General features: G+C 35.5%; 1 protein-coding gene across 3 annotated transcripts; it reads right to left on the bottom strand.

Moving 5' to 3' along the window:
• Positions 1–5,138: 5,138 nt before the first annotated feature.
• On the bottom strand, positions 5,139–27,753 carry RIOK2 (RIO kinase 2). Of its 3 annotated transcripts, none has more exons than XM_059175548.1 (10): positions 27,589–27,753; positions 24,571–24,709; positions 23,685–23,801; positions 21,441–21,616; positions 18,396–18,484; positions 16,283–16,474; positions 13,497–13,589; positions 12,190–12,711; positions 9,719–9,815; positions 5,139–6,411 (listed from the first exon to the last, which is right to left on the bottom strand). In XM_059175548.1, the coding sequence occupies exons 1-10, from the start codon at positions 27,652–27,654 to the stop codon at positions 6,247–6,249; spliced, it is 1,656 nt and encodes a 551-aa protein (XP_059031531.1). In that variant the 5' UTR covers positions 27,655–27,753; the 3' UTR covers positions 5,139–6,246. The 3 variants fall into 3 exon arrangements, with proteins under 3 accessions (XP_059031531.1, XP_059031533.1, XP_059031532.1); XM_059175550.1 differs by lacking the exon at positions 27,589–27,753 and adding an exon at positions 23,921–24,034 and having other exon boundaries at positions 24,571–24,702; XM_059175549.1 differs by having other exon boundaries at positions 6,279–6,407.
• Between the last annotated feature and the right edge of the window lie 44,336 nt (positions 27,754–72,089).

Here is a 72,089-nt window from a genome sequence, read left to right on the forward strand (position 1 = left end):
TGACATTTTTTTTTTTTTTTAAGATTTTATTTTATAGAGAGAGAGAGAAAAAGAGCACAAGCAAGGGGAGCAGCAGAGGGAGAGAAGAAAGGAGGCACCCAGCAGACCAAGGAGCCCAATTTGGGGCTTGATCCCAGGACCATGAGATCATGACCTGAGCTGAAGGCTTGACTGAGCCATCCAGGCTCCCCTTCTTGACTGTTTAAAGTAAGCAATTATGCAGCCCTGTCTTGGTATTTGGCCTTGGAAGAAAAGTCAGAATTGATTCTTTAAGAAATACTTTAGAGGCCAAAGATCTCACCAGAGGAGGTTTTACTAGTTGACAGATTAAATTTTCAGGATAAACTCAAGAGATACTTAAAGGTGAGAGAATTTGAATATTCATTTACAAGATTGGAGACAATGGCGCCAAGCCCTTAGGTCATTAGATACGTGTTCTGTGAAAACTGAACTCATTACCTTAACTGTGGCTGGCTGACATCCAGCATAATATATATTTTGGAAAGAATAGCTTAATGTTTTATTTATGGAGTGAATTTTTCTAGTGGACTTTATAATAATATTTTCTCTTATATAGGGTTATCTAATTATTGGTTCTTCTCCCTCTCCTTACATTTCCTCACAGGAACCATCTCCCATGCCCCCCAACCCTCACCTTCTGCCTGGGACAGACTTCTGTGTGGGACAGAAATTTATTTTGCTGGGTGCTAAAACAAAAACAAAAACAAACTTTATACAAGTTGTGACTTTATGTGATCAGATTGATTCTAAAAGAGGTGTCTGAACTTCAGCTGAGTCTTTGTTGTATAAAGGAAGGGCATGCTGAGGGATGGGACAGGCTAACTAAAGCTACCTTCTTTTTCCCTTTCTTTTGGTAGTCATATTTCTGGGGGTATGAGTTCTTTGGAATGTTTAAGTCTTTGCAACAGTAATAAGCAAAAGTAATAAGCAAATGAAAACCTAGACTATGAAAAAAATTAATAATATTAGATTAAAACAAACCTGGGAAGAATGTTTACTGGTTTTAAATAAACGACTTAAACCTGAGATTTGTTGATGGATATGTTAGGTTCAAGCAAGCCAGTAATTTCATAGCTCCATATATTTTAGATGAAGGTTTCTGTAAAGATTGCATCATTAGTATACTCTTAATTCAATTCAGGCTGTATTTATGGATAGCTTACATTAAGATAAAAGCCTTGCGCCCATCCATTTCACACTGTAAACTATAATTTCCATTTCACTTCCTATACAGTTAACTACCAGAGTACTGCACTTAGCATGCATCCTGTTGACACAAAAGAAATATTTATTTTCAAAAATTTGTTTAAAGGAAATAGAAAACTGTATAGAAAGGGCCCCATTTTTCCACAAAATGAAAACTACAGCAAGACCAATTTAGAGAATAGATTCTTCTCATCTTCTTCAGGTACCTCAGTAGCCTTGAGATCAAAGAAAAAAGTACTGCTCCCTACCCTACTAGCCCACTCCCTTCCCACCCCGCCATGAAAAACCAGAAGTGTTCCACTCAGGGCTTCAGTCTATTGAGATGGGTTTTCTTGGACCTGTGAGAAAAATGAAAGGTTTATCATGGAAAAAACAAATAAAAACCATTTTCTAAAAAGGGAGGAAATTTTGTGGGGATAGGACTCAAAACCTTGTCCTGGTTGTATGGGACTGTCTCTTCTCAAACCTCCATACCAGGAAGACGAGTCAAAGCTTGTGGACTTTGGTGACCTTGCAGTTCTAAACCACTTGAGTACTCTGCTTCTTCTACCTTTTGCTTTTCTGGTTATGTATCAATTCCATCTTTTCCTCCCCCTCATTCCCAACCCTATTTACTCCAAGTGACTTTGGGCAAGTAATTTTACATATAAAAATGCTTTCTCACCCCTAAAATAAAAATAAGGTAATCAAGAATCTCTATACCTCTAGTATAATAGGATTCTATCCCAGATTTTCTTAATACTTAAGCTGATTGTGCAATATTTTAACTTCTGTTAGATTTCTTCCAAAAAACTGTCTAACATTGACAAAGTTCCCTTAGTTCTCCCTTCCCCTTTATTATTTTTTAAAATTTAAAAAAATTTTTAACTTTTAAAATATCATCAACCCCAACACGGGGCTTGAATTCATGACCCTAAGATCAAGCGTCACATGATTGGGATACCTCAGTTAAATATCTGCCTTCAGCTTAGGATCTTGATGTCAGGGTCCTGGGATAGATCTTGTGCCTTGCAAGGCTCCCTGCTCAGTGGGGAGGCTGCTTCTCTTTCCCCCACTGTTCCCCCACCCCCACTCTGCCTGCCCTCACGTATGCATGTGTGTGCATGCTTTCTCTCTCTCTCTCAAATAAATCAATCTGTAAAAAAATAAAACTTGCATATCTGCCAACTGAGCCAGTGAAGCACCCTCCCAACACCTTTAAAATCAAATCACTACAGGGCTCAAAGTCTACAAATGCTCCTTTTGCAATATATCGAGTTAATTCCATAAAAATTTTCAAAATCATCTTTAATTTGGTCCTTTGCTGCCTAATATCCCTTTCCCAACTATAGCATATTATATTCCTCTTTTGCATGACTTCCTATTTGTAAGGTATTTTTCAGTCTACTTACTCAAATAAATCCGTCTTCCCCACAACTCTCCAAATTACTCTAGCCTTTCACTTATCCACTGTCTTTGAAGTTCCTCAGCATGAGATCAATGATACCAGACTCTTTAGTACAGTCTACTTTGTACCATCATGTAATTGTTGCATATTTATTTTTGTCTCCCCAAACACAGCAGAGGCCTTCAGTCAACAAAAATTTTATTTTAAAAAATTTAATCTAATCTAAATTTAATCTAATATCTTTAGACAACATCAAGCATTTGCAAAACTTATCTGAACACTGTATTTTTTTTCTTTATGTAAGCCAAACCTCTATCCACAGCAGTTAGAGTAAGGATTTTTTTTTTTTTTTTGACTCATTCAAGTTTTTTTTAAAGATTTTATTTATTTATTTATTTGACAGAGAGAGGTCACAAGTAGGCAAAGAGGCAAGCAGAGAGAGAGAGGAGGAAGCAGGCTCCCTGCTGAGCAGAGAGCCCGATGTGGGACTCGATCCCAGGACCCTGAGATCATGACCTGATCCAAAGGCAGCGGCTTAACCCACTGAGCCACCTAGGCGCCCCAAGTGGTTACTTTTTTTAATGGAAGCATATAATATCATAACAAATATTCCAAGTTATATATTTTTGTGTTACAAGGTATACTCCTATTTATGCGTTAAGCTACAATAATCTGATTGTAAATGGTATATAGAATGCTAATTTTAATGTCATTATTTATATTAAGGTAAAAGAAAAATTATATTTAAAATATAACAGTATTAGTCACTCAGTCCAAGTGTTGTAGACTTTGGAGTTATTTCCACACTCCCAGTTATAAAATAACTGTGTAAGTCACATTATGAACTTTACCTCATTCCCAGCCTTCTACAGTTGCATAGGATGGTTGAGACCTTCATACAGCAAATCAAGGTCAAACTAAGATATGGTCTGATGCTCTCTATGGAGATATTCTGAAGAAAGATGAAGAACAGTGGAGATGGTGAACCTTAACCACCCAGAATATTGCATGTGACTTGAAAATATCTATACCTCAGGGTAGTGCTTTCCCTGAGAACCTGATGAACTCATCCCTCCACATTGTGGAAGTGTCTGATACACTTCTAAGGCAGCAGGTTTACGTGGAAAGTTCTTTAATTAGGTAACTCTTTGTCTTTTTCTTAAAATTTATTGCATACATGACTAAAAGACGGATTATCTTCTGTTTAGTACCCTGTAAAGATCTACAGGGTTCTCTTGAAAGCTTTTTAAAGACAGCCAGCCAGCTACGCACCAAAGAACAGACCAATGGCTAACAATGTCTGTTATTTAAAACAAGTATAAACGGCATTATCATATAGGAAAAACTTACTTAATAGGAGTAACAAGTAGAGGATGAAAGCCTACAAGCAATGCATTTGTGCATCTAGATAAAACAACACTGAAAGGTTCATGGTCAAAATTCAATGACCTTGGAAATAGGGAAGGTTCCTCAGGAATCCTTCTTTTGGTAACTTGAAATCATTTGAGCAGTACTTTCTAACATACAGCACGTTATCAGGCACTGTGCTACGCTCCTTATAGGTGTTATTTAATTTTTACAATAACTCTAAGACAGGCATTATTAAATGTCCTTATTTCACAAATCAAAAAAGTGAGATTAGAAGGCACTTTAAGTTTGGGAAATGGTAGAACCAGTATTTAAATTTGGAACTCCCATGGGACACCTGGGTTGCTCAGTGGGTTAAGCCTATGCCTTCCGCTCAGGTCATGATCTCAGGGTCCTGGGATCAAGCCCCACATCGGGCTCTCTGCACAGCGGGGAGTCTGCTTCCTCCTCTCTGCCTGCCTCTCTGCCTACTTGTGCTCTCTCTCTCTCTGTTGAATAAATAAATAAAATCTTAAAAAAAAAAAAAAATTTGGAACTCCCAGACTCAAAAGTGTTTTAATAGCAATCACAGTACATGTCTTGACTGTATTAGCAGTGCATTTCTATTTTATTTTTGCTCATTATTCAGTATGGGTGTTTTAAAACATGAGGGTTACATGCCGATAAGGCAAACTGACTTCTAATTGATAGCTACTCAAAAACATCTTTTAGAAATTGTCGTGATTACACACTGGGTCATTGTTTAGATTTGTGCATTTGACTAATTTGTTCTGAAAACCACAGGAAATCTCAGGCTATTAAGAGCTATGTTTACTTACCTTCGATGTTCCTTAAGTAGCAGCATGTTTTTTATGTAGTAGGTACCCAAAAGTAGACTCCATCAACTCAGTAAAACTGAGGGTGAAGTCATATAGTTTTATTCCCAGTTTACCTTTGACATTCTAACTACAGTATTACAAGATAAATATTCTATGGTTCTATTAAGCTGTCTTCAACACCATTTTATTCTATTAAAATGCTTTAAAATAGATTTATTTAGTAAATGCTTTAAAGGTACACCTAAAATTCAAAGCTAGGTAAACACTTCAAAATTAGTGTATTTTTACACTACAAAATTAGTTAATTTTTAGAATTGAATTAGACATTTTCTTGCATCTCCATTATTAAAGGTAATTTATTAGATGATAGGTATTGCAAATAGTAGAATGAATTTTACAAAGGTGAAAGGGCATTTGCTGTCTTTATCATTCTTGGAAATAAATCCCTTATTTTTATCACAGATCCAAGTAATTTTAAGATCGTAGGCCAGATGACTGTGGAGTGACACTGCCATCTAGTGGCCATTTTTCACCATAGGCGATGCCCCTTTTGGCCCACTGGGCAAGAGGAGACTTGAATTCATCATCAGGTACACACACTTTAGCACCCATCTTCACATCTCAGTGGATCATGAAGTCTTTGAGGGAGGAACCATGTCTTATGTATTTTCTTTCTTTCCTGTGCTAAGTATTTGCTACTGTCAAATATTTCTTTAATGTTTAGGACCCACCCAGCTAAGTTTTCATTCCTCATCCTGTCTACCTCCTCACACACCTAATTCTGCTTAGGCCTGCATAAAAACTGGCAAATGTGGAAACTGTGGTGAGACCATGGCAGCTTTTTGTTCTCATGACTGCATTACCAATGTAAAATGCAGGGAATAAAATTATGCATTATGTGGCTGATTCTTAATACTGGAAACTAAAAAAAATAGATTATAGTAAATTCTTCTAGTGGTTAGATGAAATGCAACCAAATCATCAGAACAGCAGAAAGATAAACATCGTTATAATTTCATTCTAATACAAATTCATTACACTTTAAGGAATGTTTATAAAGTGCCAGGCATTGTTCTAAGTGCTTTCTGTGTGTTACCTTAGGTAGTCCTCAAAACAACCCACAAAGTAGTTAGAACAAAAAAACAACAAAAATAGTTTTGTTTTGGTTTTTTTTTAAAAATACCCAGATATTCCTAATAAAGATTATTTTGAAAAACAAATTTTGGCAGATTTACCAGTCACCTAAAATACTTGGAAGAATTAGATTGCTTTAGCAGAATTACGATAATTATTCTTTGGAAGACACGTACTAAATGAATCAAATAAATAGAAGAAAGAGAGTTTATTTATCTATTTATATAACTGTCTTGGTCTAGAAAAGACTACAGGGGGCTTTAAAAAGGGATCCTAATAACTTTCTGAAAAATATTTAAGATCTTAAATATATTACTCTCCCCAAAAGTTGGCTGCTTCTAAGCTTGACTTAATATTTTGCATGTTTTCTCTTCGTTGTTTTGTAAATATATTTGCTTCTCCTTTTTGCAATCGACGTCTGATAGCTGATTTTTGCTGTTTCGTCAACTGACGTTTCACCTTCTGTTTCACCACTTCCTGGAAAGAGTTCATGAGTTAGTATTACTGATAACTGACCACTCTGATAAGGAGTAAATATTCAATAAAACAAAGATTTACATTGCTAATATTTTTTAAAATTTATTAAGAGCATCAATTTCTTGAATTCCAAATAATGACAGTCCTATATGAACCAACAATAAAATAAACACAAACTAATGGTTACAAAATAGGAGAAATTAAATTACTAACAGAAATACAGATTATAGCAAAAAGTAATATGCAATTCTTTGACTAACAAATCTCCATAGTGCCACCTAGTGTCCATCAGGAAAACTGAAACCAAAAATGGAAAACCAAAAAACCCAAGATAAAAACTGTTTCTCTGTGTTCAAGATAAAAGTAGAAATGGCACTGCAGTAGAAAAGTGTGTTGGAAAGCATTCACAACTGGTCAAAATGTATCCAAGAGTCTTTCTAACTTCAGGTATAGGGATGACCTGATGGCAGCATTTACATGAAAAAGTCTTTATACAATTCTTGGGAAATGTAGAATAATTTCTCAATATAAATTTAAATGATTTCTTGTTAAGACTCAGGCTCCTAGTGTCACTTACAATATGAATAAAAAGTCTGAATATTCTGTTCCCAATAACCTTCTCTTCATCTGTAGCACTACTGCCTGTTTTTTAATTGTATATAACCTTGTATCATCCAACTTATTTCCTATAAAAGAGATACTGCAATGGTTGAAGCAAGAGTCTCTTTTTAATATGCCTCACCCTAGGCTAGGCACAAAAAACCATTTATTAAATATCTGTCAAGTTAAAAAATTAAAGCATAACAGGTAAAAAGGGGCTAGAAGAATTAGTCTGCCTAATAGACGGTTTCTTGGGTTGTATATGTGTACTATAAAACTTTGGACCAGGTTAGTTAAATGGAGACTTTGCATTATTTAACACAGTTAAGGACACTACACTCAGTCAACAGGCTTTAAACAAGTTATCCTTCTTAATTTTAGTCTTAATGATTCTCAATGGGGGAAAAAAGGCAAGAGAATAAAGGATAGAAACAGATGGAAGAATCAGAATTCAAGTCCCTGCAGAAAACCCCTTGAGATGCAGTCACCCAAACCAGTAAGGGAGGAGATTTAGAAGGAACTGGTATCCCAAAGTTTCAGAACTGAAAGCTGTAGGATTGGCTGAAAGTTTAGAATAAGTGTGACTGGCCCCCAGGATTCTTCGATACCCTAGGAAGACTAGCAAACTATCATAACCTCCTCACCCCAACAGGAGACCAGAATCCTGAATTAGAAAAGCATCTTCTTAACTACAACAAGGACAAAACAGCAATACCTTCAGAATTCTGAAGGAAAATTATTCCCAAACCACAACTCAAACACTTAAGCTCCCAATCAAGTGTTAGAACCAGGGTAAGACATTTTAAGTAATAAAAAGTACTGACCCTCCCATTCACTCATGTAATTACTGGAATCTGTACTGCCAAATAAAGAATTACACTAGGTAAGAGAAAGACATGGAACAGGAAAGGCAACCAATAATAGGAAACTAAGAGTCCCAGGAAGACAACAGTAGAACATGAACCACATCTAAAAAACTACAAGAGTTCACAAATGTCTCTAGAATATTGCCAAGAAAGAAAAATCAATTTCTTTTCTAAATGTTCTGCTTGAATTTTCCCTTGGTTTTTCACTTTGATGAGACCATAGGATAATCATACCAAGAAACTGAAGAAAATAAGGAGATAACAGATTACTATGCATGCACCTACTCCTGATCCGGAATAATTTATGAATCCTACAAGGTTAATTTTTCATGTTAAAAAAGGGAGAGAAAAATCTCACTTACTACATATTTTTTTAAAATGAAGAAACACAAAATAAAATACTTGTGTATTATTAGAGTACATTAAAAAGTTAACAAAAATCATGCACTTTGTTGATTTCATTGTTTGTTTTATTATTGGCCATATATATTTATTAAAAAGCTATATACCTTAATGTTTAATTAGAATTTGTTACATATTAGGAAGAACAGGGTTGAGACATGGCAACTGCCAATAAACAGAGAACTATAAAAGTATTTATATGAAGAAAACAGATCTTACAATTACAGTTTCAAAGAGCACAGAGAAAATCTTTTACCAGATAGTGAAACAATAATCATCAAATTAAGAGAGGTAACAAAAGGGGTTACTGAGGCTGGGTGGCTCAGTCATTAAGTGTCTGCCTTTAGCTCAAGTCATGATCTCAGGGTCTGGGATCGAGCCTGGCATCAAGTCCCGCATCCAGCTCCCTGCTCAGCAGGAGGCCTGCCTCTCCCTCTCCCACACCCCCTGCTTCTGTTTCCACTCTTGCTGTCTCTCTCCTTGTCAAGTAAATAAATAAAATCTTAAAAGAGAGAGAGAGAGAGGTAACAAAAATTGTTTTCTCCTGATCTTTTAACAAAATAAAATGTGACCTCAAGGAAAACAGTGTGACCAAACTTCCAAAAGAAAGAAGAATTAAGATGATCAATTTTTTTCCAAAGACTATAGGGTAATTTTTTGATCAGACTAGGCTTAAGATATCTTTTTTCTCATTAACTTCTAAACTGATTTTCTTTTGTTCATTTTAAGTTATCACTAAAAACTGGTTTCAATGGTATTTAACTTCATGCCTTTAAGCATTAGGAAAATACACCAACGATGTAATTTTATTTCTTTCCCTAAAAATTGACTAAGGAGGGGCGCCTGGGTGGCTCAGGGGGTTAAAGTCTCTGCCTTCAGCTCAGGTCATGATCCCAGGGTTCTGGGATCGAGCTCTGCATTGGGCTCTCTGCTCATCAGGGAGCCTGCTTCCCCGTCGTTCTCTGCCTGCCTCTCTGCCTACTTGTGATCTCTGTCAAATAAATAAATAAAATCATAAAAAAAAAATTGACTAAGGAAATGAAACTTCCTAGAGGATACCCTGCAGAGAGGGATGGCAGGCAGTAAAGCTCCTCAGAAGCTGGACTATTTGTGTTCACTCTCCTGCACAGAAAATGCCACTTAAGAAATTGTTTTGAACACAGCTGCTAATTGTGTAACAAAAAGTTATGATACCCAACATTTTTAAATCACCTATTTTTCTCCTTCAGAATTAAAGAACTAGCTAGTGAAACTGGTGCATCTTTGCACTTCAGCTGCACTGCTGTCACTGGGTAACCCTGAGCAAAGTCATGTAACCAACTGGGCCTCAATTTCCTCATTATTAAACTGCAAAAACTAGACCATATATGAGTGTCTACAATCTGTCCATTAGGTTAGCTTATGACCTAATCAACATTTGGAAAATGCTGAATAGTTACCTGAGGAATTGTTGAACAGCTTAAAACACTGCCCGCAGAAGTAACACTCAGAGTTCTTGTTCTGCTCTGTTTAATATCTTCTGTATTTTCTTCATCTCTAAAATTAAAAGAAAGTCACAAATTATCCAGTTAATTTTTTATTTAATTATGGCAATTAACTTATATTATTCCTACATTATAGTAAAACCTAAAAAACACACCTGCCAGAAAGGTCATTATATTTAAAATTTCTGTAGAGGTAAAACTATCCACAATTCAGCCCAATTTATTAACACTTCATTTTTCAGCATTCAAATAGTCACTATCAAAATTGCAAAATGGTAGAATGTTTCAGCCACAAAATTTGTTATCACGTCCCCACAATTCATATCTTTCCCACTAATCATCTCCTTTTCTTTCACTAAACTTTACCAATGTCTGCCTCTTACAACGTAAATCCTTATAAAACTTTCCTGCCATCTCCCAGACAACAACTGAGGACACTCTCGTGGTCTGCTCTGTTAAGGCAGAAAACATGATGGAAAATAACTTGTTTTACACATGCTCAAAGTTTTTATGTATACAAGGTATAAGAAATTCAGACAACATTAACCCCTAACAGTATTTTTCATCAAAATGTTATCTTGTTTCCATTCTGAATAACAAAATTTTTGCCCAACATGTGTTTAAAGAGAACAAATTACTCCATACTAAAACTATTAAACCTATGTAGATTTTCTTCTTTTACTTACTCAAACTCCTCAGCCACTGCCACCCTTGATTTGAATTTAATTTTACAAGCTTACTATTTGAGTGGTAATAGCCCTGAGATTCTGGATATGGTTATACAAAAAAGGCACAAAATTTTTGTGTTTTGCTTCACAATAAAACTAGTTAAGACAGCCTTAGCATGTAAGCCTGAACATGTACTGAGAAATGCCTAATAAATGCTATTAATTTAGTTTTGTCATATTACTATTTTGAATAAAACTCCCACTTCAGGATAAAGAAGATGTGATATATACAGATACACACACACACACACACACACACACACACACACACACACTGGAATACTATGCAGCCATCAAAAGAAATGTAATCTTGCCATTTGCAATGTCATGGATGGAACTAGAGGGTATTATGCTGAGTGAAATAAGTCAATCAGAGAAAGACAATTATCATACACTCTCCCTCATATCATACGATATGAGGAATTTGAAAGGCAGAGTAGGGGGTCTGGGGAATAGGGAAGGATAAAATGAAACAAGATGGGATCGGGAGGGAAACTCTCTTATGAGACTCTTAATCTCACAAAACAAACTGAGGGTTGCTGGAGGGAGTGGGGTGTGGAGAGGGTGGTTGGGTTATGGACATTGGGGAGGGTATGTGATAGGTGAGTGCTGTGAAGTGTGTAAGCCTGACAATTCACAAACCTGTAGCTCTTGAGCAAATAATACATTATATGTTAACAAAAATAATTTAAAAAACCTCCATTTCATTGAACTATAGTTATTTGATTCTGGATAAACTATTCCAAGTCTAGAAATTAAATTTTTTATATCTTTTGCTAGTATTAATATTTGCAAGAAAAAGACTCTTACAAGAAAAATAATATATAACATTATATAATCTTAACTGTAAATGAGCAAATAGGGATACAGGATTCAAAGTACCAGAGAAAATTCACTATAGGTAGGTATTTTAGGAAGAGAGCATATTTACTGCATATTTATTGGACTACACATAAATCAAACATACATTAGATGTAAAATCACAAAAATATCTGAACATTCATCCATCTACAATTTGGTCTATTTATCAAGATTAATTTGAGGAGCCTGGGTGGCTTGGTGGGTTAAGCCTCTGCCTTTGGCTCAGGTATGATCTTGGGGTCCTGAGACTGACTCCTGTATTGGGCTCTCTGCTTGGCGGGGGGCCTGCTTCCCCCATTCTCTCTGCCTGCCTCTCTGCCTACTTGTGATCTTGCTCTGTCAAATAAATAAAATCTTTAAAAAAAAAGATCAATTTATCAACTATTTGTAAATAATTCTTTTAATGTAATTGGTTTGAATTTTAAGGCAGAACTGCTTAAAACTGACATAATAGGTTGCAAAGGGTAATGTGAATTTTAACAACAAAAGGTTATTTGCTTTCATTATTTACATGTAATGGGGAAGAATTAAATCAAATCTTTAAAAAAAGATCAATTTATCAAATGTTTGTAAATCATTCTTTTAATGTAATTGGTTTGCATTTTTAAGGCAGAACTGCTTAAAACTGACATAATAGGTTGTAAAGGGTAATGTGAACTTTAACAAAAGGTTATTTGCTTTCATTATTTACACGTAATGGAGAAGACTATAACTCTGTTACATCATTTGGGAAAAAACAAACAAACAAACACACCCACTCATCTACCAGCCCTGAACAAAGTATAGGTCTCCACATTAAAGTGTTAAAAAAAAAAATCAATCCACAGACATCTATACCTGAAAGGCCTGATTTCTTTGTTTAATGATGACAAGGCAAGCAGATGAGGGCATACATCTTCATATTCTTCATAGCCCATGCAGATTCCTTCTTGACCTGCTTTACCATTTTGCCTGGTGTCATTTTCAGTTTTGTTTTTCTCCTCAGAACACTCAGTTACAGAACTGTTAACAACCTGCTCTTCTATTTCTTCTAAAGCTTGACTAAATTCAGGTATTTCAAAATTGTGTGCATCAGCACTCTCATCTGACAAATCATCTTTCTTTATTTGCTCAAGATCTCCAGATGATTTGCAACAGCAGTCAGCTGTTTCATCTGTAGAGTTTGGATCACTATGATTTTTTAAACTATAAACCTTTGCTTTTTCTAACATCTCTTCATCAGAATGTGAGAATTCAGACTCGTCTTTTGTTTCAGTATTTTTATCATCTGGACCTACTGGATGAAGCAGTTCATCATATGCTTGCATTTCCTTTGTGTAGCCACTGGCAGAAACCTCTACATCAAGAGAGTCTTCCCTCCTAGGAAAAAGGAATGACTGCTTAAGTAATAGGAAAAAAAATGTACCTGACATGGGTATTTATTATTCTGACAAATTATAATCCTCAAATGAGTTTAGTAGTTTGTATGCTTTAAAGATTATTCTTTCCCTAAAATCTAATACTTAGTTAGGTATTCAAATGTAAAAGATACAGGCTTATTTTCATGTAAGAATAAAGTGACTATGGAAAGCAATAAATACTAGTAGAAAGTATTAACATCAGTTGATATTTATTTAATAAACTCACTTTCAAAAGGGGCTAAAGATTTCTTCTTTTAAGTTATGTCAATCATCCCAAATCAGAAAACTGTATATTAAGTATATAAAATAAATGGGGAAATTTTGCTTTGAGAATTTATATATAATTATTTTCCATAAATCAATTAAATATAGTTTCTCTTCTGAACAAAGGAAAACGTAAACTCCAATGAACACTTGACTTGCTTCCTTAAAAATGGGTTATTCACTATTAAGCTGCACTTTGCAGTAAAAGTTTGAGAATTTGTAAGAAACTAGGGATGTTCCTCCCCTAAATCCAGTAACATTGCCTTAGTAGACCAAAGGTAGAAATTTTCTAGTGTTTAAGTTTCATTTATACATTAGACAGCAATGATACTCAACAATGATGATACCCCACAATTATTATAATGTGCTGGAGGTCACTATTTGGAAATTTTTAAAATGAAACTAACTGTTAAAACTCTTAGAACTAAATAAATCAGGTTATTTAAAGTTTTATCATTTTAAACAAAGAGGAGTACAAACCTGATATCACTAAAAGTTGGATAAAGCTCACTTTCATAGCTGAAACGTTTCATGAAGAAATCTCTAATGCATTTAACATCTCTGTCAAAATACCTGTAAAGGCAAGAATCATTTTTTTACATATAGCCAGTGTTGCTCATGTTTTTCCTTATTAGGCAATGACAATATCCTTAATAATGACACTCTTAATCACTGTATGAAAAAGGAGTTACTCATGAGAAGAAAATAAAAGAAACAACTCAGTTGCCAGTGTGTTTGAAAAATTAAAACTAAAAGCAAAGAAATGAAGAGGAAATAAAAGCTGTCAAAGGGATTAAGTCCCTATAGTTAGAAAATTCAAGGTCTTCCCATACTGTAACAGACATACTAAGAGAAGATAAGATGTATATGAATTTCAGGAACGAAGATCCTGGATCTGTGGTGTGGGGGTAGATTTCCACTTTTCCTTTTTAATTTCCAGTCTGTCTGGTTATACTTCTCATCAACTATACCAAGAGAACCTAGTCAACTGCAAAAGCTAAAGATATAATAGGTTAGTGACACCTAAGAAAAACTTTGGGGACTATTAATTATGTTATGTTTATATACCTTTATTATCTGTTAGCTAATTTGCAACAACAGCCAAGAGAGACAAATAATACTATGGCTTATAAATAATGATCTGAAGACATGTTAATCTGGTCCAAGTGTAGAAGGACCTGTGAATATCACATTGCTTTTTAGGCCACGGTAAAGTAGTAAGAACAGATTAAATTCTCTAGGTTCCTAGATAAGGGAGAATAAAGAAACAGGGTACTGTGGAATTGACTACCTGCTTGAATATTAATTAATTAATATTTTAGAAAAATATGAAGTCTGGAAACAGAAAGATAATGCCACTCTTCTTTCCTTTTAGGACACCAGAGGGAAAAACTTTAATAAAATTATTTTAAAATTATATTTTTATATATGTCTATGTCTCATCCAACTAGATAAAATCTCAAAATCTTCAAAAGCAGAGATAGGTGTTATTTATATTTTAATTATTTATTAATTTATATCTTCTTAATTTCTGGTGTTAGCACAACTTCTATACCCCAGTACTTGCCCATTAAATATCAAGTTAAGGGAAACCTGAGTGGCTCAGTTGGTTAAGCAGCTGCCTTCAGCTCAGGTCATGATCCTAGCATCCTGGGATCGAGTCCCACATCGGGCTCCTTGCTCAGCAGGGAGCCTGCTTCTCCCTCTGCCTCTGCCTGCCATTCTGTCTGCCTGTGCTCTCTCTCTCGCAAATAAATAAATAAAATCTTTAAAAAAAAATCAAGTTAAATCACACTGTTTCCCTATAGAATAATGCACCCTACATTTCAAATGCCATGATTTGTCATCATTTCTTCCTATAATTCTGGTGGTTCCTGGATGTTCCTTCATTGTGACTATGTTACCCCATATAATAAAAATGGTCATTAGTCAACATCCAAAAATATTTTAACCACCCAAGCACCTAACAATCTATTAGTAATTGTTTGGTTGGGAATACTCTTTAAGTTTATATTTAAATGAACATTTCTTTTTCTAGAACAAGTATAGACATTTTCTAATGAAGATCAGGAGGAAGAAAACCTTGACTGAACACAAACTGGTGTGAATTCCAACTTTCCAAGAATTCATTATCTCTATTATCTAAGTGATAGCAGTGTTATCTTCAGGAATAAAGAGAAGTTTTTCATATTGTAACTTGGAACAGGAGGAAAAAAATATTCAACTTTAACTTGATTACCATCAGTTTCATCATAAAATACAAGGGAAAATATTGTCATATTTTGCAGCTTTGCTAGCTTACATGTTAAGTAATGTGAGGAATGAGATTATCACAGTATATAAAGTGATTCTGTCCTGTGTCAGGGATGAGGTTTTACATGAATTCTTTCCTAGTAATAAAATAAAAACTAAAAAAGAGGAGAGATATTCTTGTTTTGGCAACCGAGTCCACTCCAAAATCACAATTTTTATTAAGACCATCATAATTATCAAATTATGCTTGGTGAAACACTCTTGGAGGCAATCATGGAGCAGAGAGAAAGGGGGAAAGGCAGAGAAGATGGGGTTCTACAGTTTCCTTCTCTATGTCCCTACTTTTTCTGAGCAGGCCTGTTTTAAAAACTGGGCTTTCACCTAAAAGTATGAATAAAGGGTCCTTGGACTAAGAAAGTTTGACTTTCAAAAGTCTGTCAGATTACACAAATAATTCAAATTCTTTTGATGGGTTATAAAGCGGGCAGTTTCTTCAGATTTCCCATTTACAGTATATACTTAATGACCACTGGTTTTTAAAACCATGTTGCGCAGTTTTTAAAACAGGATCAAAGTGCATTTTTTTCCCCTTCTAAAAACACTGAATAAGAAAGATTCTCTTACAGGGGGGATTATCCTAGTCTGACATCCTTTAATAAAAAACTAAATTTTAGGGGTACCTGGATGGTTCAGTCAGTTAAGTGTCTGACTCTTGATTTTAGCTCAGGTCATGATCTCAGGGTCCTGGGATTGAGCACCATGTCAGGTTCTGTGCTCAGCAGGGAATCTGCTCTAGGACTGTCTCCTTCTTCCACTGCCCCTCCCTCCACACATGCACGCTCTCTCAAATAAATAAATCTTAAGAAAAGCAACAATTTTTTAGACCGTTAACATCAGCTGTTTCAAACCAGTTACTGACCCAAATGAGAGTATTACAACATTGAAAAATTAAGAAAAAAATTATTACATCACACATAAACACACCCATATCCAGAATCAGTTTTGGCATATACCATTCAGCATTGGGATGAGAAGTTGAAACCATCTGTGGAAAGTCAATCATGGTGATGTGGTCATCTTTATCCAAAATGAGATTAAATTCATTGAAATCTCCATGAATTAGTCCATGATTTGCAAGTTTGACGATCAGTTCCATAGCTTCATCATATACTGATGCAGGATCTTCAACATGGTGTATCTGACATCTCAAAGTATGAAAATAGGTTATTTGTATTTATTTACGATTTTCATGAAAGCAAGCATGTATGTGTATTAATATTTCCATTCTTTAATTCCCTAACAACTTTTTCTTCATTTCTATCAGCATACAGACATAACAGCTCCCACTTATTATTTTTTTTCTTTAAAAGAAGCCATCACTGCCTCAATTCTGTATCCTCTATCCACTATAGACTTTCTCTGAGAATTACAGCCAAACTTCTCCTCATTCTTCCCTCCCATTCTACGGAAACCATTTCAAACATTTTCATCCACCTTGTTCCAAAGAAATAAGTTTGGTCAAAGCTACAAATCACTTCCATGTTGCTAAGTCCAGTAGTCATTATTCGGTCTGTCAGTTAAGCTCTTCACCCTTGTTGAAATACGTCCTTCACTTTACCCTTAGTGTACCAACTCTTCAGGCTATCCTCTTTCCACATGTATTACTCTGGCTTAGTCTTTTGGTTGACTAGTTCTTCATCTTTCCTTGACCTTTAAATTTTAGCACTCCTCAAAGGTTATTGTTAGGAGCTTTTATTTACAATCATTTTTGGTGATCTCATTCAGGCTCATGGCTTTACATACTATATATATACTGCTCAATCTAGACATCTCTGAACTCTGAGGCTTCTCAAACTTAACATCTCAGTCCCACACTGAACCTCTGATTCTAATTCACCCTCTAACTCCAAGCTGCTGCTTCTATAATCTTTCCCATTTCTGTAAATGAAAACTTTGTACCTCCAACTAATTTGTTATTCAGGCCCAAATCCTTGGTATTACCCTTGACATTCCTCTTCCTTCATATCAATATCCAATCCCAAACAAATCATGTTGTCTCTACCCAAAAAATATATCCAGAATCTGAACACTTTTTATCACCTTAAAATCTACAATTCTGACCTAAACAACCATTATCTCTTGCCTGGATTATTACAATAATCACCTAATTTGTCTTCCTAATTGTCCTTATCTCATTTCAGTCTATTCTCAAAACAACAGCCACAGTGATTCTATTAAAATAGTCACACCATGTCTCTTCTCCAAAATCATCCATAGCCTCCTATCCCAATCAAAATAAAAAAGCCCTTGTCCTAACTATTACTACATTGGCAATGACACTGCAATATATAAATGTATAAAATCAACACGTTGCGCAGTTTATATTTATATATCAAATGTATTAAAAAAGAAATGAAAAATTCCCTGCAATGGCCTTTAAAGCCTAAATGATCTAGTTCCCAGCAGCCTCTCTGATCTTATCACTTGTATTCTCTGCCCTCACTCACTTAACTGCAGCCACACCAGCCTCTCAACTGGTCCCTGAACATTTAGGCATGCTCCCATCTCAGGATTTATGTAGTTGCTGTCCCTTCTCTAAGCTATCTCTTAGATAGCTGTATGGTTTTCTCTCTCATTTCTTTAGGACTGTGCTCAAAAAATACCTCATCAATGAGACTCTTCCTGCCCATTTATGTGAAAATAGCAGCTTCCTCCACCTACATCAGTACTTTCTGTCCTCCTTACCAGCTTTATTTTTATCAACTGCATTGTCTACCATCTGATAATCATATATTTCCTTAATTAGCTATTTATTGCATGTCTCCTTCCAACAGAATATAAGCTCTATGAAGGCAGAGATTTTGTTTTGTTCACTGCTGAGCCTTGGTTATGTCCTAGAATAGTGCTTGGTATATACTAGATTGTTACTAAATACTTGTTGAATGAATCACAGAGATTACAAAATCCATACTGTTAGAATGAAACTGAGTTTTTAGTTTGCATGAGACTACAGCTTTCTATGAATTTATCTCTATTAAATATTCCATTTAATTAACAGACATTTTGAAAGCTAAACCTTACATTTATTTATTAGGATCCATAGTTTCCAGAATAATAAATACTTACAGAGGATAGCCATTTATGAGTTCCATGACCACCGCATGGCGATTATAATCAATTGGTTTTGGGACTGGGAATTTCCTCTCATACAATGCCTGAAACATACCAAAACAGGTATAAACTAATGAAGACGTCATTAATTTTTAGGGAAAAATAAAAGCAAAAATACTGGCTCACAAACAGAAAAAAAACACGGAAGTCTTTACAAAATTACAGTTAACACACGCTTATTTATGTATGGCTTATTCACAGCAAAAATGAACTATACATAAAACAAAATTTTAAACCAGTTTACTTAATTCACTTTTTCACCAAGCATTAATTTACTTAACATTTACTGAATATTATACATGGTGTTAGGGTTACAAAATTCAGTGTTAAAAAGTCTGTCCCCAAGAAGCCTACATACAGTCTCTTAGGATTTATCTTCTTATTTTGTTAAATTTTTGTCACTAATTGGGAGTGTACTTAAAAATTCACGTGGAGGGTGCCTGGGTGCCTCAATTGGTTAGGTGTCTGCCTTTGGCTCAGTTTGTGATCTCAGGGTCCTGGGGTCAAGTCCCATATCGGGCTTGCCTCTGCTTGGTGAGGAGTCTGTTTATCCCTTTCATTCTCCCTTTGTACTCTCTCTCAAATAAATATATAATCTTTAAAAATTTACATGGAAATAAGTTGTAATTGGGAAATTTATGCCCTCTACAATTTGGAATGCTACTATTTCAATGTAGGCCTTTGTTACTTACACCTATTTGCTCCAACAGTGGTTCTAGCTTTTGCCACGATATCTAACCTTTACTCTGTGTACCAATACCAAACTTAAATAGTTATGTCAATGGTCCATTGAAGAAAACCTACAATGTTGTAAGTATTGATTTCAGTCTGGAAAACTTTTCCTGGTTGTCAAAACTCTCTTTAATCTACTTATCCAGTCCTAGTTTTTCCAGTACTCTTTTTAATAAGCACTCTGGAGTACACACAGAATGGAGTGCATTCATGTCTTTGCCCATAGTGACTCCTCTGCAAAGTACAGTCTTACTATCTTCTCCTTAGAGACAATTATATGCATGCTTCATGACTCTACTCAACTTCTACTCACTTTATGAAACCTCCTTTATCAACTATTCTAGTCTACAGAAGTTTCTCTAAATATAAGATGTAATTTAATTTTTAAACTATTCTCTCTCTCTATATATATAACATATTTGTGTTGTGTTCCTAATTTTAAGACACTGACTGCATTACTTATTTTTTCGGTATACACACCTTCACCCCACTGCATGCCAACTACTTAATACAGTGGTAGGCATACAACTGGTATTTAATATATTATCTATTAACAGGGTTAGTTTTAGAAAGCTGTTTACTTCCTATCTTTTTTGTGAGAGTAACTGAATTACTTCTCATTCCCCAAAGGTTTTTGTTTGTTTGGCTTTAATAATTTTTTTTTCTCCCGATGCAAATTCTTTTGAACATGCCTTGGCAGCTCAATAGCATATAATAATCTTAACTATTGTCATAGTGGTCTAGCCCTTGCACTATGGCTTAATCGTTTAAGGTATCACCTAATCTTATTTTACACTCTAGGAAAAAAAAAGAATAAATTTAAGAAGCATATTTATGTACAACCTCGTTCTATTCTAGTACCTTCAAATAAACATCTGAGAAAACACCTAGTGCAGTTTTGGGAAAATGTGTAACAATCCCTACCAAACTGCCTACTTACTGATTGTTTATCATTGGTTACAAACCATTAGTATAAGACAAGAAACATCTATCATGTACGTACGGTATCAGCATCACTTATATTGTCTTGAGAATTCTCCCATGATTACTAAAAATTTAAGCACATGAATTAAAATAACCTACTCAAAGAACACTCCTAAGAGTTTCATATACTGGTCATATACTAGAGTGACTCCCTTTTTTTTTTTTTTTAATGTATGTATGTATATATGTATGTATTCTTAGTAATCTCTTTATCTAACATGGGACTCAAACTCACAACCCTGAGATCAAGAGTTGCATGCTCTTTCAACTTAGCTAGCCTGGTGCCCCTAGAGTGACTTTTAGTAAATCAAAATTTTAAAAAGTGAAGATAAGTAGTAATAAATAAACACTATTATTTTGGAGAATAATAGCAATATGATACTATTTTCTGTTTAATTAAATGTTATTGAAGATATTTAATTTAGTTATTAAAGATATTTAACAAATCTTGGGGCATTTGGGTGACTCAGTCGGTTAAGCATCTGCCTTCAGATCAGGTCATCATCCCTGGGTCCTGGGATGGAGCCGCAGGTCAGGCTCTGCTCAGTGAGAGCCTACTTCTCCCTCTCCCTCTCCCTTTGCCAGTCCCCCTGCTTGTGCTCTCTCACTCTCTCTCTCTCAAATCAATAAAATTAAAAAAATAAATAAATAAAATAAAAAGAGATATTTAACAAATCTATCCTGAACTTAATTTTGAAGGTGAAAGGTTAAAGGCTAAAGATTTTTACCATTCCTAATATGCATGCATATTTGTAAATCAACATTTCTTTTCTATTACATGAAGGAAAAACACTAGTCAACTTACCCGAGACACTAAGGTTTCTACAGATAACTACTATAGGTAATTCCCTGGGATTTTCAATTAGAGACAAACGTATGCATATTTATGTATACTGAATAGATATACATTCACACAAACATCTGTGAGGCAATTACAACATTAATTATTAAGTTTATTATTATTAAATATTTAATAATTAAATGTTAATTATTAAATATTGTTAATATTGTAGAATATTATCTCATATTACAAGATAATACTTTACTAATATTATAGAACACATTTTGCCTTGATTTGCATTAGTAACAATGAAAAATGCCTTCATATCAGAAAAAAAAGTCACCAGAAGCACAAATAACAGGAAAAAGCAATAATTAAAAGTAAGTGAAAGAATTGGGACTGGGGGTAGAGAGATGTAGGGGCAGCAAACTGATAACTGTCACTACATCTTTTCAACTACATGTATTATTTGGTTAAGAAATATAAATTTATTGACCAAATACCTTCATATAGGCAAATTCTTTCATGGCAGAGAGACGAGATAAATAAAGCCAAGACATGTTATGCCTGTGTTTATGATAATCACGTTTGTTTTTCAGATTTCGAAAGGAGGTTCTTCCCAATCTGTGAAGCTTTAATGCAAATTGCTGCCCCTCTTCATTTGCAACAATGTAAATATCTAGAACCAAGATTTAGAAAAGATCATTATTATACTATCATTCCAAAAAGTTCATTTGTAATTTCCAAACTTTGATTTTATTTTTATCAAATTTTCTTTCCTAATAACCAGGAATATTTACTACTCAGCAAAATTCTTTCTCTTAAATACAGTGCAAAATAAGATGACATGTATTAATATCTGATACAAAAGAAAACAGAGATGTGGTGTGTCAAAGGTTACTGCTCCCAAAGGTGCTCAATACTCAGTTCAATTTAGTGGCAAAAATCTCATTGTCCCTTAGTGTCCTACATATATGAGAAGTGATTTAATACCTTTTTTCAACAATATGAAGCTCAATCTTTCTACTGCTTCAGTGAATAATATTCAACTGTTAGAATATAATCCCGTAGGGGTGCCTAGGTGGCTCAGTCAGTTAGGTGTCAGCCTTTAGCTTGGGTCATGATCCCTAGAGTCCTGGGATTGAGCCCTGCATTGGACTCTCTACTTGGTGGAAAGCCTGCTTCTCTCTCTCCCTTTGCTGCTCCCCCTGCTTGTGCTCTCTGTTAAATAAATAAATAAAAATCTTAAAAATAAAAATATATATATAATCTTATAGGAATCAGAATGGAGATCTTCCCAAAGTATTGCAATTATCAAAAAATAGTTGCTATTTGAAATCCTGATATTTAAAACACGTCCTAATTATTCATGAGAAATTTTAATTATCACACATCAAGAAACTGTCTTTCACATTGGCAGGATTATAAATTAGTGTAAACTTTTGAAGGGAAATTTGGTACTACAAGTTTCAAATGTACATAACTTTTGCTCTAATAATTAAATTTCTAAGACTGTATTTATGAATTTATTTGCACATTTGGATAGAGATATGTGCAAAAGGATGTATACCACATCATTACTTACAAAGGACAAGATGAAGTAACATAAATGCCCTAACAACTGGGACTGGTAAATCAATTACTGATTTACTAGGTAAAACTCTGCAACTATGAAAAAGACCCATCTGTTAACATGAAATAGTATCAGAAGTGCATCAAGAAGCATCTGGCTGGCTCAGTCAGTACAGCACAGGACTCCTGACCTTGGGGTTCTAAGTTAGAGCCCCAGGTTGGGTGTAGAGATTACTCAAAAATAATATATATATATATATATATATATATATATATATATATATATATATGGCATCAAGTGGAAAAAATCTAGGTGTAAAATAGTTAAGTAATATTTGTTTTCACCTGTGATTAAAAAATATGTGAATGCATATACATATATCGTCAGTACCTTATGTACTAGTATTAACAAAATATATCTAGAAGGACATATAAGATATTATTCAACAGTAACAACTTTGGGAAGAAATAACAGCAGATTGAGACCTGGGTTAAGAGTAAGATTTACTTTTTATTGTACTTTCTTTTGTACTATTTATCATTCCCATGTAGTGAAATTCTTAAAAAAAAAAGCCATTTTTTAAAAATAAAAAAATTGGACATAAAAAAGAGGCAGCATATCTAAGAAAAGGTGTTCATTACTTCATTTTATACATTTCACATAATAAATTTCTCACACAGACACGCACACACACAGTGTTATAAATATAACAGTGCTAAATAGCACTCCTGCAATACTTATTTGCTCAATGCTATTTTAGAATGCTTTTTCCTGTGTTTTTACAAATATCTAAGTTTACCATATTTCTATGATGAAAAATGTGCTTGTGGCTTTTAAATATTCACTGTCTTCTAATACTCCTTTGTGTTACACATTTTAACTATTACAAATATCCATTTACCATATATAAAACAAAAGCAAAAAAAATATTTGCCAAAGATGTAAGTCATTAGAAGAAAATTCCTGCTACAACTGAATTTTCAGTGACAAACTTATGAAAAACAATAACCTAACCTAAGGGTAATTTCATCATCTATATTGTTTCCAACCAACTTTTCAATTCACTGCTCAGTTGGAAAAGATGGAAAACTTAAAAAATAATGCTTTCTCAGGGGGAAATATAAATAGAAACTAGAGCGAAGAAAATGAGTTCAGTAGTACTGTTAGCACTTACCAGATTCTTTGCCAACACCCATCTGGTTTCCAACAGACTCAACTACCTGTCTAGAAGAAAGTGTTTTCAAAGCTAGGTAATCATAGCCTGCATTTGTCAATCGGTAGCCCTGGACAGCTAGACAAAATAAAACAAAAAAGACTGTGTATTACTTACATTGTACAATAAAGTCACATTAGTTCAAGTCAAGAGAAGAATTTAAACATAAGATATCTTAGTTGGAATGATTAGCTTACCCAGTCTTTAGAGTGTGGCATTTCTTCCTATGATTTGTATTTTTTTCTCTAGAGCAGTGTTACTCAAAGTATAACTCACAGACTGAGACCAGTCTCTAAATATTTGTTACCAGTCTGTGATAAGACACAGAAACTGGAATGAAGTGGTTACCTTTAAGAAATTTTTATATCACTTAGACCAAGTTATTTTGTCTTCAACTCTAGTAAGGAATTTGTGCCTATATTTTATCAGTTTTTAAATTTCACTTTTCTAGTAATTATTTCTTTATTGTTATTTTACTAAAGTATGGATGCATGATGGGTTGAAAAAAAGAAACAACCCTCATTGCAGACGGTTTGAGAATTAATGCTTTAGAGTAGTACAGTACAATGTATTTGCCCAAGATGGTGGCATTAATTCTCTCCTACTTGCTCTTCTGCCAATTAGAACTTGTTAATCTCCTAATAGGAGATGGAGGCTATTTCTCTACTCTCTTTGATCTGGGTGGGCCTTGTCAATGCTCTAATAGAATATGGTAAATGTATGCCACTTTCAGGTGTACAAAGAGTACTTTGCTGGTTTGGCAACTTTCACTTTCCACCTTTTGAAATGCCTGCTCTGGGGGAACCCAGATACATGAAAAATCACAAATGGTGCCATAAATACTTACTTTTGGTACGCTCCCAAGCTATGAGTTTATGTTTCACTAATTCTCTTAAAACTTTATTACAGCCACCATGTTTAAGGCTGGCTATAGAAGCAACTAAACTGCATGGAACTATTTCATGGTTCTTCATGCCCATTTCAACCTGAAATTAAAAGAATCATATGTAATCATAATCAACATAGAGCTGTTGTCTACCAAAACTTTGCTAAGTAATTAACTTCTTCAAATTTCTCTAACCATGCACTTACCCAGCCAACTCTGAGATGTAATTCTAGACATATTTCTAATCACAATCTGATTATATAATCACAAATATTCATATTCTGCCTCTCTACTAAACTCTAAGAGTAAAAATTGCAAGTACTTAACAGTTACTGATGTGGCAAATACTAAGATATTTGTTGACATCTAAATATTTATCTTTAAAAACTATACATATTTCAGATATTTATTGAGAAGTTATTTACTATGAAAATATCATATGCAGCCATGATGGAAGATTTAAAAATATATAAAAATAATCCCTACCCCTGGGGAATTTATTATCTGATTGTGGAAATAAGAACCTAGACATCTAACTTTATTAGAAGACAAGAAATGGAAAGAGCTAAAAAAGAAGTGACTCAGGGCTGAACAAAAATAATTCTAGCTGAGGGATCAGTTTCAAAGAAGCGGCACTTGAGATTGACTTTTAGATGCAGGAAAACCAAAAAAACACACAACATCAGAGAATATCAGAGAAAGACAAAAGATTTGGACATGACACACAGGCAAGAAAATATAAAGCACAGCAACAGCTAGGATAGTGCTACCTCAGATGCGATGACAAACAGAATTCGTGAAAAGGTGCTTGAAAATGCTTTTGAGAAAGGTATGGAAGGCCTTGAAATGTAGATCAAGGAGTTTTAGATTTCTTGTTGAGGAAAACTGAAAACCCCTGAAGGTATTTACACAAGGGAGATACATGAACAGAGATGTTCTAAGGACATTAATCACAACTCAGAGTTCTGGAAGGTCTTTCAAACGAGGATGTTTAAGGTAATTTGGAAAGATGTATCTATACTCAGTAATGAAGTCATAATTAAAGGGTAAAGTTGTTATTTTTTGATAGAGGTGCCAGATAAAGCTGTAAAGTGGATGTGATCATCAAACAAGAGATAAATGGAAGACAAAGGAGGGCGGAGGGACAGAATTTTGGGGGAAGTTCACATTAAAAGGTAAGGGCAGCCAGTCAAAGTATGATTATTGATATAGGAGTGCCTGAGAAGTAAAGAGAGAGTCAAGGAAAGATGACTGCTGATACCAAGGATGGTTAAGATTCAACAGAGAACGAAATATATTTAACAAGTAGGTCATTTATTGGTGAGCTTCAAATAAAAAAGTTAAATATTGCAGAGATAAAGGTTTGGAAGATAAAACTGGAACTGTTATGATGTCCCAACCAAAATCTCACACCTTAACTCATTCCCTTGTTAGCCTCTAATACTCTTTCTTGACTCCCCTGTTTCTGTCCCACATTAGGAATAAATAAATGTGGTGAGGAAGCAGAGAAGGAAGGTATCTTTCAGAAGTGACAGTAGGTGTTTAGAGAACGTGCAGATGAATTGAGTGCCTTCTAAATTTCATACTGAATTTGAATTTAATATTTTAAGTATTGCCTATTTACGCAAAAGATATCAGCTTCTAAAAAAATCATTGTTTTCTTTTTTTCAAGATTTTGTTTATTTGACAGAGAGAGATCACAAGTAGGCAGAGAGGCAGGCAGATTGAGAGGAAGGAAAGCAGGCTCCCTGCTGAGCAGAGAGCCCGATGCGGGGCTCGATCCCAGGACGCTGGGATCATGACCTGAGCTGAAGGCACAGGCTTTAACCCACTGAGCCACCCAGGTGCCCCTCATTGTTTTATTCTTGAGATGACTAATCTACATGTTGTTGATCTTTGTGCCATAAGACTACCACTATTAAAATCAGTTTTTGTCACTTCCCCGGTTAAAACCTTCAGTGGCTCCCCTGTATTTAGAATATATTCCAAATTCTTTACCAAGCCTGCGAGGCTCTATAGCACATGATCTGTCTCACCTTGTCCAATTTCATCTCCAACCAGTCAACTTCTTGCTCACTATGCTCCAGCCACACTGGCCTTTCCATTCTTCAACAACGGTTTCTAGCTCAGCTGTTCACTTACTACAGCTGTTTCCAAGCCCACTGGATTACCTCCTTCTCATTCAGCTCCCATTATTTCCCCCTCTCCCCTGCCAGTCTTTCTTTCATTTGGCAAATATTTATTCAGTACCTATCAAACGACAGGAACTTTTTCAAAAGGCCGTAACACTTTGGCTACAACACTTAACAGACAAGATTCTTTCACTCTGGCAATCTTCTCTGACTGCACAATTTAAAGATGGCATTCATGCTCCCCAGCCCAAAGGTGCAAAGAGTTTCTGTTGTATTCTCCTCTTTATCACCTTCACAACACTTATTATCAGATACTGTCTTCCTCATTTATTGACTCCTTCACTAGATGATCTATTACCCACGTCTTGTATCCCAAAATTGTTACTAAAATCCGGACAAGTAAGTGTTGACAGAATGACACTGAATAAAAGCTATGTGAGGGAATCTGTGAGGGAGGAACTCAGTGCTATCAATTCTCAGGAGCCTTCTTCCACTCTTCCCGGGGCGGGGGCGGCGGGGGTGGGGGGTGGGGGGGTGGGTGTCGGAGGCCCAGGGTCAAGAGAAGCGTTCCAGGCCACTGAGATGCCAGTGAAGCTCTGGAGCACAAGTCGGGGAGCAGAAAAGGATGGAAATGATGAGAAGAGAGGACTTTGCTCAGTTTGGGGGAAGACAAAAGCTTCCGAACAAGGGCTCTGAGAAATCTGACCGTCGGGGTCCTCTCTTCCTCATTCCCAGCCGGAGTCTCCTCAGAGGGCCTACAGCGCGCTCAGCTCTCAGCCGAGTCGCAGAAGAGAAAAACGCGCGGTGGGAAAGGACTGCGGGCAGGGAAAAACAGCGAACTTCTTACCGCGGTCAGGACCCTGAAGTCATCCCGGCTCATATAACGTAACTTGGCCACATTCACTTTCCCCATGGCGGCTCGCGACCAAGCCAGGAAACTCCTTCACTACAGCTGGAGGGTACAAGGTAAGCGTGTACACCGGCCTCTCCGATGCCTCACTGCGGGCTGGTGGCTTGCGCGTGCGCCGCTCCTCCCGGCAGGTCCTTGTTAATAAACAGAAGAACTTTTTTGTCTGGCTGGGGAAAATGAAAGTCTGGGTTTATGATGTATGTAGAATGGAACAACGCAGAAATTTTTTTTTGTAAGGGGATTTTTGTCATGTAAGTGAGCGGATTTTGAGTGTCTATGATAAGTTATTTAGTTTTTCATATCTGTCAGGACTGGCTGCGTAAAGGACGCATTCCGCCTGGGAGAGCAGAACCGTAACAAATGGGAGGAGCAAATTTCATCCCCAACCAGCAACTCCTACTTTAGGCAAAGTGAGTTCCAACAAGAGTCGGGGGTGAAATGAACCCAAGAGCGTCCAGATACACAAGGCGATTAAAAAATAAAGGGGCGCCTCGGTGGCTCAGTGGGTTAAGTCTCTGCCTTTGGCTCAACTCATGATCTCAGGGTCCCGGGATGGAGCCCCCGCATGGGGCTCGCTGCTCAGCAGGGACCCTGCTTCCCCCTCTCTCTTTGCTTGCCTTTCTGCCTACTTGTGATCTCTGTCAACTAAATAAATAAAATCTTTAAAATAAATAAATAAAAGCTAATCATATAGCTAGTCCCTTCCCTAACCACGCCAGTTTAGAAAAGAAGAAGGCGTGGCTAAAGAGAGCTCTCCTGGCTTCAGTACCGGCTTTAGGTTAGTTCTCCAGACTCGGAATGCGCTTGCGCCAGGCGGCAGGAGGGGGCGTGGCGGTGGGGGTGTGGGGGCGTGGCGGCGGGAGGGGGGCGTGGGCAGCGGTGTGAGGTTCCACAGAGTCTGTGCAAAGCGTGCTGGCGTGGTTGCTTCTCCCGCGCATTTCCAGAGAAAAGCCGGCGAGTTTGACGATTTGGAAAGGATGTGCGAGGGCTGTTTATCAAAGACCGAGCCGTGATTTCAGGGCTTTAGGAGAGCTACCCACACTGAACCTGAACTCCTCTCCACGTCAAAAAAATGGTAACTGGGGCAACCCTTCAACAACTTGCTCCTCAGAGGGTGGATACTCTACCTTCCCTACAAAAGCAACAAGGGTAACAAAACTTGTGTGATAATGTTTGTGTTTTGTCTTGTTTCATGAACTACGTTTTAAACCTTTAAAAGACAGTTACCTGTTTTGGTACACCCCTCACACGTTGGGTGTGGGTACTATATACGGTCACGGAAGATGGTGGCCTACTTCAGCCTTGACTTCACTTCCAGCGACTGCTGTTTAGCCTCTCTCTGGGTTGAGTCTCAAAACTTTTAAGTGTGAACTTTGGAGTTCATTATTTACAGAGACCATTTTTTCCTGTTGGGCTTCTACTGGCCAGTGGTCCCATATTCCAACACTCCAAGGCCCCACTGAGTATCTTGCTTTGTCCAAAACAGTTAGCTTTATCCTAAAACCTGACTGCAGTTCCAAGGCAAGCAACTGAACATGCCCTTTCTTTCCAAGTCAGAATAGTTAATACTCTGAAACCGTAGAATACAAGCAGCAGAACCATCTTCCATCCCCTTTACACTACCACCTTTGGCTTCTTTTTCACTCCTGAATGCAGTAAGCCTTTGATTAACCATGCTTAACTATTGGAAACCTACACTGAAATGGACTTTTTCTTTCTGTACTTCACGTAAGACATAAAAATGAAAGGTTTTTTATGGAGCGAGAGTGAAATGGGAAACATAAGTTGTTTGGCTGTCAATTACTAATCCAACATTCTAGCAGACATCGCTCATCGATTAAGGCACAAACCTTATGTTACTTCTAAACTGTGCTCCAGACAACCACCGCTTATTGATGGGATTTGGCTCCAGTTGTTGTCCTGTTTCTGGAGCATTCCAGAATCGAGAATCACACTGAGCCCAAATCTCTTCTACTTTCAATATTTATATTTATTTTTAATACAGTTATCTTAATCAGACCCTTGAAGAGTAAAAGTGATTCAGGTATTATTTAGTATCCTGATTTACTTTGTCCTATCGTGCTTAGTAATGACAATAAAAAATTACACAGTATTTTTTATTCACTTATTTACTATTTATCAAAAATACATGCCAGATTTTTTGCTTGGTCCTGGGGAAAGAAACCTAACCCTTAAGTCTTGAGGTAGAAGAAGATGAATAGAAAATAGGAGAATAATAAGATAGAGGTGTGCAAAGGATTTAGCATATTATTATTACCCACTCCCAGACTCCCATCTCTCTCTCTCTCTCTCTCTCTCTCTCACACACACACACACACACACACACACACACACAGTTTGTCCTCACAAGTTGCAAGAGGATCTTGACCATCCGTAGATGGAAGTTCAAACTTCTTTTCTGAGATTAAATTAAATTTCTTAGGCTGACATTCAGGATCTTCAATAATCTGTATCACTGCTTACTTTCAAATAACATATGCTCTTGCCTAATTGAACAGCTCCTTTTTTTTTTTTTTTTTTTTACAGTTCAGTCAAGTACTGTTCCCTTGATTTCCTGTCTTACTGCCATTTCCCTTCATCTGTAATGCTTACCTTCCCACCATTTTTTTCCTTCTTTCTAGTCACCACATATCTAAGTCTTACCTACTGTTCATAAAACGCTATGCATCCCATAACATTTTCTTTATTATCCTTATGTTATTTTCCTAGGGTTGCTGTAATGAATAACCACAAATTTGGTGGTTTAAAACCATAGAAATTTAGTCTTTTACAGTTCTGGCCCATGCTCCCTCCGGAGGCTCCAAGAGACAATTAATTTCTTTCCTCTTTCAGCTTCTATCAGCATTTGATGACTGCTGACATTTCTTGGCTTGTGGTTGTATCCCTCCATCTCTGCCTCTGGAGTCACATTGCCTTCTCCATTTCTATGTGTGTGTCTCTCTTTTTCTGTCTTATAAAAATGCATGTCTTTCCATTTAGTAGCACAAGGATTGGACTGTAGTGGACACCGTGATATACCACCCAGCTGTCCCCCTCCAGGAATGAAGGACTTACTCCCCCGACCCCCAGCTCCTGGAAGTACTGCCAGCAGAAAATGCTGAGTAGTCAGCCTCCACTGGGATTGCCTATGTTGATGGAACTACCTCACTGAAAGTCATACTCCTTTCTGGGTTTGCCTGGATCCAATGGCTGATTGACATAGACGTCTAAAGGCTCAAATTCTTTGCCAGCTCAGCATAACTCAGCATAATCCAAAGGATCACGGGATCTTTCAAATTTCTTGTAGAGTCAAATGCAACCTCTCTTGGTACTGCACTGTAGTCCAACCTCTTCCTTTGTTTACTCCTTGTCTTTCCCTGTTCTCCTCCAGGGGTTGATCATAATTAATACCCCTAATACAGTACAGATTTGGTTCCTGAGGAACTCAACCTTTACCATTGCTTTCTTGGGCCCTCAGTGCAGTGTTAATAGGGCACTGTTATAAAAATGGGACAGGCAGAAAAAGACCAGCCAACTGAGGCTTAATTCTGCCACTAACTAGCTTTTTGATCTTAGGTACTCTCTTTAACTTTTCTTATTCATACAAGTTTTTATTTTGCATGTTTATTATACAACATATTTTGGTAAACAAAACTCAGTTCCTTTCCTCAAGGAGCTTATAGGTCTATTTATATTATGAAAGGACTCAACTTGAATTGTGTTTCTAAACCTTTTGTTAATTTAAGTCTCCATCTCAACCTCCATAATCTCCATTCCACTCAAGTTGAGAATCACTCTCTTCTGTATATCCCTAGGAACCAAGAATATTTGGTTAAGATTTATTTTATGAAAATAAGATTCTTTTAGTTTGCAAATAGAAAATTATGTAACGTGAAAATAGATATGCCTTGTATCTCCCAAGCCTTAATGATTTTGATAGCACCTAAGGAACTACTGAACAATCACTTTGAGTTCAGTCAGGACAGAAACCATATTTGTTATTTAAACATAGATGTTAATATTAAGACTCATGAATTTGTCATAAAGCTAAATAGAAAACTGAATAATGGGAAAGGAGAATACTGAGGCACCATAGCTGCCACTACTAAGGCTAGAGCAACTAAAATAAAACTGAAATGACTTGGAAGCTTAGGGGAAAGGCACCATCGACCTGAGACCCAGACCTCTGAGGAGGGGCATTGCCAGGTTGATGATAATAGTTCAGGAGCAGGAAGACTTGATAAGACTAGTTTGGCAAGGGGCGCCTGGGTGGCTCAGTGGGTTAAGCCTCTGCCTTCAGCCCAGGTCATGATCCCAGGGTCCTGGGATCGAGCCCCACATCGGGCTCTCTCCTTGGCGGGGAGCCTGCTTCTCCCTCTCTCTCTCTGCCTACTTGTGACCTCTCTGTCTCTCTCTGTCAAATAAACAAATAAAATCTTAAAAAAAAAAAAAAAAGACTAGTTTGGCAAGTTTGGAACAACTGCAAACTAGATGGAAAGAGATGCTGCTGGGTTGAATAAGTGTTGGGACAATGCTAATAAAAATGAAATACCTAGGAAGCCTGGAGGAAGCAAACAGGAAGCAGAGAGAGGAACAAAATAATTCTTCCTCCTTTAGGATTGCTTTTCGGAAGAGTGCAGTGTGGAGCTTGCTGGCAAAGCAGAAATGTGGCTTACAAGGTTCCAGCTCTTGTACCAGAAAGTGGGGTTAGAGGTCTGGGTTTTGAAACTTAGAGACAATAGCTTAATAACTGGCACAATCTCTAAAAGATTTTTGAGATTTAATATTCTACTTGTCTGCCTTATAGACCTGCACTGAGTAATTATCAAGTGAGATTTTTATAGTTTGTCTTTTTTTGGTGTGTTTTCTTTTTATGTACCTTGATTTAGAGAATAAATAACTTGTTTCAGATTTTTGTTCTTCTACTTTATTGCTTTACTTGAGTTAATGGATGTATCAGTTTTAGTCCGTTGTTGTTGTTTTTGTTATTTTATTGTTTACAAGAATCAAAAGTCATCTCATTACTCTGTTACATACTTTTAATAAATAAGGGCTCTTGGGTTCCCTAAAAATAGTGTAATTATTTTGAATACAAGTTAAGCACTTGACCTATTATTCCAAGTTACTCTTCCAAATTTTAAGTTTCCACACACCAAATTTTACTTAGTTTTATCATTTTATTCTTTGAATTGTGAGTCTGGGTTTTAAAAACATTTTTCTGACAGTGGAGCACTTCTGTCAGAATAGCTTTTTTTAGGCTAAGCTACTGCTTGAATTCCAAACTTTGTTAAACATTCTTACTATGCCCCTTTTAACATAGTTTAATATGCTGTGCTTCAATGTGAAAACATTATTTGCTCACAAGGAATTCTCATTAAAGTAGACTTTATATAAAATGTGGTATTAAACTTATAGTAGGAAATGACCAAATAAATAGAAAACATTAAAAATGAGGTTCAAAAGTGGAATGGTAGTTTAATTAGCTGAAGAATACTTAAAAAGTCTGTTGACATTAATAAATGTATGAAAATGTAGTTATTTAGTCACTTCTGTTTATCAGTTGAAACTTTATTTTAAATAATAATCAATGAAAACACTTTTATTTTCTATATAAAATATATGTGATGTTCCAAAAATACACATTCTCTAAGATCCAAATTGTGAAAATGGTTCTAGTTAGGCTTAATGAAAGGTAGTACTCATGCCAGACCCCCAAATGCTGCAAATTCTTTTCCATAGGTAAATTTATATAAATACTTGCTGAAAGTCCACCCTGAACAGAGCAGTTCATATATGGGCTCTTTCATTCTCATTTTGGGAAATCAGTGTTCTTAAGACATGTTCAGATGGTTCTTCCTTTATTACTGCAGGTGTCCTCTTTCAAACAGGACTTCTAAGGATAAGATTGTTTAGTTCTTTTAGAATTCTCAACTTCGTTAAGCTGCCACCTATAGTCAGAGGACATCTAGAAATGTTGGAATTAGGTTTTAAAAAGTGACTGGAGTTATCATAGTCCCTAATACTCTGATACTCCAAACTCATTTATTAACCTACTAGGGAGTTTTCATCAAGGAAGTCAGAACTTGGCTTTAACTGATCTGGTTGCCACTGATTATTAGGTCATGCTGAACTGATTTATTTTTTGGACATATCTAACATATATTAAGCCTGCATGGAATAAAGCTCACACAGTGCAGTTTAGCCAAAAATAACCCACTGGCTGGTAATTTTCAGAACTTTCACTATTTCTATAAAAGAAGTGATGTCTTCTAGTATGTAATATGTGGCCTCTTTACAGTCACGGAGGAATTATTTACTTTGTACCCCTCTCTTGTTTTTTTTCTTTTAGTTCCTGCTCTAGGCATTTTCTTACCTGTTTAACTCAGGATAGGTGGATAAAAGTAGATGAAACAAAAACTATGCTATTTTTATTGTTGTTTTTATTTTATTAGCTCAGATAAAATATTTGAGAGTTTGACGGGATTACATTGAGGGTCCTGGCTTATCTAAGGATTTTTTCCCCCACTATTTCTCTAGGTCACTAAAAGTAGATCCCAAAGATCTCAACATTAGTTTCTTAAATGTCAAGATAGATTATAATTTATGCATGTTTGAGGTATTTTAGGACTAAATTTTTAAAGAGACACATTTTTATTTTTAAAAGTATATTCTGAATATAGCATTTCATGTTAAACTTCCTCAGTAATTTCTTTTTCAATATTCATTTTAAATTTTGAATTTACTTATAAGGCTTGTTAACAGAGTCTGGTAATTATCCCCAATGCCCATTCTTCCCTTTTTTTGTTTTAGCAAGAGCAGCTTCTGATTTCCATTTGGGCACATGGGCCCTAAGCTGGAGATGATATTTCCCAGCCTTGTTAGAACTAGATGTGGTTACATGTCTTAATTTTTACCTATGGTGTGTCAGTAGAAATTATAAATGCACCTTTTAAGTTTTGCCTTTAAAAAACTGAGTATATAGCATCCATCTATAGATGGATCTACATAGATCCATCTTTTTTTTTTTTTTTAAGATTTTATTTATTTATTTGACAGACAGAGATCACAAGTAGGCAGAGAGGCAGGCAGGGAGAGAAAGAGGAGGAAGCAGGCCCACCTGCCAAGCAGAGAGCCCAATTCAGGGCTCCATCCCAGGACCCTGGGATCATGACCTGAGCCGAAGGCAGAGGCTTTAACTCACTGAGCCACGCAGGCACCTGTGTAGATTCGTCTTTTATTCCAATCTTCTACAGACTGGACCTTAACTTTTATGGTAGTGAGTTATCTTCAACCATGCTGATAAGGCTATACTCTGAGGGGATATCTAAAAAATAATGTGGAAGTGCCCTGATCCCTGGGTGACATCAAGGAGCAGTCTGCCTTCAAGGAGCAGTCTGCCTTCCGATTCTACTCCACTTGTGTGGCTCTAAATGTTACATGGAAGAGCATCATACTTCTACTTTCTTTGAGCTACTGTATTTGGGGGTCTTTTGTTACAAAATATTTGTTCTGAACCTAATAATACAAACAAGATTTTAAGTAAATATTTTTCTGATGACTTGGAGTTTCAAAAAAGACTCTAGAGGTCAAGGCTTTATAGACTTGGTAAAGGTGAATTGTCTATCCATTTCTTAGCCACCTATTTTGAAATGTCCTTATGATATGAGTGGCTGTGCTAATGGTGAAGAACCAAATGTTGAAGATATATGTGATGAGTTTGAATAAAATTGTTTAATCAAGCTCTAAGTGGAACAAAGCAATATTTCTAGATTTATATATAATCTTATATGTGATTTAAGTATACTAAATTTAGTGAATTTAATTTTATTAATAGGTGTTTGGTGATTCCATATATATATACATAAAAGTTTATATATTCATTTTTTTTAAAAAGCTTTTTAATTGGATTTGCCATTGAAAAAATAGGACATCATTTTGTATATATATATATATATATATATATACATAGTAAAAAATGGGACATTATTTTATATGTGTGTGTATATATATTTTGTATATATATATATACACACATAGTAAAAAATGGGACATTATTTTATATGTGTGTGTGTATATATATACACATATATATATGTATATATATATATATAGTAGCCAAAAGGTGGACACCATCCAAATGTTCATCAACTGATGCTTGGATAAAAGAAGTGTATTATATCCATCCTATGGAATAATATTTTGCCAAAAAAGGAATGAAGTTCTCTGCCTACTTGAAAACATTGTAATAAATTAATGAAGAAGACATAATAGAGAAAATACTACATGAATCCTTTTGTCAGAGAGATCCAAAATATGTAAATCCATGGAAACAAAATATAGATTAGTGGTTGCCAGAGGAGGGGGAATATGGAATGACCTCTAATTGAAATGGGGTTTTGTGGTATAATAAAAAATAAGTATTTGGTGTTTGTCCTGTGTTCCTAGCACAGGGCTCCTAAAGGACTTGGAATGTACTCTTATTGAAAGAAAATTCAGAGCTTTACTTGATATGAATATTATATTGGGTGAGAAACAAACTCTATGAACAGGGAGACGTCAAACTTAAAAGTGGTATGAAGCTAAGAGGCAGGACATTAGAGGGTGGCTTATAAAGTGAAAATGAGGATGTTGTAAACTTTACAATAATTGCTTATTACAAAGGAGATTTCCAGATGGCAGGGATTGGTTAAAAGTGATTATCTTATACTCTTTCAGGAAGATGGCTTAAGTTTTATTTATGATTATCTGAGGCATTTATAAGAAATAATCTAAATTAAGTTGTGCTTACATTCATGAAGTAAGCTAGTTTAAGTTTTGCTTGCATGGTTTTGTGTGCTGCCTGAGCGATTCTTCAAACCTGGTCTCCATTTTATTTTATTTTGATACTGTCTTTTGTATGGTAATAAAATAATACCTAGAGGAATCCTAGATGGCTTTAGGATGGGAGTTGGTTGCCAAAGGGTTAGAACTTTCAGCCACACCCACTGACTTTCCAGGGAAAGGGGGGGGGCTAGAGAGTGAATTCAGTCAACAATGGCCAGTGAGTCAATCAGCACTGCCTACAATATGAAATCTCCATTAAAAATTGCTAAATAGGTAAGAGTTCTGAGAGAGTTTCTAGGCTGGAAACACATCGATGTGCTGGGAATGGAAGCTTTGTGCCAGTCCTCTTCCCCGTACCCTGTTCTATGTATTCCATTTGGCTGGACTGAGTTGTATCCCTTATAATAAATCAGAAAATATAAGTAAAGTGGTTTTTTGAGTTCTGTGAATTCTTTAGTGAATTCTCGAACTTGATAGGTGTGGGAACTTCTGAATTTGTAGTTGGCTAGGCAGAAGTGTCAGAAGAGGGGCGCCTGGGTGGCTCAGTAGGTTAAGTCTCTGCCTTCAGCTCAGTTCATGATCCCAGTGTGCTGGGATGGACCCCCACTTCAGGCTCTCTGCTTAGCGGGGGGCCTGTTTCCTCCTCTCTCCCTGCCTCTCTGCCTACTTGTGATCTCTCTCTGTCAAATAAATAAAATCTTAAAAAAAAAAAAAAAAGAAGTATCAGAAGAACCACATTTCTTTTTAGGATGGTGAAAATGTTTTAGAATTAGAGGTGACCATTGTACAACTTTGAAAATATGCTAAAAGGCACTGAACTGTACACTTAAAATTATTCTACTTTGTCATTCACAGCATAGTCCGTGGTGTGTGGGGCACTTACCAACTCACCTGATCCCTTCATGTCTTCTTGCTCTAAGGACCTGTAAGGACCAGTTGATACCTAGCCTGGCTGTTCCCAGAACCTGGGTTCTGTGGCGAAGCCAAGTACTTCTAGCTCTTGTGTGTGAGATGAGACAGCGGTATAATTTCCACCTGGCCCTGTGGGAGTGGTGCTATGTACCCATCCTTTCCTCTTCCTTGACATCCAAAAAAAGAAATAAAAATTTCTCTGCTTTGAGGATGCAGGAGCCAAACTGAAAGAACCATAGTCAAAGATGGAATTATTTGAGCAACAAAATAAATAGCAATAGTAATGAATTATAACTCAAAGAATAAAATAGATATTTGTGAGTCAATACTGATACAAATAAGTAATTGAATAAATAAATGAATGAAGGACAAAAGAATTCTAAATAATAAATGTAAAAATAATGAGGGAAATAGAAAATCACAGCACAGCCCAGTAATGATTCATGTACTGATGAATGCTAAAATTAGGGGGTAACACTATAAAGAGTAAACAGGATATTTGCATAGCCTGAAAGCATCTCTTCTCAAATACTTATAAATTATTCTGGTAACTTCATATATGTGTAAAAATGCTTTGATACTCTTCTCTCTGAGGTTGAGTTATGTTCTCCCCCCTTCAGGGTGATCAGGATTTTAGGGACTTACTTCCAATAAGTAGAATGGAAAGGAAAAAATAGTAATTTTATCATTAAAAAACTGGCTGACATTAATCAAATGATTAAGTTTACCATCACTAGATAAGTAATGTTGATATCATATACCTTGTGATATGTGATGATAACCTCTGTAGTAGTCGCAAAAATTCCTAATCCTGGTATAGTCATGAGAAAAAAAATCAAGCAAGCCCAAATTGAGGAACATTCTACAAAATACGATACTAGTACCTTACAAATGTATCAAAATCATGGAAAACAAAGACAGACTAAGAAATTGACAGCTATTGGAGGAGACTAAGTAGACATCAAGACTATCTTGATATCCTGGTTTGGATCCTGGAACAAAAAAAGAGCATTACTCAAAAAACTGATGAAATCTGAATTTTAGTTATTGGTGTTTCACCCATTTTCACTTCCTAGTTTTGCTAAATTTATCATGTTTCTGTAAGATGTTAAGACTCGGAGGTTAAAGGCAGCTGTAACCTTCTTTATAATATTTCTGTAAATATAAACTTTTTTCAAAATTATGTTTTAAATATTACTGTAATTTGCGTGCTCTGAATTTCCTCTTTTCCTTTATTGGGCAAATCCCTCAGAAAGAATCCTCTTAAAAATAATATTTGACCAAGGGCATCTGGATGGCTCAGTCAGTTAACTCTCTGCCCTTGGCTCAGATCATGGTCCTGAGGTCCTGGGATTGAGCTCCTATTGAGCTCTGCATCCAGCAATGGATTCCCTGCTCAGTAGGGAGCCTGTTTCTCCCTCTCCCTCTGCTCCCCCACTCCTGCTCTCTCACAATCGCTGTCTATCTAAAATAAATAAATAAAATCTTTTAAAAAAATTATGTGACTAAAAGAAAACACAAAAAACCAGGCCGATCCTGAATTATGTGGGCTATTTATTTTTTATTGTAATGTAAAAGAAATAGTCTTTACAGTCCTCATCAAACTAATTATTTAATTTTAAAACCTTAACAATGTATTTTTATTCCTATGATTCCCCATGTTTGAAAAATTTGAATGTTACAGAGTTCTTGTTCTATTGAATAATTTGAACATATATTTAAATTCAGGAGTCATATTTCAGTTTATTTTTATTTATTTAAAATATTTTATTTATTTAATTGAGAGGGAACGAAAGTGATCACAGAGGGAGAGGGAGAAGCAGACTCACTGCTGAGTGGAGAGCCTGAAGCAGGGCTCCATCCCAGGACCCTGAAATCACGACCTGAGCCTAAGGCAGATGCTTAACCAACTAAGCACCCCTCAATTTATTTTAATTTAAAGTATAATGTAGATTTTTTTCCTTTCAATAATGATAAAAATCAGATTAAACTAATGTTATACCATGAGAATTAATATTTTTTTCCATTTTTTAGTCTACCAGTTTCCAAAAGTTACTTGAATTAGGTTACAGTAAAAACCTACACATAGCTATTTAAAAGCTGTGTTTGAGAAAGTATTTAAGAACATGGCAAGGTAATTGTTACATTCAAAATAGTTACACAGTTTCTATAATATTTTCATAGTTTTGTTAGAATAAATATATAAACTGGAAGAACATATACCAAAATTTTAATGGGAGTAATCATCTTTGCGTTGTGGTATTTAAAATTTTCCTTTTCCCTTTCTGCATTTTCAGAAATATGTACAATGTATGTCACTACTTTTGCAATCAGAAAAAAATAATAAATCTTAAAAACATGTATATATACATATAGTAGGATAGATGAGGACACATTGGAACACAGAGAAAAAGTAAATACATTTGTTCTCCAGAATAAATGAACCTAAAATTTACAAGGTTTGTTCACTTCCTGTGGATTTTAAAAGAGCTACAAATTGTTCATGCTCAGTGTTTAAATTTACACATACATGTTCAAACACAATATAATCTCACAAATGTCTTCATTAACGCAATAGACTCATATCCTATATTTAGGGCAATGAGTTCTCAAGTTCTCAAAGAAATTATATTTTGAATATTTTAATATATGACTGGCCATTATGTTGTACACTAATACCCATTTAGGCAGTGTTTTAGAGATAAATATAGAATTTTAAAAATAACCAAAGCTTAAATCTATGAAGATAAAAGCTTTTGTTTTAGTTTTTTAAAATAAGAATATTTGTATAATGCTTGATTGGCTTCCCTACTTAAATCCTATTTAAATCTCAAATATTGAACTAAACAGTGATGCACTGACGTGTTGTTGAGTATGTTGTGTTATCATTCAATAAAACTGAATGCCTTCAAATTGTTAGAAAACCAAAAAGAAAACAAGATCTGGTCTACTTTTTCTAAATCATCTACCAGCGTTTACTGCTCACTGGCTATTTTGTCCACACATAATACCATGATACGGTTTACTGAGTTGTTGGAATATACATATAATTCTGCTTTTCCTGTTGTGTAACATTCATGGATTTCATGATATGCCTTTCAGAGTTTTTTAAACCAACTTTTAGTACAAGACTAGAGATTGTCAGCGGTCTTGACCTGAGTTAAGTGGAAGCATTATTGCATTTTTACAGCTACCTTGTTTTAAAGAAACATGACTGAATAATTGAGAGTAGTGCTTGCTTGTGATCTAAAAACAAATTTTCATATTTTTGCAAGTCTTTATTGCAAATAGTTGAAATACATGTAGTGAAACCTTTTATTAGGCTTCACACTTGGCTCTCAGTGGTGAGGCACTTACTTCTTTTGTGGAGATAATTACTCTTATCCTTTGTTGTTGTTTTAAGATTTTAAGTAATGTCTGCACCCAACCTGCAGCTCAAACCCACAACCCCAAGATTAAGAATTGCATGCTCTACTGACTGAGCCAGCAATCTCCTCTTACTGGTATTTTTTGAACAAACTTGTAGGCGTAGGGCCATCCACATTTGGTAATTGATAGGCAGGAAGCCAACAAAACAGACCACCAGCCTTTTGTATGGCTCTGCAGTATGATGTGTGCTACTTTTGGTTTCCTTGTTCTGCCCCCCCGGAGTCTCAGTTGATGCCTGTCTCTTACATGGAAGCTTTGTTTCCTCTCCAGGTTTTATTATAGCCCCCAGAGAAGAAATGACAATTTGGTAATATAGGTGCTATCATTTGTGTATTTCCTACCCATCTTGGATTTTTTCCCCTCCTTGGATTGTCAGGATGACCTAATTAATCTCATTCTATTGCTGTCCACTTTCTAGGTTGATCACATCCAGGTCGTCCTGAATATCTTTCTTGAGGGGTAAACATATACAGTGAAGCTGAAATATTCATTGGTGAAATAATGTGGCATGTGAGATTTGCATTTAAATACTCTAATAAATATTCAACAAAAGAGTGGTAGAAACAAAAGATGAAAATGACACGCTAAAAAATGACAGAATGTTGATACTTGTTAAAGTTGGGTGATGGCTATATTACACTATTCCTTTTGTATATGTATGGATTTTCCATCAGAAGCAAAACAACAACAAAAACCCAGCCAAACAAACAAACAAACAAACGTGGAGGACTCAAACATACAAACTTGCAAACAAGTAGAGATTCTGAACCCATGGGACAAGTATTGGAAGCAGGTGCATTAAGGTGGAAAAGAAGGTGTTCTGTGTTTTGCCAATGTATGAGATAGGCCAATCACGTTGCCTTCTCATATATTGCCCTTTTCTGAGGGATTCTTTATAGAGATCACTCTCTACTTTGTTCAAGTAGATCCCACTATCCAGCCAGTTACAGATGACTGACCCAAGGATGGGGTCTTAAACAAAGGCATCTATCTTAAATAGCAGGGTGTCTTAACTTGGGCACTATTGACATTTTGGATTATATGGTTTTTTTATGTGGGTGCTGTCCTCTACAGTGAGATGGTTGGCAGCATTGAGTACCCACTAGATGCCAGTAGCCCTTCCTCCCCTATTTCCAGTAGTGATATCCAAAAATGTCTTCAGACATTGCCAGATGCCCAGGGAGCAGGGGCAGAATCACCCCTTGTTGTGAACCAATGAAATACGGAATGTGAATTTTTAGTTCGGTTCCATCTTTATGGGTGCTGGCTGACTTGATTTGGGTGTTTAGATGCCATAATTTTCCCATGCTATATTAAAGACTGATTGTAAGTATTATAAATAAAGAATAATTTAAAAATTGAAGACTTCAGGTCTCACCACGTTTGCTATAATAATATAATTTGTTTTAAGCCCAGACCCCCTGACTTTTCATCTTTATCATATGCAGTCTTAATTTTTTTCTTGTATAAAATGTTCTTAAGATAATTTTCCCAGCTTCTGCATATTTAAAAAAATCTTTAATGTATTATTCTTTTCATTATTTACAAATACTATTTTCACTTTTTTTTTTTTTTTTTTGGTTTTCAAATACAATTATGGAGGGCTAATTTTTATTTTTAAAATTAATGTGAATTTTACAGTGTCTTTGGAAATGTAGCCTTCACATGGATGGGAGAGTTTGGAAATTTATTTGATAAATTTTGTGGTTCTGGGCACAGTGTAAATGAAACATTTTCAGGTGCTACAGTATATAAATAAATGAATGTTTTTCCTGGCTCAGTTTTGTACCATAACTAGCCAACAATTCTTGTATTAACTTCTTCAACTGAATGGAAGTGTACTAGTATATACTTCTGATTTAATAAAATCCCCAAAATAGGTTTTTGTGCTAATATATTTATAACATGCAGGTGTTTGACACAGAAACATAAATTACATGTACATAAAATTGGTTCAGGGAAATACTGAAATGTGCTAGGGAGGATATTAAAATATATATTTGAATGTTTATAATTCAGCTTAAACATTTTTCAGAACTGTTAGAGTTCATAGCTGTATGATATGATTCATTTTTTTTTCTGTTAAAGGGTACTAATCTCGTATGACTTTTACCATTTCTCTGTTTTTCTTAAAGTGATTTTATTTAGTCTTGTTTAATTTCTTCTTTTTGGGGGGCACACACAGAGATCTGATTAGTGAAAAATCCATATGATTATTCTGAAGAATCTTATTTATCAGCTCTTTTTTATTATGCTTTCCTATAGAAACAAGTGTAGTTTATGCTTATCTTTCTCCACAAGAACCGCAAACCTGACGGTCTATTTAGCATGATAGTCATATTTGTCTGCCATGTCAAAAAGTGTAGGTCACATTTTTAAGTGACTTTAGAGAGATGCCACTATTAAATTCATTATTTTTAAAGATTATTTATTTATTTATTCATTTATTTTAGAGAGAGAGCTGAGGGGGAGTGGAGGGGATGAGGGTGAGGAACAAGCTGACTCCATTCTGAGTGAGGCTCAATCCCAGGACCCTGAGATCATGACCTAAACTAAAGTCAAGAGTTGGATATTCAACCAACTTAGCCACCCAGTCCCCCTTAAATGCATTATTTTTATTTATTTTATTTTTTTTTAAAGATTTTATTTATTTATTTGACAGAGAGATCACAAGTAGGCAGAGAGAGAGGAGGAAGCAGGCTCCCTGCTGAACAGAGAGCCCGATGCGGGACTCGATCCCAGGACCCTGAGATTGTGACCTGAGCCGAAGGCAGAGGCTTAACCCACTGAGCCACCCAGGCGCCCAAATGCATTATTTTTAAAAGATAATTCAATTCAGTGAAGTGTCATCTCTGAAATTTAAGCATCCTAATTTATTTTCCCTCTTAACAGACATTTATTAAAAATATGGTTATTGAGTGCTCACCCAATAATGGTGTTCTTTTGATCATTGTTTCACACTCATGACCTGAAATGGATTTTTCAAGTAAGAAAGAGTAAGAAAAAATTGACATGAGGCAAAAGAAGATTAACAATTAGATAATTAAGATACTATAAAATTAATAACATAAATTAAAATTACTGAATATGCATTTATTTTTAGAATAATATCCATATGGCCAAGTTCCTCTCTTCCTTCAGATTTTTACCTAAATGTCCTCTTTCAGACACCTACTCTGACCACCCAGTTTGAAATGATAATTCTTTTTTTTTTTTAAGATTTTATTTATTTATTTGACAGAGATCACAAGTAGGCAGAGAGAGTGAGAGGGAAGCAGGCTCCCTGCTGAGCAGAGAGCCCGATGCAGGACTTGATCCCAGGACCCTGAGATCATGACCTGAGCCGAAGGCAGCGGCTTAACCCACTAAGCCACCCAGGTGCACTGAAATAAATATTCTTATCCCCACCCACCCTGTACTGCCAATCTTCCAATAGTTTACTCTCTATTTTAATAGCATTAATCTCCGGCGCCTGGGTGGCTCAGTGGGTTTAGCCTCTGCCTTCAACTCAGGTCATGATCTCAGGGTCCCGAGATTGAGCCCCAAATCAGGCTCTCTGCTTGGCAGGGAGCCTCCTTAACCCGCTCTCTCTGCCTGCCTCTCTGCCTACTTGCGATCTCTGTCTGTCAAATAAATAAATAAAATCTTTAAAAAAAATAGCATTAATCTCTTGCTGAAATACCGTATGTATAATGTTTATTATTAATTGTCTGTCTCCTGGCCCCATTCATCCAACTCCCACAAAATTTACTCTCTTAAGAGAGTTTTGTCTGTTTAGTGTGCTTGTCATGCAGATGCATGCTGCATAGTAGTTCAGCGTATTAGGAGGATCTTTAATTATCCACAATTTTAGAAGTTGGGTCTCTGTTAACTGCCAGTTCTGCAATTATTTTGTTGTCTTATTTTCCATTCAAATAAGAACTCTGAAAGATCTTGAAATATGACCTGAATGAGCAAAAAACACCCAAAACTCAGTTTGGAATGGATTTTAGGGTTTAGTATTTTAATGAAATTATTGTTTCTTCAAAATGATAGTAGTTAAAAAAAACAATGATAGTAGTTACCACTTTTGACCAAATGCCTATGCCATACATTTTACATGTACTTTCTGTTTGTCCTCTTGCCATCTCTAATGAGGTGGACAGTGTTACTCCCAGTGTTAATCACAGATGAGGAAACAAACTCAGAGAGGCTAAATAATTCTAAGTGGCAGGTTTAGAAATTAAACTCAATTAGAAATTAAACTCAGGGGGCGCCTGGGTGGCTCAGTGGGTTAAAGCCTCTGCCTTTGGCTCAGGTCATGATCTCAGGGTCCTGGGATCGAGCTCCGCATCAGGCTCTCTGCTCTGCAGGGAGCCTGCTTCCTCCTCTCTCTCTGCCTGCCTCTCTGCCTACTTGTGATCTTTCTGTCAATAAATAAAATATTAAAAAAAAAAAGAAATTAAACTCAGGTGAGCTTGAATTCAAAGTCCATGTGTCTTTCCTTTTTTTAAACTAATTGAAAGGAGATTTCTCTATTAATAGTATTCTTTAATATATATTAAATATATAATATATAATATGTTATTGTATATAATTAATAATATAATGTAATATATAATATTAAAAATATATATCCTTTATCAGAAATCTCTCTCTATGGCCATACTGAATAAGATATTTAGTAAAATTTACAGTATAACTATCAGATAGCACACAATATTCTTATTTATTTTACTCATTTATTAAAATACTTGTGTTCTACCATGTCCTAGGTGCTAGGTATGCCACAATTAAAAAAGAAGACATGGCACCTGCCTTTGAGGAGCCTGTCATCTCCTGGAGAAGACAGATATATCACTAAAGATTCAGAACTCTGTCTCATCCCTACCCCTCACTCCATATTATCAATAAAAGTAGGAAATATTCTGATAAAATCTAGATTTTGTTCTGTTTTTCTAGAATATATGGTTAAGTTTTTGTTTTATCAAGAGATATCATCAGGATTATATGGTCTGATGACCCCCCAAATCCTTTCTTCTCACGTTCTTGATTCTTCAGACATCCTGAATCTATAAGGAAAGGTCCAAACAATACAGTAGTTTGTTTCTAATGCTTTCCTTTATTCTATTATGATGAGAGCAAAGTTGGTTGTATTATAATCTGTTTCTGAAAATACCAAATTCTGAAACACCAGACTGAACTAAGAACAGACATGCTGATAATTTTTAGGTCATTCACGCAGTTTGTGATAATTTATTAATAATTTGATTTTAAATATGTTTAGTTTTCATTAGTTTTTAAATTTACCTTCATAAAACTTTTTCAAGGTCAATATTGTAATTTATACTAGGTTTTAAAATTTTATTTATTTGTTTGTTTATTTATTTGACAGAGACCACAAGTAGGCAGGCAGAGAATTCCCCCGGGGAGCCGTCTGGCCCTGGGCTTTTGTTTGTTTGGAGATTTTTGATGACTGTTTCAATCTCCTTACTGGTTATGGATCTGTTCAGGCTTTCTATTTCTTCCTGGTTCAATTGTGGTAGTTTATATATCTGTAGGAATGCATCCATTTCTTCCAGATTGTCAAATTTGTTGGCGTAGAGTTGCTCTTAGTATGTTCTTATAATTGTCTGTATTTCTTTGGTGTTAGTTGTGATCTCTCCTTTTTCATTCATGATTTTATTTATTTGGGTCCTTTCTCATTTCTTTTTGATAAGTCTGGCCAGGCGTTTATCAATCTTATTAATTCTTTCAAAGAACCAGCTCCCAGTGTCATTGATTTGTTCTATTGATTTTTTGGTTTCTATTTCATTGATTTCTGCTCTGATCTTCATGATTTCTCTTCTCCTGCTGGGTTTAGGGTTTCTTTCTTGTTCTTTCTCCAAGTTTTTTTTTTTTTTTTTAATAAACATGTATTTTTATCCCCAGGGGTACAGGTCTGTGAATCGCCAGGTTTACACACTTCACAGCACTGACCTTTCTTGTTTCTTGAGAAAGTCTTGTACCGCTATATATTTTCCTGTCAGGACTGCCTTTGTTGTGTTCCACAGATTTTGAACTGTTGTGTTTTCATTATCATTTGTTTCCAGGAATTTTTTCAATTCTTTAATTTCCTGGTTGACCCATTCATTCTTTAGAAGGATGCTCTTTATTCTCCATGTATTTGGGTTCTTTCCAAATTTCCTCTTGTGATTGAGTTCTAGCTTCAGAGCATTGTGGTCTGAAAATATGCAGGGAATGATCCCAATCTTTTGATACCGGTTGAGACCTGATTTAGGATCTAGGATGTGATCTATTCTGGAGAAAGTTCCTTGTGCACTAGAGAAGAATGTGTATTCTGTTGCTTTGGGATGAAATGTCCTGAATATATCTGTGATGTCCATCTGGTCCAGTGTGTCATTTAAGGCCTTTATTTACTTGTTGATCTTTGCTTGGATGATCTGTCCATTTCAGTGAGGGGAGTGTTAAAGTCCCCTGCTATTCTGTATTATTGTTGATGTGTTTCTTTGATTTTGTTATTAATTGGTTTATATAGTTGGCTGCTCCCACATTAGGGGCATAGATATTTAAAATTGTTAGATCTTCTTGTTGGACAGATCCTTTGAGTATGATATAGTGTCCTTCCTCATCTCTTGTTATAGTCTTTGGCTTAAAATCTAATTGATCTGATATAAGGATTGCCATTCCTGCTTTCTTCTGATGTCCATTAGCATGGTAAATTCTTTTCCACCCCCTCACTTTAAATCTGGAGGTGTCTTTGGGTTTAAAATGAGTTTTTTGTAGGCAACATATAGATGGATTTTGTTTTTTTATCCATCATAATACCCTGTGTCTTTTGATTAGGGCATTTAGCCCATTAACATTCAGGGTAACTATAGGCAGGCAGAGAAAAAGGGGAAAGCAGGTTCCCCACTGAGCAGAGAGCCTGATGTGGGGCTCAATCCCAGGAACCTAAGATTGTGACCTGAGCTGAAAGCAGAGGCTTTAACCCTCTCAGCCACTCAGGCATCCCTTTATACTGGGTTTTAACCAAGTCTTCTATAGAGATGAATTCCGAGTAATAGGGAAAATTAATCATGAAATGAAGAATTTAATTAAAAATTTTTGAATTTTCAATCCAGTGTAGTATCCCAAGTTACAGTGTACTAAATGATATACTTAGTTTTAAGACAATTCAGTGTTTCTTTATTTCAGAATATCCCATGTGTTCATTTTTCCTATGAATCAAAGATAAATAGCAGGAACAAAAACCATGGCATTCATCATGAGCTTTTGAATGATTGATGTCTTTGGCAATTTTTCTCTTTCTCTTTGTTTTTGCAAAAGTGTGATCCTTTCAGAGTTTAATTTGCTTTAGAGACTATGGATTTTTAAAAGTATATTTATAAAAATTAATATCATATGTAATATTAATATATTTAAATATATTTTACTAATTTTTTATTAACATATAATGTATTATTTACCCCAGGGTTACAGGTCTATGAATCGTCAGGCTTACACACTTCATAGCACTCACCATATCAAAACCTCCCCCAATGTCCAAAACCCAACCACCTTCTCCACACCCTCTCTCCCCTCAGCAACCCTTAGTTTGTTTTGTGAGATTAAGAGTCTCTTATGGTTTATCTCCTTTCCAATACCATCTTGTTTCCTTTTTTTCCTTCCCTACCCCACAACGCCCCCCATTCTGCCTCTCAAATTCCTCATGTCAGGGAGATCATATAATTGTCTTTCTCTGATTGACTTATTTCGCTTAGCATAATACCCTCTAGTTCCATCCATGCCGTTGCAAATGGCAAGATTTCATTTCTTTTGGTGGCTGCATAGTATTCCATTGTGTATATACACTACCTCTTTTTTATCCATTCACCTGTTGATGGACATCTAGGTTCTTTCCATAGTTTGGCTATTGTGGACATTGCTGCTATAAATATTCGGGTACCCCTTCAGATCACTAAATTTGTATCTTTAGGGTAAACACCAAGTAGTGCAATTTCTGGGTGGTAGCGTAGCTCTATTTTCAACTTTAGGGGAAGCTCCATGCTGTTTTCCAGAGTGGTTGCACCAGCTTGCATTCCCACTGACAGTGTAGGAGGGTTCCCCATTCTCTGCATCCTCTCCAACATCTGTTATTTCCTGACTTGTTAATTTTAGCCATTCTGACTGGTCTGAGTTGATATCTCACTGTGGTTTTGATTTGTATTTCCCTGATGCCGAGTGATGTGGAGCACTTTTTCATGTGTCTTTTGGCCATCTGGATATCTTCTTTGCAGAAATGTCTGTTCATGTCTTCTGCCCATTTCTTGATTGAATTATTTGTTCTTTGGGTGTTGAGTTTGCTAAGTTCTTTCTATATTTTGGATACTAGCTCTTTATCTGATATGTTGTTTGCAAATATCTTCTCCCTTTCTGACAGTTGTCTTTTGGTTTTGTTGACTCTTTCCTTTGCTGTGCAAAAGGCTTTTGATCTTGATGAAGTCCCAATAGTTTATTTTTGTCCTTGCTTCCCTTGCTTTTGGCAATGTTTTGAGGAAGAAGTTGCTGTGGCTAAGGTTGAAGAGGTTGCTGCCTGTGTTTCTCTCAAGGATTTTGTTGGATTCCTATCTCACATTGAGGTCTTTCAAACATTTTGAGTCTATTTTTGTGTCTGGTGTAAGGAAATGGTCGTTTCATTTTTCTGCATGTGGCTGTCCAATTTTCCCAACACCATTTGCTGAAGAGACTTTCTTCCATTGGACATTCTTTCCTGCTTTGTCAAAGATTAGTTGACCATAGAGTTGAGGGTCTATCTCTGGGCTCTCTGTACTGTTCCATTGATCTATGTGTCTGTTTTTGTGCCAGCACCATACTGTCTTGATGATGACAGTTTTGTAATAGAGCTTGAAGTCTAGAGTTCTGATGCCACCAACGTTGGCTTTCTTTTTCAACATTCCTCTGGCTATTTGGGGGTATTTTCTGGTTCCATATAAATTTTAGGATTTTTTTTCCATTTCTTTGAAAAAAAAATGGATGGGGTTTTGATAGGGATTGAATTAAATATATAGATTGCTTTAGGCAGCATAGACATTTTCACAGTATTTGTTCTTCTAATCCAGGAGTATGGAACATTTTTCCATTTCTTTGTGTCATCCTCAATTTCTTTCATGAGTGCTTTACAGTTTTCTGAGTCTAGATTGTTTGCCTCTTTGGTTAGGTTTATTCCTAGGTACTTATGGTTTTGGGTACAATTGTAAATCGGATTTACTTCTTAATTTCTCTTTCTTCTGCATTGCTGTTGGTGTATAGAAATGAAACTGATTTCTGTGCATTGATTTTATATCCTGACACTTTACTGAATTCCTGTACAAGTTCTAGCGTTTTAGAGTGGAGTCTTTTCAGTTTCAACATAAAGCATCATATCATCTGCAGAGTGAGAGTTCCACGACTTCTTTGCCGATTCAGATGCCTTAATTTCTTTTTGTTGTCTGATTGCTGGGGCTAGGACTTCTAGTACTATGTTGAATAGCATTAGTGATAATGGACATCCCTTCCGTGTTCCTGACCTTAGGGGAAAGCTTTCAGTTTTTCTACATTGAGAATGATATTCACTGTGGGTTTTTAATAGATGACTTTGATGATATTGAGGTATGTACCCTCTATCCCTTCACTTTGAAGAGTTTTGATCAAGAAAGGATGTTTTATTTTGTCAAATGCTTTTTCAGCATCTATTGAGAGTATCATATGGTTCTTGTTCTTTCTTTTATTAGTGTAATGTATCACATTGATCAATTTAGATGTTGAACCAACCTTGCAGCCCAGGAATAAATCCCACTTGGTTGTAGTGAATAATCCTTTTAATGTACTCTTGGATCCTATTTGCTAATATTTTGATGAGAATTTTCGCATCGGTGTTCATCAAGGATATTCGTCTTGAATTCCCCTTTTTGGTGGGGTCTTTTTCTGGTTTGGGGATCAATGTAATGCTGACCTCATAAAATAAGTTTGGAAGCTTTCCTTCCATTTCTGTTTTTTGGAATAATCAGGAGAATAGGTATTATATCTTCTTTATTTTTTTTTTTTTTAATTTTTTATTTTTTATAAACATATATTTTTATCCCCAGGGGTACAGGTCTGTGAATCACCAGGTTTACACACTTCACAGCACTCACTAAATCACATACCCTCCCCAATGTCCATAATCCCACCCCCTTCTCCCAAACCCCCTCCCCCCGGCAACCCTCAGTTTGTTTTGTGAGATTAAGAGTCACTTATGGTTTGTCTCCCTCCCAATCCCATCTTGTTTCATTTATTCTTCTTCTACCCACTTAAGCCTCCATGGTATTATATCTTCTTTAAATGCTTGGTAGAATTCCCGTGGGAAGCCATCTGGTTTGGGCTCTTGTTTTTTGGAGATTTTTGATGACTGCTTCTATCTTCTTACTTGTTATGGGTCTGTTTGGGTTTTCTGTTTCTTCCTGGTTCAGTTTTGGTAGTTTATACCTCTCTAGGAATGCATCCATTTCTTCCAGATTGTCAAATTTGCTGGCGTATAGTTGTTCATAATATGTTCTTATAATTGTTTGTATTTCTTTGGTGTTGGTTGTGATCTCTCCTCTTTCATTCATTATTTTGTTTATTTGGGTTCTTTCTCATTTCTTTTTGATAAGTCTGGCAAGGGGTTTATCAACTTTATTAATTCTTTCAAAGAACCAGCTCCTAGTTTCATTGATCTCTTCTACTGTTCTTTTGGTTTCTGTATCATTGATTACTGCTCTGATCTTTATTATTTTTCTTCTCCTGCTGGGTTTAGGCTTTCTTTGCTGTTCTTTGTCCATCTCCTTTAGGTGTAGGGTTAGGTTGTGTACTTGAGGCCTTTCTTGAGAAAGGCTTGTATGGCTATATACTTTTCTCTCAGGACTGCCTTTGCTGTGTCCCATAGATTTTTGAACAATTTTGTTTCATTATCATTTGTTTCCATGAATTTTTTCAGTTCTTTAATTTCCTGGTTGACCCATTCATTCTTTAGAAGGATGCTCTTTAGCCTCCAAGTATTTGAGTTCTTTCCAACTTTTCTCTTGTGATTGAGTTCTAGCTTTAGAGCATTGTGGTCTGAAAATATGCAGGGAATGATCCCAAACTTTTGGTACCAGTTGAGACCTGATTTGTGATCCAGGAGGTGATCTATTCTGGAGAATGTTCCACATGCAATAGAGAAGAATGTGTAATCTGTTGCTTTGGGATGGAATGTTCTGAATATATCTGTGATGTCCGTCTGGTCCAGTGTGTCATTTAAGGCCTTTATTTCCTCGTTGATCTTTTGTTTGGATGATGTTTCTTTGATTTTGTTATTAATTGGTTTATGCAGTTGGCTGCTCCCATGTTAGGTGCACAGATATTTAAAATTGTTAGTCTTCTTGTTGGACAGACCCTTTGAGTGTGATATAGTGTCCTTCTTTATCTCTTATTCTAATCTTTGGCTTAAAATCTAATTGATCTGATATAAGGATTGCCACCCCAGCTATTTATTTATTTATTTATTATCTGGCAAACAGACTTTTTATTTTTTAAAAAGTTCCTTTGTAAAAGGGTTGCCTTCTTCCAGTCTCCCCAGCAGGGTGCCTGCTCCTTAAAGGGCAGTTAAAAATTTTTTTTTTAAATTTTTTATTTCTTTTCAGTGTAACAGTATTCATTGTTTTTGCACCACACCCAGTGCTCCATGCAATCCATTCCCTCTCTACTACCCACCGCCTGGTTCCCCCAACCTCCCACCTCCTGCCCCTTCAAAACCCTCAGATTGTTTTTCAGAGTCCATAGTCTCTTACGGTTCACCTCCCCTTCCAATTTCCCTCAACCCCCTTCTCCTCTCCATCTCCCCTTGTCCTCCACGCTATTTGTTATGTTCCACAAATAAGTGAAACCATATGATAATTGACTCTCTCTGCTTGACTTATTTCACTCAGCATAATCTCTTCCAGTCCTGTCCATGTTGCTACAAAAGTTGGGTATTCATCCTTTCTGATTGAGGCATAATACTCCATAGTGTATATGGACCACATCTTCCTTATCCATTCATCCATTGAAGGGCATCTTGGTTCTTTCCACAGTTTGGCAACCGTGGCCATTCCTGCTATGAACATTGGGGTATAGATGGCCCTTCTTTTCACTACATCTGTATCTTTGCACCCAGCTTCTTTTAATGTCCATTAGCATGGTAAATTGTTTTCCACCCCTCACTTAAAATCTGGAGGGATAAAACATAACAATAAAGGTTTAAAAGGATTTTCTTTTAGAAATATATTGTTAAAATAAACTAGTTAAAAAATGTTAAAAGAGAAAAGAGGAAAAGTTAAAAAAATAGAATAAGAAAACAATAAAACTAAAAAAAAATTTTAACTTTGCAAGACTAAAGGATCATGAGGAAAAATCCATGAATTCTGTTCGTTGCTTTCCCCTAGCTCTGGAGTTCCACTGTTCTCCTTGTTCAGTGAGCTTGGTCTTGGCTGGATGTTCCTGCTGATCTTCTGTGGGAGGGGCTTGTTGCAGTGAATCTCAAATGTCGTTGCCTGTAGCATAATTACACCACTCTTGCCAGAGACTGGGCTAAATAATCTGCTTGGGTTCGCTCTCAAGTCTTTTTTTTTCCCTGAATGGTTTCCATACTGCTTTGGAGGCCAGGAATGAGCCAACAACTCAGGGTCCCACTCCTCAGTGTGCCCTCAGAGAAAAGCAGTCAATCTCGCCTGTCTCCCCTGTTTCCAGCCACACTCTGAGCTTACCTGGCCTGTGACCAAGTTTTTCTATCTCTGGCACAAGGCCCCTTTTGGAGTCTCCAAACCAACAGATTCATGTTGCGCTGCTCCTCCTGGAGGAGGAAGGTGAGTTAATGTGAGTCTCCCTGGATCTCCCACTTGTGGGGTCCCTCCATGAAAAGCAGTGGCTCGACTGTAACTTGGATCATGGTTTAATGTATCCCTGATCTGAGAGCTCACTCTTCAGCTCTGTCTCTGTAGTCAGCTTCCCTGCTCCAGTATCTGGCAGTTCTGCCATACTCAGACACCCCTGATCTTTCTGTGACCCCATGGGACCTGAGACCACATTGTCACCATGAGGGATCCACCCCCGCTTAGCCTCTGAAGTGATGTCCCTCAGTGGAGCAGACTTCTAAAAATTCTGATTATGTGCTCCACTTCTCTGCCCCTTGCCCAGAGCCAGCCCCTATCTCCACAGTCTATCTTCCCATTACTTTGGATTCACTTCTCCGCTCATCTTACCTTTCAGAAAGTGTTTGATTTTCTGTTCCTAGAATTGCTGCTCTTCTTCTCTTCTTTCTCTTCTCTTCTGTCTCCTGTTGACTTTGTAGGTGTTCAGAATGGTTTGATACCTATCTAGCTGAACTCCTGGGAGCTGATGTCATTTCAGTCTGCTACTCCTCTGCCATCTTGCATCTCCCTGAGACTATGTTTTTGGAAGGACTTTTAAATAATCTCTTATTAGTGGAATGTAGATCTTAAAACTGGAATATTTTGATGATTTGGAGTTTAACATACAACACACAATTTAGATCAGATACTGTAGATATATTGAGTGTTTTATCTTTGTTCTGTTAGTGTAGTTTAAGATTGGAAGCACTTCTAGTTTGATGTTCCTTAAGAACCACATGAATTAATAAAGGGAAACTCAAATAAGGGTCATGAGGATGGATTTCTTTGCACATGCATAAGGGTTTTCCAACCTAGGGAAGTCAAGGGTTAAGAAAAAATACAATTAAACATCCCAGTGCTTTTGAGAAGTTGTATTAATTCGAATGCTTGGATCCTGAATCCCCAAATTCCTAGTGCAGGCATCAGAGAGAACTATAGGGTGGAGAATTTAAATAGCCAGTTGATGTGTTGAGTCTGGCCTACAGATATATTTCGTTTGGACTTCATGGTTATTTTAAAACATGAATTAATGGCAAATGCTTAACAGCTGAGAATTTTGATGCAAAAATTCAGATTTCTAACTTCTGGGAAATTAGAATATCTGACATAGTGAACCTGCTTCCCACAAAGCACCAATTAGTTGAGTGAGGGCACTTTTTGGTTCATTTTCCAGTTTACCATTATTTCCCACCACTCCCTGTTTTCCTTGCACAGTGACATGCTGTGTCAGTTACCAGTTACCGTTATGTATGCACTGTCACTTTTTCTTATATTTGGTCTGCAGTGATGAGTTTGCATCCCCTGTCATAGAGGGGGTGTTCTTTCTGGAAAGTCTTTCCCCAGAACCTTCTTTCCAATCTTTACTTAGGCCCTCTCTTCCCAGTGACCTTATAGCACCTTGCTTGTATCTCCCTTTAGTACATACCATATCTTATGGAATATGTATGGTATTCCATAAGGTATGGAATCCATAAGGTATTCCATAAGGTATGTACTTATGGTACATAAGGTATGTACCATACCTTATGGTATGTGTTCATTTGGTAATTTTCCTTGCTAGGCATGGCCTTTTTAAAAATAAGGATCTTATATTATGTTGTTTCCTCAGGGGATTCAGTAGTGTCTGGACACTTATATAGTGCTGAATTTATACTTGTTTCTTGATAAATGAAGTGGACTTTGTTTCCTAGAAAAGATAGATTCTAGGATACAAGTACATTTCCAGGAATAGTTTCTTATGAGGCTGTAATATTTGTTATTAAAACTCATTGAGAGGTCTTCTGATGGTTGTTGCAGAGCATGGCCAGGGCTAGGGGGAGGCATGAGAGGTTTCTTGGGTAAAACTTTAAGAAGGCATTCCCTTTTAAGGTCAGGCAAGTGCCTCCTTAAATTTTATGCCATAGGAGATTCTCTTGCCTGCATATTACCAGCACTGTTTCTGAATTTTAGCTTCTATCTTAAAAATAAAATGATTTTTCTGATTATAAGGGCTATAGAAATAGGCATCGAGGTTGTTTTCTTTTCCCAACGACTTTATTTGTTCATTTGACAGAGAAAGACTCAGTGAGAGAGGGAACACAAGCAGGGCGAGTGGGAGAGAGAGAAGCAGGCTTCATGCTGTACAGGGAGTCCAATGTGGACTTAAAAACTGAGCTACCCAGGAACCCTTAGATTGTTTTTAAATGAAAAAAAAAAAAAAGACAAGAGAATATATTTTATTATTATTTTTAAAAATTTATACTCTGGATGCTTTAAAATTTTTCTCTTTGTCATTGGTTTCTAAGCAACTTGATTATAATGTGCTTGGTATATTCATATTTCTTTTGCTTGGGGTTTTTTAAGCTTCTTGGATCTGGAAGTTTATAGTTTTCATCACATTTAGAAAAACTGCAAAGTTTATTTCTTCAAATATTTTTTCTGTCCCCTTTCTTTTCTCTGTAGAGACCATATTATGCATATTTTGGGTTACTTGTAGTTGCCTCACAGCTTACTCTTGCCCCATTCATTTTTTTCCAGTATTTTTTTTTCTCTTGATGTTTCACGTTGGATAGTTTCTATTGCTGTCTCTTCAAGTTTACTAATATTTTCTTCTTCTTTCTACTATTAGTCCTAAGCAGTATTTTTTTAAAAATTTCTGATATTTTTAATTTTTACATCTAGAAGTTTGATTTGGGTTTGGCATATCTTTTACATCTAAACATAACATGCTCATTTATTCCTGTAGTTTCTTTATATATGGATGAAATTATATATGTGATGGTAGCTGTTTTAAGGTCCATTTTTTTTTCTTAAATGTATCATCTGTATTATTTCTGGGTTGGTTTTGATGATTAATCTTACTCTGCTTTATGGCTTGTACTTTTCTGCTTTTTTTGTCTGTCTGGTAATTTTTTATTAGATGCCAGCCTCTGTGATTTTAGTCCATTGGGTGTTGTAAAATTTTTTTTTTTCCTAAAATAGTCTTGAGACTTGTCTGTGATTCAGTTAAGTTTCTTATAAATAGTTCATCTTTTCTGATTGACATGGATTTTTAAGATAGTTAATGGAAAGGAAGGAAATATCAAGGAATAAAGCTGTGAGAAGAGAATTATCTTGGAAGCCAAGGGATGGTTTTCAGAGATAGAGGAAGTATATGAGTCACATGCTGTTTTATTTGATGCAGAGAATATTCTGCAATCTTGTGAACAGAAATAAGATTATAAATGACTGAGAAGTAAGTGAAAGGATGTACTGGGGCAGAGAACTGGTGATGATTTTTCTTCTTCCTCCTGCTCCTTCTTTCAGTCTCTTAGATTCTCTTTTTTCTTCTATTTTTCTCCATTCCTTTAACAAATAGACTAACAATCTTACGATGAACTATTAAAACACATACTTTTTAAGAAAAATTCAGATATTATCCAAAGAGTGAAATGCCTCTACTTTAGAAGGTTATTATTAACTACCAGCCTTTATTTAGTTGGGTATATTTTTAGAGAGTGGAAGAATATATATATATATATATATCTTTAACTTTAGGTTTCAACTATAAAGGAAAATTTCAAGTAAATTTCCCATTGTTACTGTGTGCAAAGTTTCCTAGTTCTGGTATGAAACAGCAGCTTCTGTCCCTTTCCATACAACACATTAATATAATTTCATATATAACATCAGTCTTCACTGTTTATGGTAAATTAGGGATTCGTGACAGCCATAGAAGACCACAGCATTCCTTTACAGATTTCTTCAATACAAAATATAAAAACTTTTTTAAATAAAAGATACACTCGAATTAATGAAAGTGGAATTTTAAATATTTTATGGTGACTCATCAGATAGTGTTTTTTTTTTTAAAAAGATTTTATTTATTTATTTGACAGACAGAGATCACAAGTAGGCAGAGAGGCAGGCAGAGAGAGAGGAGGAAGCAGGGTCCCTGCTGAGCAGAAAGCCCAATGCAGGGCTCGATCCCAGCACCCTGGGATCATGACCTGAGCTGAAGGCAGAGGCTTTAACCCACTGAGCCACCCAGGTGCTCCAGATAGTGCTTTCTTTTGATAAGGAAACAATAAAGGAGATTGGAGCATGGTCTTGAGAATGGTGTAACCACATAATGTGTAGTTTATTGAGGATGTGTTTATAAAAAATAAGTTGTGAAATTTAGATATAAGAAAATGAGTTCACTAGTGTTGGAAATAGTTCTGAAAGCATCATTAATGATTTTGGCTTCTGCCTTTCTTCTCTTACTTATCAACCTCTGATCTTAAGTAAGTTTCTTAAATTCTCTTGGGGAACCTAGGTGGCTCAGTTGGTTAAGCACTTGACTCTTGATTTTGGCATGATCTCTGGATCATGAGATCGAGCCCTGCATCAGGCTCCCTCAGCTATGGAGTCTGATCATCCCTCTCTGTCTCTCTCTGCCCCTTCCCCCTACCTCTCTCTCTTTCTCGAATAAATAAATAAAATCTTTATAATAATACTCTGATTTTCACTTTCCCTATTAGCAAATTATAGTAAATTTTGACCTTGAAGTTCATAGGCTGGTCTTGCAGAGCAAATGTTAAACAAAAGTGTGACATATCTTGAAGTACTAGATGTAGTCATTGTATTTCAAGCCATTAAATATCATCTGTTGTTACTGAAACTCATTGGGTTTTAATTATTTTATTAACTTATTTTATCCTGAATAACATCCAGTTACAGATAACAATTACAATTACAAGTTACATATAACAATTCTACTTGAAGAAATTATGGGCATGGTAGAGCTGTTCTGTATGTGATATTATTGAGGAATAAATGGGGACAAATTCGAGGCTTTGGCCACATTCTTGAGATCCTTGTGATCAGCAACTTACAAAATAGAATTATAATCTCATACCCTATTCAGAATTAATAAAGATAATATTAGTGAAATAGAAATGTTGATTATCTTTCCTTTGTTGCCTGTGTACATTCCATGAAAAAAGTAGAAATAAGGAAGAAGGAAGTGGTGATGTTAGACTGCTTTTCTGGCAAATAATTTGTTCTTGTGGTTTGTTTTGTAACGGAAAGATTTACTTTGGTAATTTTTTATTTTATTATGTGTGCTTCTAAAGCCCATTTATTCCTAGTACTTTGGAGAATTGCAAAGGATATTTACTAAATTTGTAAATGATGAATTCATGTATTATAAGAAATTGAGAACTTAATGTTACAGAAAAATGAGGGTCACAGAATTTTATAAGGATATGTTTAGATTTGAAAACAACACTGGTATCACATAGAGAGATCTTGTGGATGTTAATGTATAGTAAATGAGAAAAGGTGGATGCTGTTATGGATAATATGAATGGTCTATTTTGTATTTAGAGATTTTCTGGGAATAATATTCACAATCCTTACCAAGAAACCTAAATTATTTTGTTGCTCTGACAGCAAAGTATGACTCTCATTTGGTTTTTTGCATGATAAAGGCAAAAGTATAGGGAAAACTTTTACAAACCTATCATGATACCTTGGAAGTCAGGAATAACAGAATTTCACAATTCTAATAAGATAGACACCATAATGTCAATATTTGAGTTGTGAAGTTTGGCTCCAGTTGCCAGATGCTTTAGAGCCTTGCAATTTAAAATTACACTAGTAATGAAAAATAATGAACACAAAAGTTCCATTTTTGAAAAAAACCCTACCCAACTAGCACCATTTTAGAGAAAAAATAACTTTAGATAGTTTTGGCAAGTGCTGATTAAATATTTGATTCTAGTTTTGTGCACATAGGGTACATTTTATTCATTACATAAACCACACAGTAAATAAATGAATACTACAGTCATTACTTTGCTTAGTATAACTAAAAAAATTAAGTATTAAGTGCAGTAAATACATAGAAATGGGGAAATCATGAGGAATCCTATGCACAAAACCCTAACATTCTTGTGTTTGCCCTTTACGTTTTTTTTTTTTTTTTTTTAAGATTTTATTTATTTGACAGAGAGAGAGATACAAGAGGGGGAACACAAGCAGGGGTGGGAGAGAGAAAGAGGAAGAAACAGGCTTCTTGCTGAGCAGGGAACCTGACACAGGGCTCGATCCGAGTACCCTGGGATTATGACCTGAGCCAAAGGCAGACACTTAACAACTGAGCTACCCAGGTGCCCCATGCCCTTTACATTTTTCTTGAAATTTAACTGAATAATCCCAATTTTTTTTTCTTTTTAAATTTAAATTTAATTTAATTAACAAATAGTATATTATTAGTTTCAAGGTTAGAATTTAGTGATTCTAAAATCTATATCAGTTGCATATAAATAGAGCTCATTACATCAAGTACTCTCCTTAATGTCCGTCACCCAGTTATCCTATCCTACCCACCACCCCTCCAGCAACTTGATAGTTTGTTTCCTGTAGTTAAGAGTCTCTTATGGTTTGCCTCCCTCTTTGTTTTTATCTTATTTTATTTTTCCTTCCCTTCCCCATGCTCATCTGTTTTCTTTCTAAAATTTCACATTTGAGTGAAATCATATGGTATTTGTCTTTCTTTGACTGGCTTATTTCACTTCGCATAATACCCTCCAATTCCATCCACATCATTGCAAATGGCAGGATTTCATTCTTTTTGATGGCTGAGTAATATCTAGATACATATATAAAAATAAATAAATAAATACATATGTGTGTGTGTGTGTGTGTGTGTGTGTGTGTGTGTGTATATATATATATATATATATATATATATATATATAAAATCTTCTTTGCCCATTTTACCTATTCATGGATGGATATCTGGGATCTTTCCATACTTTGGTTATTGTGGACATTGCTGCTATAAACATTGGGGGGCATGTGTTCCTTCAAATCAATGTTTCCATCTTTTGGATAAATACCTAGTAGTACAATTGCTGGGTGGTAGCATTGTTCTATTTTTAGCTTTTTGAGGAAACTTCATACTGTTTTCCAGTGTGGCTACACTGTTGCATTCCCACCAACAGTGTAAGAGGGTTCTCCTTTCTCCACATCCTTGCCAACTTCTGTTGTTTCCTGAGTTATTCATTTTAGCCATTCTGACTGGTATGAGGTGGTATTTCATTGTGGTTTTGATTTGTATTTCCCTGATGCTGAGTGATGTTGAACATTTTTTCATGTGTCTTTTAGTCATTTGTATATCTTCTTTGGAGAAATGTCTGTTCATGTCTTCTTCTGCCCATTTCTTGACTGGTTTTGTTGTTCTTTTATTTCTTGTCTAATTATACAAGGTGTAATAGTTTTAAATATTTTTTACTCATTCTTTCATTTACATTCATTTTCATTTCCTTCAGGTATTTCTTTGTATATCCTTTTAATCTCAAAGTCAAAACTTGTGCTTAATCGTCTCTGTAGAGAACATTTTAAAAATAATAGTGAGAGAAGCTTTAATTGTCTCTCAGTGCCATCAGATCATTTTCCTCCTGACAAACTTTTCTAGATATTATTATAAATTTCACAGTAAATAGGTAAATCACAGTTTTAACTGTTACATAGAAATAGTTTATTACATGAACTTTAATCAAGTGGCACTTACTTCTGTTTGTTTACTTCTTGTTTACTCTCTTTTGAATGTTTTTTACATCTTTTTGGTGGGTATGTATTGAAAGGAATGAGACGTATACCTTTGATAAACATCTGGGCATAGATAGGTTCTTTTAGTCTTCCATTAAAACTGAAAAATTAGGATTTCAGGTGATATTTTCATGATAGCTAAATTTCGTATTTACTGCCTTAAGTAAATTTATGTGTAGTTTTCATAAAAAATTAAAAATGGGTAGATGATACCAAAAGCATAATAATGAAAACTTTGGTGTATTGGACCCCATCGAAATTTAAAACTTCTGCCCTGTGAATGACCTTGTTAAGAGGATTAAAATAATACAAACTGAGAGAAAATACTACAAATTACAACTTAACAAATGACTTCTATTTAAATAGATAGCTCTCAAAATTTACATTAGAAAAAATCCAATTAGTACGTGGGCAAAAGATATAGAGACATTTTACTAGAAAGGAGATACAAATATCAAATAAACAAATGAAAGATGATCACACTGACTTCATGTCTATTAAGGAAATGCATTTTAAAACCACAACAAGATACTACTACACAGTTTTTCAAAGGCTAAAATAAAAAATAAAAATAAAAGTGGGGGATGAGTTATTTAGAGGGAAAATTGGTAGCTATAGTTACTGAATGCAAATAAAATAGATAATGTAAAATTAAATAATGTAAATAAGTAATGTACATCTAAAATTAAATTGATGATAACACTAAAGAACTCTAAACAAACATGCATATAATACTTTTTTCTCTATGTAGGAACCACAGATGATGAAATTTTCTTTAGGCTCATCATGCAACTGAAAGACTTACCAGGACCTTAATGCTTAGAGAAAATGTTAAAATTAGACACATTTCCTCACCTATTTTCACTGATAGCCATTATTGGAATATAGCACAGTATATGGTATGTACCTTTCTTTTTCTGCAGTAATTAGAAAGAGGTAATGGTTCAGTATCCTTTTTGTTTCAAATGTCTATAAAATTTTTAAGGAAAGGTGAAGTAAAAAACATCATTTTTTGCTTTTCCTTTCAGGATGAGAATTGGAAAATTTGGCCTGATATGAGGTTGATGATCAGAATATATTATGCTTTAAAAATTTGCCAAGGGGGGGTGCCTGGTTAACTCAGTTAGTTGGGGACTTATTTTTGGCTAAGGTCTTTATCTCCAGGTCCTGAGATTGAGCCCCGCCTGTGTCAGGCTCCTTGTTCAGGAGGAGTCTGCTTCTCCTTCTCCCTCTGCCTCTCCCACAGCTCCTGCTCTTTCTCTTTAAAATGAAAAAAAAAAAAAAAATCTAAAAAAAATTTCCCATGGAATGGAAATAGAAATGATTTAGTATGAAAAGCTTGAATCTGGAGTTGAGTTCTTAAGGCAAAAAGAAATTTATTTGAAAAAAGAGTTGGGTAAAATATGAAATCAAAATCATACCAAGAAACTATGTGCAGTTTCTATTTATTTCAATAAAATGTATATATATTTCAAAGTCATTTGAGAATGTATATCCAAGGCAGAGGTGAATTTACAGTTAAATTAATGAAGCTTAAACTTTAGGGCTCCCTCACTTGAGTGGGTTTTTTTCCAAGGCTGACATGCTGGAAAAAGTAAATTTGAGTATTATCTAGAGGACATGATATTTCAAATAATTGATATTTTAAGAAGTGGGCAGAGAGTATCATCCAAAAAATTGAAGAAAAAAATGTATTATGGCAATTGTCAGATAAAAACTATTATTCAACTAAATTTTTGTGTTTTTTGTTGTATTTTTCAGTTTTTAAAAATCTGTGATTTGTTTTGCTTTCTTTTGTAATTCTAAACAAATGGTTCAACTTTGTTTAAAATTCTATATTTGTACTTGTTTTTTCATTAACGAGAGGCCCTGTATTATAAAACTTCTGGCCTCCCAAAACCATCAGTTGATAGATTTAAGAATAATGGAATTTCCAAAGTCAAATTCTCATAAAGGATGAGTTACATTGATTTTTAAATAGTTTCATTTATGTGGATTTTAGTTGTCCAAATATAGTACCAGATGTGCCATTATAAATTGAACTGTATAATGCCACCTTGAAACACATAACATTTTTTAGACAAATAAGCAGAAAGAATTTCATATTGCAGGTTCAGATTTGTGTACTGTTTTCCTAATATGGATATGTTGTTTGAATTTTCCAAAGGTAAGATTTTTGTTTTGCTAATTGAGGGTGATATTTTCTGTTTTTACCCCAGTTAAGTTCCCTCACTTTTTTATGTCTCCTGTCATACTTTTTTTTTTTTCTTCCCCTGTCTTGCTTTTTCAGTTGTTTGAATCTTTAAGAAATTTTCAGGAATGGTAAAACTTACTTTAGGAGCATAAAACATGTCACTAGTGGAGAGGAATTTGAATCATCTTGAAAAGACAGTTCTTCATCAAATTCAAAATATAAAAAATCTTTTCTCTGTTTTGAATCTTACGTTAAGAATATTCATAGACACTTTTCTCTTTCAAATATTTCTTCTATTGTTCTTCAAAGAATTTCTAAGTGTAGCATTTCACTTGTATCTCTTTCTCATTTCTTTAAATGAAGTATTTATTGTCATTTAATGAACACTAAAGCCTGGTGGTGTAAAATTCTTAGGACAGTTTGCTATCAGGGGGAAGTCTCTGCAGTATCTGGAGAGGTTAAGCATGCCACTTTTCTTCACTAGACTTTTTGAAGGCATTTCAGGGTAGTTGGGGCTTACAGCCAGACTGCCTGGGTTTAAATCTTGGCTTTGCCTCTCATTGGCTGGTGAATTTAGGGAGATCATTAACCTGTCTGTGCTTCTCTTCCTTTGTCTGTAAAATGCCAAAAACAATCATACTCATAAAATTGGTTACTATATTAAAATGTGCTTTTATAGTGTGTGGCATATAGTAAATACACAATAGATTTATTACTATAATGCTGCAAGAATAATAGATAATTTGGGGACATTTGTTTCTCAGTAGAGTTGGGACCAGGCTTTGTTTCTCTGCAGGAAGCTTCAGGTATTTCTGGAAGATTGTGTATATCATTTCACCTGTCACGCAGTCACCAGACATAGAGGATTTGATCATATTTTGGGGGAAATTAAAAAGCATGCTTACTTTATGAAAATGGTTTATTGAAGATAATTAATATAATATTATTTAGTTTTCCAAGTTTGTGTGAAAGAAAATCATGGATAGGATTTGGATTGTGAACTAGATTGTGAACACTAATTATTGCCTAACTTTAAACATTTCTACCTGAAATTTTTTTTTGTGGAAACTTCTGGTGTAGAATCTTATTCTTGTCTAATTTTGTCCCTTCTAGATGTATTTCTGCTTAGTTATGTCAGACACTTTAAGTAAGAAAGTTGTTTATAAACTCTATTATATGAAGATAAATTATTTGGTGATAGACAAAGATGCAGTCATTGAGTTGAGGGAAAGAAATTATTTAGGGCCTCTCAGCTTGCAGGAGAGGATAGGAGAGATAGGAGGTGAGCAATGATAAAATTTGGCTCAATCGTTTGGCAAGGGCTTCCAAAGTCCTTGCTGATTTCAAGGTCAGGATAGTAACCAACCTTTAGAGTGTCAGAAGAAAGTGGAAGAGACGTTCTGAGACTTATTCAAGAGGAGTTTCATTTCTTCTGTAGCGGTGCCACCACATGTGGTAACTGCCTTGTGGAGAGGGGATGAAGACAAGCCAGAATTATGTGGTAAACCTGGTCAATTTGGAATTCTTTTTTTTTTTTTTAATAAAGTTTAGAGGTAGAATTTAGTGGCACATCAGTTGCATATGTCACCCAGTGCTTATTACATCAATGATGTAATGCCCATCACCCAACTAGCTCATCCCCTCACCCACCTCCCCTCCCGCAATCCTCAGTTTGTTTCCTGGAGTTCAGCATCTCTTATGGTTTGTTTTCCTCTCAATTTTTCAATTTGGATTCTGTGACTAAATAAGTACAAGTAGTTTGTGTCCTAAAGTTCCTAATGCACAGGTCAAAGAATCTTTGCATTCAAAACAAATGACTGCGTATTTTATGGTATGGTTGAATCTCAAGATGCAAAGAAGATTGTGATTTCCAGATCCTGTCCTAGAGAGTAGTTTAATCCTTTGCTTGCGGAAAAACAAGAGGCCAACCAGAAACTTCTATTCGCACTTTTCTTTAATAGTTTATTAAAACCTCTCATCTTTCTATTTTGTGATACATTTGCAGTTCTGTAAATATGCCATGGCATTTTGGAATGAGACAGGAAGCAAGAGGTGCATCTCTAATTTTGACCGTCAGTGTGCAATAGCTGATAGGTATGTGCTGAAGAAGAAAAAAGCCACATCATGCAAAGAAATCTTCTGTGTCACATAGTGTGCTCAGACCCTCATTGAAAAATGCTATTATTCTGTTGTGTATTTTTTGCAAGAGTCTTCTAAAGTGTAGAATCTCTGCTAAGAACATAAAATGTCCTACCCACTTTTCGTCCCTTTGCTTCAGGCTTGCATTTGTATTCTTTAGGATCTCTCATTTTAGAAACTAGTATGAGGCAACCAGACCCTTGCTGCTGCCACTCCTGGAGAGAGAAAAGCAAAGGAAATAGAATTACACAATGTAAAAAGGGAATTTAAGGAGACCAACTGTTTTCAAGCTACTTTAATGCCCTCCCTCCCCTCTCTCTTTCTTCCTCCCTCGGTTTCTCCCACCCCTTCCTTCCTTCCTTAGGTCTGGAACCACTTAGGTATATGTGAAACCCTAATAGGAAGACAAGGGAAAGGCTGTTTTGGTGGAAGCATGATGAAGCAGCACTTTATTTTCTTCCCTGTTGTGATTCTGGGAAAAATAATTTGAAAACTGATTAATCATATTTAAGAACAAGAGCCAGATGTTTAAATAACTTGCTTCTGTTTCTGGTTTTGACTCCTGGAACAATGTGAATGTGCTTAAAACTCTTATGGTGATGGGGAAGATCTTGATATGATACCAAATCCAGCCATTGAAGTTTTAAATTTTCTCTTATTTCTCACTTGCTTTTAAATTACCTAAATATTAAGTTTGAATATAGTAGCAAAGTTATATGAGTCAATTTTGTTACATGAGTCAGTTTTGTTGCCCATTTTTCTTTATAATTTAATATAAGATCATATGCATTGTGCACATGGGTCTATTGCTGTAGAGTAATTGAGGAAAAAGTCTCGTGGATTTAAATTGAGACGTTTAAAGAAAAACCAAAAAAATTTATTTTCTAAAGCAAACCTTTATTGCACAAGTGGAGTACAAATACATTCGTTAAGGTTTATAAATTAATGTACCAAAAATTGAAGACTTACTAAAGTCTTAAAAAATCCTAAATTTGGGAAAAAAATTTTAGAGCTTCCTATACCCAAACTATTTTCCATTTCTTTTCTGTGCTCTAAAGGAGAACATAAAGCTATAATTAGTAGGACAGTGTGTATATAGTAGCATTACATTATCATGAAATAGTTGCCTACTCTAGAAAGCTCTTGTTCCTCTAGAGGGCAATGCTTCACTTTTACATCACTAATCTAGGGAGAAATTTAAGAACAGCTTGCTTTCTTAAGAGACTAGAAATGGTTCACTCTGTTCATTCTCTCTTTTTAAAAATACATTGTATAGTTAAGAGATTTAACAAGACATGCTTTTAAACAGAAAATATCCAAAATAATTAGAACTTCCATAAACTAATATTTGATTTGGAATTTTAGGGAAGATTTCTTTGGCTTTCCTTCTTTATTTTCTAAGAAAACATAGAAAGAGCTTGACCTATGCTCTAAATTTAGTTGTAATTGAGTTCTCTTTTCTGAAAGATAAACTTTCTTTCCCTCTTAAAAAACATTTTGATGTAAGGTTCCAGATTGGCCACTTGGCTTGCTAAAAAAACAAAACAAAAAACAAAAATAAGAACCAAAAGACCTTTCTTCTTTGTTCTACTTTTCTATTTGTCTTTTTCATGCTACTTTAAATTTTAAACTATTTCTATTTTGCCACGACCTTCTTTTTTTGTGGTATTTTCATTAAAAAAATAGATTTGTTTAGGAAATAAAAGTCTTCGCTATTCCTTACAGCCTATTTTTTCCTATCTTCTTTACAAGCAAAACCAAATATAATAGTGTGGTTGGCAGAACTCTAAGATGGTCCCTAAGATTTCTGGCCCCTGATATACATACATTCCTTCACCCTATTATTCAAACAGTAATCCAGGTACTGCTGTGAAGGGATTCTGCAGATACAATTAAGATGCCAAACAGTTAATAAATCTTAAAATAGGGAGATTACCTGGGTGGGTCAGACCTAATCATATGAATCCTTTAAATACGTGTTTAGAGATCAGAGACAAGGCAGACAGATTTGAAATGTTTGAGGGATTCAATTCGAGAGAGATTCTTCATTGGTGGTTTGAGATGGAAGCAGATGTGCTGCAAGGACCTGAGGAGTATCCTCTGGTTTCTGAGACTGATCTCTGGTTGATAGCCAGCAAGAAAACCAGGACCTCAGTCCTACAATCACAAGAAACTAAATTCTGGAAGTGCATCCTGAGCTCAGATGATAATGAAGTCCAGACAATATCTTGATTTTAATTTTTTGAGTTCCTGAGTAGAGGAGCAGTCAAGTTGTGTATACACTTCTGACCATAAGAAGTGTGGGATAATAATGAGTGTTGTCTGAAGACTCTAAGTTTATGTTAATTTATTTTGCAGTAGGATAAAACTAAAAAAAATTAAAGTAAATACATTCCTTTAATGTTCTTTTAGAGAGTTTACTTGAAAGTAAAAACTCTCATGTAATCTGATACTGCTCAACATTTGGGTATTTGCCATACTCTGTTATAGTGGTGGCCAATATCCATGCTTCCTTTTTCCAGGTAACATTCCTTATTGGGTTGATCTCATGCCTATCTTCTCAAGTCGTTTAGAGTATATCACCTGAAGATAGCACACATGATCTAAACTGGTCCAAAAAGACTAAAACTGTGGAGGATTGTGGTGAGAATACCAGGGTACATAACTGTCCTTTCTTTTCTGAACTTGGTGATAAGGTATTGAGGTTTACATGTATTGATGCTCCAAGGGAGATCTTGAAGTTTCTCAGAGCCTGTCATATACAGGTTGAAGATTAAACCAGAAGAAGCAAAGCTAAGAAAAAGATTCTCATTTTGTTTGAAACTTGGATCAAGCTGTTTATGAATATAAATCTACTCCATGACTGTTCAGTTATATGGGCTGATACATCTTTACTTTAAGAATATTTTGGTTTGAGGGTGCCTCAGTGGTTCACTCAGTTGAGTGTCTGATTCTTAACTCAGGGCTTGATCTCAGGGCTTGATTCTTATTTCAACTCAGGGCTTGATCTCAGCCCATGTTGGGCTCCATGCTGGGCATGGAGCTAACTTAAAAAAGAAAAAAAAAAGAAAAAGGAAAAAGAAGAATTTTTTTGTTTAAGCTTATTTTCATTGAGTTTCTTGTTTCTTGGAATTGAAAAAATGTAAACCGATAGTTCATTATCTTATTAATTTTCAGAATAGCTTTCTCCATCTTTTCATAGAATATATTCTAGACTAGTGATCTCTTATCATCTAGACATATTTTCTTTTGTCTTTGCCTAGACTTTTAGGTCTAGAGATAGAAATCGGTGAAAAAAATTATAATAAACGATCATAAATTTATTTTTTTTTGTATTATGCAATTGGCAATTCAGGGAAATAGATATTTTGGCTTCTATAATTTATCTATCATAACACGTTTGAAGAATATTAATTTATTATTGGCTTTGTCTAATAGTTGTGCTTTTAAAAATGATGTCAATAAAGTAGAACCAATTTTGTTTAAAGGTTTTGTTTCAAGCTAGTGAAAATATAAACCATATAATTCTCATTGATTTCCATTATAGTTGCCTATAATTCTGTTGACAGAAACATGTTGGAGATTGTTGTACATAAAAAGAAAAACAACCTAATATTTATCTTAGTAAAAGAAAAAAAATTGGTTTATATTGCTAAGAATAGTATTCAGTGTTTCTAATAACAATCTAAATAGAATAATAGTTCCTTTTTAATAATTTAAAGTACCTTTTAAATGTGTGTGTTTTAAATGTATGTGCGTGTTTTGAAAACTTTGTGGGTTTTTGTTTGCTTGTTTACTTGCTTTTTATGCTGTAAGGTCTTTTCTTTTGCTTATAGGCATTATTTTGCCAGAATATAGTTGTGACAACTGACTGTATTGGTTTTAAGTTTTTCCTACCTGAACTAACTCTTCTCTGAGAGTATCTTAAATACTAGTATCTTAGCAGGCAGAGTTGACTCAAATAGAGCATAGCAGAAAAAAAAACCTGAAAAAATTAAAAAAATTCCATTTCTATAAATACTTAGAAGCAATTTTGGGGTGAATAAAATGTATGAGGTATTTCACCCATTTTTCAGATTTCTTAAAGAAAGACCATGAAAGGAACTTCTAGCATAAGAGATACATATTTTCATTATGTGAATTTTAAAACGAAATTTGACTATTCTTATAAAAAAAAGTAGAATACAAGTTAAGTGAGAAGGGTTTATTATCAATATGGGAATTAGGAGGAGCCAAATAGTTTTCTTTTCTTTCTTTTTTTTTTTAATTGCAAAGATGGATTTATAGAGGAAGATTTAATTTAAAGAGGGAATGTAGGGTGAATTGATTTGGAGTGGCATGACTGAGGAGGAAGCATCTGTAAAAGATCTCTGAGGTAGATTTGATTGAAGACATGGCAAGAAAAGGCAGAGGAGCAGAAGGGATGACACCTAATGTATTTTTTAGATCAGGGGAATTTCATGAAGTGGTAAAAATCCATAACCAAGAACAAACATGTTAGATATTTATTGTGGTCAGAGAACAAGAATCATTGGCTAAGTTAATGGATCAAATAATGGGATGGATGTTGTATTAGCTTGCTAGATCTGCCGTAACAAGATGTTACAGATTTGGTGTCTTAAATAATAGACATTTATTTTCTGACAGTTTTGGAAGCTAGAATTATGAGATCAAGGTATCAGTAGGGTTGCTTTCTTCTGAGAGTCTCTCTCTGTGGCTCTCTTCCAGTGTCTTCATATGGTCTTTCTTCTATGTGTGTCTTTGTCCTACTTCTTCATACAAGGATACCAGTCATATTGGATTAGAGTCCACCCATATGACCTCATTTTACCTTGATCATCTCTTTACAGGCCCTACTCCCAATACAGTCACATTCTGAGGCACTAGGGGTGAGGACTTTAACATATGAATTTGTGGTGGGAGGGGATACAGTTCAGCCCCTAACAGACATGTTTACTTCAAGCTGACTTTGAATTAGCCTAATATGGTAGCTATGGGAATAGAAATAAGAATCATTAAGATGAATTATTTAAATGCAGGCTAGGTGTGTCTTTTTAAAACTTAAAAAAAAAAAAAAAAAAAAAAAGCCCAAACCGGGTACCTGGGTTGCTCAGTTGATTGAGCTACTTCCTTCAGCTCAGGTCATGATTCTGGAGTCCCACATCTGGCTCCCTGCTTAGCAGAGAGTCTGCTTCTCCCTCTGACCTTACCCCTCATTCTCTCTCTCTCTCTCTCTCAAGTAAATAAATAAAATCTTTAAAAAATTTTAAAAATTTAAAAAATAAAACTTAAGAAAAGGAAAAACCTTGTTTTGAACAGGAAAATATATTTGAACCTGTTACTTTTGAGGCAAAGAAGGACTTCAAGTTGTTCCATAGATGAATGGTATTGGAGGCCTGGAAAAATGGATCGAGGACAAACCAAGGGCCTCTTAAGGAACATTATATCTTCATTTCTTCTAGCCTCACAGTCAACATTCAGGAGTGTGATGAAGATTTTAACACCAGCTAGCTTGTATGGCAAGTAAGCACAGAGAAGAATCATTTGAGGTAGTGATGAGGATGGCAAGGCCAAACTACTCACCCTTCATGGAACTCTTTTTTGTATTATTTGTTTTTCTGGGGACTTGAGGGTATGGGAAGCCTATTCCTTTATCTGTGTTATTTCTCACCTTGTGTCACTATTTCTGTAAAATTCCATATTCTTTGATGGTTAGATTTCATATTATTTATTTATTTATTTATTTATTTATTTATTTTTTAAGAGAAGGAGAGTAGAGAGTGGCAGAGGGAGAGGAAGAGAGAGAGATTCTTAAGCAAGCTTTAAGCCCAGCATGGAGCCCCATACAGGGCTTGATCCTGCAACCCTGAGATCATGACCTTAGCTGAAATCAAGTCGGACACTTAACCAATTAAGCCACCCAGGTGCCCCTCTTATATTTCTCTTGACATATTTTTAATCAACACCTCATAATCCTGTGTAACAAACATGATAGGCTTGATAGTAAGCCAGAAGAAGAATCATTCATTTGAGCAAACACTCATCAAGTCTCAAATGGTACCTGTTTGAAGAATACTCTTTAATAGGTAATAGTATAAGAATGTGAGTTGTCAATGGAAATAAAAGAAAAGAAAAAAAAAGAGAGAAAATTTAGCTTCATGGGATGACTTCACTGAGGAGTGGTGTGAAATGTCTCAAAAGATCTTTTTATAAGGCAGGAAAATATCTGGGATTGTGAAGTGCCACCTAAACTAAGAAAGTAAAAATCATGAGCTGGCCGAAGAAAAATTAAAAGGATTTGGCAAATGGGAGGTCACTGATGTTTTTAAGACAATACTGTCTTGTTTGGTGAGGATGGGGATGTTGGTGGGGGTTGCAGTCAGTATATGTTGAGATGGAGAGGTATTGTAATTAGTAAGAAAAGGTTCAATTTTACCCTTCACAAAATTTATCATGATCTTTCCTAAGATGTCTAACATGCTTATTTGTTTTTTATACCT

This window comes from Mustela lutreola, chromosome 5 (assembly GCF_030435805.1).
Source record: "Mustela lutreola isolate mMusLut2 chromosome 5, mMusLut2.pri, whole genome shotgun sequence".
In the NCBI taxonomy this organism is placed as follows: Eukaryota; Metazoa; Chordata; class Mammalia; order Carnivora; family Mustelidae; genus Mustela; species Mustela lutreola.

Coding starts and splice junctions, on each gene's coding strand:
- RIOK2 (XM_059175548.1), bottom strand. CDS start 27,654: ATGGGGAAAGTGAATGTGGCCAAGTTACGTTATATGAGCCGGGATGAC. Junction 23,802..24,570: donor AGCTTGGGAGCGTACCAAAA/GTAAGTATTTAT, acceptor TATTTTGTCTAG/CTGTCCAGGGCTACCGATTG. Junction 21,617..23,684: donor GGGTGTTGGCAAAGAATCTG/GTAAGTGCTAAC, acceptor TCTTGGTTCTAG/ATATTTACATTGTTGCAAAT.